The sequence below is a fragment of the Oncorhynchus mykiss genome, chromosome 9 (genome assembly GCF_013265735.2).
Source record: "Oncorhynchus mykiss isolate Arlee chromosome 9, USDA_OmykA_1.1, whole genome shotgun sequence".
Taxonomy (NCBI): Eukaryota; Metazoa; Chordata; class Actinopteri; order Salmoniformes; family Salmonidae; genus Oncorhynchus; species Oncorhynchus mykiss.
In genome coordinates this window covers 14,028,439-14,089,386 of record NC_048573.1, presented here as the reverse complement: position 1 = coordinate 14,089,386, position 60,948 = coordinate 14,028,439, and the positions used below count along the sequence as shown (strand labels likewise).

General features: G+C 41.0%; 5 protein-coding genes across 6 annotated transcripts; 4 read left to right on the top strand and 1 right to left on the bottom strand.

Annotated features, from left to right (window-relative positions):
* Positions 1–1,111: 1,111 nt before the first annotated feature.
* On the top strand, positions 1,112–19,352 carry LOC110531545 (putative ferric-chelate reductase 1). Of its 2 annotated transcripts, none has more exons than XM_036989212.1 (7): positions 1,112–1,249; positions 2,411–2,679; positions 2,927–3,118; positions 3,263–3,358; positions 3,708–3,849; positions 4,023–4,187; positions 19,268–19,352. In XM_036989212.1, exons 2-7 carry the CDS (start codon positions 2,413–2,415, stop codon positions 19,309–19,311), a joined length of 906 nt encoding a protein of 301 aa, XP_036845107.1. In that variant the 5' UTR covers positions 1,112–1,249; positions 2,411–2,412; the 3' UTR covers positions 19,312–19,352. The 2 variants fall into 2 exon arrangements, with proteins under 2 accessions (XP_036845107.1, XP_021470434.2); XM_021614759.2 differs by lacking the exon at positions 19,268–19,352 and adding an exon at positions 4,493–5,541.
* Positions 19,353–22,450: 3,098 nt separating this feature from the next.
* On the bottom strand, positions 22,451–37,144 carry LOC110531541 (putative GPI-anchored protein pfl2). Its single transcript, XM_036989193.1, has 10 exons — positions 37,051–37,144; positions 34,702–34,907; positions 34,032–34,165; positions 33,363–33,460; positions 32,092–32,689; positions 29,918–30,100; positions 29,557–29,646; positions 29,248–29,428; positions 28,715–28,798; positions 22,451–23,742 (listed from the first exon to the last, which is right to left on the bottom strand). Exons 2-10 carry the CDS (start codon positions 34,901–34,903, stop codon positions 23,693–23,695), a joined length of 1,620 nt encoding a protein of 539 aa, XP_036845088.1. The 5' UTR covers positions 34,904–34,907; positions 37,051–37,144; the 3' UTR covers positions 22,451–23,692.
* A 7,729-nt stretch (positions 37,145–44,873) lies between these two features.
* On the top strand, positions 44,874–47,103 carry LOC110532929 (fucolectin-like; the record flags this gene model as incomplete). Its single annotated transcript, XM_036989256.1, has 2 exons — positions 44,874–45,232; positions 46,771–47,103. Coding segments are annotated over 2 exons (549 nt in total), but the record flags the coding sequence as incomplete, so codon positions are not given.
* Positions 47,104–49,657: 2,554 nt separating this feature from the next.
* Positions 49,658–55,829, top strand: LOC110531540 (putative ferric-chelate reductase 1). The gene is made up of 3 exons (XM_036989219.1): positions 49,658–51,041; positions 52,003–52,136; positions 55,581–55,829. Exons 1-3 carry the CDS (start codon positions 50,840–50,842, stop codon positions 55,626–55,628), a joined length of 384 nt encoding a protein of 127 aa, XP_036845114.1. The 5' UTR covers positions 49,658–50,839; the 3' UTR covers positions 55,629–55,829.
* A 2,773-nt stretch (positions 55,830–58,602) lies between these two features.
* LOC110532928 (mucin-5AC) lies at positions 58,603–60,468 on the top strand (the record flags this gene model as incomplete). The annotated part of the gene is made up of 1 exon (XM_036989204.1): positions 58,603–60,468. A coding segment is annotated over one exon (1,554 nt), but the record flags the coding sequence as incomplete, so codon positions are not given.
* Between the last annotated feature and the right edge of the window lie 480 nt (positions 60,469–60,948).

Sequence of the window (60,948 nt, the reverse complement as noted above, 5' to 3'; positions counted from 1 at the left end):
AGCCGTCTGACTAAAACAAGCACTTTTACAGAAATTACTATTAATGTGCACTGTCCCTTTAAAAACTAGTTCTGTGTGTGTGTGCGTGTGTCCATGCGTGTGTGTGTGTCACTGACAATCAATCCCATTGCAGTTATCGGCTCCATTGTCTGTAACAGTGACCTTTCGTTGTTAATGGCTATGTCCTGACAACTTCACCTTCTCTCCATTACAACAGCCACTCACTTTCACTCCCATCTGATTCTCAAATGAGTGAATCAACACTCCCATTCCCTTACAACACCAGGGTGGGGCAATATAACCCATGACAGTATAGAATAATTATATAATATACATTTTTACAAAGATTTAGCATTTCATAATACACACACTACTTGGTTCATAATATTGCACTTTCTATATCTGGCTTGTTAATGAAAATCCATATCTTAAACTTCTGTCATCTCCAGAAACATTTTTCAATTTGAACTATAGCTAGTATGTCATTTTTTTAATTCATCAAAACTCGTATCTAACCCTTTGGGCAACTTGACGCAATCAAGATTGATTTCAAAACACTGCCTGCCCTCATCCACTGTGTGAGGCTCAACTCAGCTAGATCAAACAAACAGAGAAAGAATCATGTGTTACTTGAGTTGGAAAGGTGTGAATGACGCCATGTTATGACCCCGGGAAGAATCACAGAATAAGTAAAAAGACAATTATTAAATGTCGTTTGACTTTAAATGTGGATTATATTTAGTCCTAAATTATATTTAGTTCCCTTTCTTTGCAAATAGTCTTGCCTGTAGTCGCCAGCATATTTAATGCAGATATAAGTGAATGGAAGCAATTGGAGCCAGGAAGATGGGTCTTTGGGAAAAGGCAACAATGACTGGACACAATCTATTGTCGGAGGTCAGGAGTAGGCTTAAAAACAGCATTCTTTCCATTGAGTGTCGTCGCCAGTTCACCCCTCCCCCGGGAGCCTAGGTACAAGTATCTGCATGCTATTGTGAACCCCCCCCCCCCCCCCCCCCCCCCAAAAAAAAAAAAACGGAGGAGAGAGGCAGGTTTCTCCATATGTTGTCCCTCCCCTCGCGAGTGCTGTTTTAAATAGCGAGAGAGAGCTCAGCTGTGACATCGACACAAAGACACTTGTTGAGAGCATCTCCTCCGGCTCACCTTGCAGTCACGCTAAGGACAACTTGTTCAAGGAGAACCACGACGCTATTTTCCTCCAAGAAACCTTCAAGTCACGAAATTACAGGTAACGTTTCCATCTCTTTTATCTGATGATGACCATATAAACAAACTCGATGTATTTGTTTTTAACGTTTCACTGCATGATGGCATTTTCAACAATGACATAATGGTTATTATTTTCAGCTATTGGCTTGATTAATGGTTAGCCTACACTATCAGATCATAAATGATACACTTTTTGGAATACGGACGTTGGTTTTTGTCTAATTTAATTAAGGGATCTACTAATTAACAGTGGTGGAAAAAGTACCCAATTGACATATTTGACTAAAAGTAAAGATACCTTAATAGAAAAGTCACAGTAAAAGTCTAAAAGTATTTGGTTTTAAATATACTTAAGTATGTATTTACTAAAATATACGTAGTAAAACAAATAATTTCAAATTCATTATTTTAAGCAAACCAGATGGTAAAATTGTCTTGTTGTTTAAATTTATTTGTGGATAGCCAGGGGTACACTCGGACATAATTTACCTACGAAGCATTTGTGTTTTGTGAGTCGGCCAGATCAGAGGCAGTAGGGACGACAAAATAATGTTCTCTTGATAAGTGCGTGAATTGGATCATTTTCATGTCCTGCTAAGCATTCAACATTTATTTTGGGGTGTCAGGGAAAATGTATGGAGTAAAAATGACATTTTATTTAGTAATTTAGGCTAGTGAAGTAAAAGTTGTGAAAAATATAAATAGTAAAGTACAGATTCCCCGCAAAACGACTTAATTAGTACTTTAAACTAGTTGTATTTAAGTACTTTACACCACTGCCAATTAATATTGTAAATAAAACAATTCTGGTCTATTTTAATTCAACAGTGTTACCCATTCACTATGCAATGTTTTGCTGTCTAGTACACCACCATGAATGAATGACCAATTACCACAATAATATTAGGCCTATGTTTATTCACAGGTATTTTAAATCTATGTATTCACGCTGGTACGATAGCTTCCTATTCCCATTGATACAAGCTTATTTCAAAAGCTTTGAGTTGTATCATCGACAACATGTGCAAGAATGTATATGAAGTATAAGCATGATAGTGCAATGCATCTGACTGTTGATGATTACATTTGTAAATATTTAATTGTATTGATCTTTAACAAATACATTATTAGTAGTAGTAGGAGTATATCCTAACCATCTGGATCTCCATTACTCTATCAGGAATGGACAATAGCAGCAGACTGATGTTCGCAGTCGTCATGGTAATGGCATACATGGTGATGGGAGCCCAGACCCAGAACTCCACAGCGGCCCCGAACGTCACTATGGCAGCTAATGTTACTGCTACAGGACCCAACATAACAACGAACCTTAGCACAACACATTCCCCGGGCGTAAACATCACAATCAATGGTACCATGGCACCCAACACAACAATGTCTCCGACGGCTGTGGTACATGTTGTCAACACTACCGTCACAGCTCTCACGGTGAGTTGCCTAAACTATATGTCTCACTCGGTCTCCCAGAGTCTAGAAAAAGGAAGCACACATTTCTTCTCAATCTCTCAGTTTTTCCTTTCAACTAATTATCTCTCTCTCTGATAAACTTCACACACTACCATGGAAACTGAAAGCAGATTTAGCAAAATGCCTGTTTGGGAGTTTCATTTGCACTCATATGCTACACTATTTCCAAAGAAATGACAGCAACTAATGATGAACTCTTCATACACAGGTAAACATCTCAATGAAAGAATGTGGAAAGACTCAGCTCTGTGCTGCTCAGCCGGAAAACTGTGATCCGGCCGTGGCTGGTTCCTGTTTCTTCGTCTCCACCCAGCAGTCCTCGGGACAGACTTTCTCCTTCCAGCTACGAGGAGTGTCCAGTGGCTACATCGCTGTGGGCTTGTCCACAAACTCCACACTGGTATGGAAAACTGCCTTCAGAATTACTATACTTTTTACAAAACAAGGGAGTTGGTTTTGGGTTATTGACATTGGGAAGAAATGGCTCAAATGAATACTTTTTAAATGATTATTTATTTGAATTCATCCTCTCTCTCCTCTACAGGATGGTAACGCCACCATCTATGTGTGCGCCAACAACAACGGCAACGTGAATTTCTTCACCGCTCTCCTCGACAAAGGAAATCTGACCAACAACACAGTGAGTTGGACCAATCAGAACACAGTGTTTCATTTGTGACTTTCTGGAATAATTTTCAGGGTGTGGTTTGATTCCATGCAAATTCAGGAAGTTAACTATATTCAATCAGTGAGTTGAGTTAGACAAGATAGAGTACAAAAGTATGAGTATTCCATATGAATTCCATATATTCTTGGTGGTCATAGATGTTGGATATGACCTCAATTCTGACTCTTATTCCCTGCATATACACTTGGGTGCCATTTTGGACAGTGTCTGGGAGAGTAACAGGGTACCTGACTAATACTGCACTGTAGGCCTACTGACATTTGACTAATGGTAATTGTGGTAAAACCGTTGTGTTGGGTAGCTGCATGTGGACTCTGTGAAGGGCTCAGTCAACGGTCAGACCATCCAGTGCACCTTCTCTGCTACTGTCCCCAAAGTTACGTCCACCCGGAGCATCGACACCAGCTTCTACCTCTCCATCTTCAATGGATCCTTTATTAAAGGTGAGGCACTCATCCATACACGCTCCTGGTGAAGGTTCCCTTAGGTACAGATCTAGGATCAGCTCCCGCTACCCCAATCCTCACCTTAACAATTACTGGAGGAAATGCTAAACTGACCTCAGAACAGCATATCCTTCTTCAACGCTTTCTCTCTCGTTGTTCTCCTCCCTCAGGAATACTGGGTCATCCAAATGTTGTCCTGCTCAGTAATAAAGCAGTGGACCTGTCCAACCCCCAAAATGCTGTGATCAACTCTTTGAACAACATCATCCCCACTACTGCTGCTCCCTCCACCACCTCCAGCCACGCCTTTGGCCTGCAGCACACCCTGTCTCAAGGTAATAACCACATAAGAAGCGCCACTAACACTTTGTAATAATAACATGATTAAGTATTCAACTATTTATAAAGAATGTTTCATTATTCACTTAAGCATTGAAAGCAATTGATGAATAAATGTATAATTATTTATTGCGCATGTATATGACTATTCATAACGTAATTCATGGAAGTTATTATAAAGTGTTATCGTAGTAACTAATATAATCCCATATTACCTAGAGTAGACAACCAATATGAAAGGCTATATCATTTCCCCTCTCTCTCTCTCTGTTTCTCTAATATTTCTCTCTCGCCTCCATAGCTCTTCTGATCCTGCTTGGTGTACTAGGTATGATGATGCTGTAATGCAGGTCTGAAGGTGAATCACCATGCACTCAGGAATCCTGTCTCCTTCCCTTTCTCACCTTGGCCAGGCTGCATCCCTAAATGGCACCCTATTCCCTAAATACTACTGTACCTTCACTATGTAGGGAATAGGTTGCAATTCTGGACTCAATCTGGTAACAGAACAAAGGACCATCTGAAGTTATATGCAATCATGTTTTTCCACATACTCAATAAAACACCTAGTTGTGGGTAGTAAGACATTAACCAACAGAATGAACCCAGTGATACAAGGCCAAGTACTAACATATTGTGTTGATAGACAATACCGTTCATTCAAATTCATTAATTATCTCCAGCAACATTCCCAACATCAACACTTAACGTCTATCTTGTTGACTACAAAACATAGAAGCCGCCATTTTAATATATGTTGATGTTGGAGTTTTGCTGGAGATGAAGATGAACTGTCCCTGATGAAGATGAAATAACTGGGTGTAGAAACAGATCCTCCATATTTGTACTGTATACCCCCATATCATCCCCTACATGTAACTAATTTATTTGTGACAGAGGAAGTCGTTTTATAATTCTGTATTTGCTGATGTCCTGTTATGAAGGAAGACTTACGTTTGTCTGTGTTTCTTAGTGGATGTGTGTGAGAGTGACTTTGTGTAAATATTTGTGTAGTGATGAGAGTCCACACACATACCCACGCTTGGGACAAATGTCAATTCAACATCTACTGCATTCCACATCGGTTCAAAGTAATTTCATTGCAATAACATTGAAACATTGCTTAAACCAGGGTTTGCCCAGTGGGCCGTAGATTAAGTCATAAAGGCTGCATTTAGACAGGCAGACAAGTTTATACTTGTTCCAATATTTGGTCTTATGAACAATAACATCAGCTATTTTTCAGAGCTGATCAAAATACCAATTTGTGTGTGTGTGTACACTATGAAGCCACTGGATGGTGAACTGTTCTACCTGACTACCCTTTTAAATTAAATATTTGCAATAGAATCATGTTTTATTATCTTTCATGGGCATATTTTTATTGAATCTATTGACACTAAAAACCGAAAACTTTTAACATACACGCAAAATCTGACACGGCTCAACTAGGGCTGCAGGTAGCCAAGCGGTTAAGAGCGTTGAGCCAGTAACTAAAAAGGTTGCTGGTTTGAATCCCTGATCTGACAAGATGAAGAATCTGATGTATCCTCGATTAGGCAAGGCACTTAAATCTAGTTGTTCCGCATAACAAAGTCTGCTAAATGGCTATCATTTAATGTAAACCTTTTTTCAAGCCACATGAAATCCATACACGCTCCTGGTGAAGGTTCCCTTAGGTACAGATCTAGGATCAGCTCCCCCTAACCCAATCCTCACCTTAACAATTACTGGAGGAAATGCTAAACTGACCTCGGAACAGCATATAGGGGTCCGTCTTCAACTCTTTCTCTCTCGTTGTTCTCCTCCCTCAGGAATACTGGGTCATCCAAATTTTGTCCTGCTCAGTAATAAAGCAGTGGACCTGTCCAACCCCAAGTCCACAATGACCACAGTCCACAATGACCACAGTCCACAATGACTACAGTGTACAATAACCACAGTCCACATTGACCACAGTCCACAATGACCACAGTCCACAATGACCACAGTCCACAATGACTACAGTGTACAATAACCACAGTCCACATTGACCACAGTCCACAATGATCACAGTCCACAATGATCACAGTGTACAATGACCACAGTCCACATTGACAACAGTGTACAATGACCACAGTCCACAATGGCCACAGTGCACAATGACCACTGTGTACAAAGACCAGTGTTCAATACCCATCATGTACAATGACCACAGTCCACAATGTACACAGTGTACAATGACCACAGTCCACAATGATCACAGTGTACAATGAGCACAGTGTACAATGACCACAGTCCACAATGACCACAGTGTATAATGACCACAGTACACAATGACCACACTGCACAATGACAACAGTGTATAATGACCACACTGCACAATGACCACACTGCACAATGACAACAGTGTATAATGAACACACTGCACAATGACCACAGTCCACAACGACCACACTGCACAATGACCATACTGCACAATGACCACAGTGTACAATGACCACAGTCCACAATGACCACACTGCACAATGACCACACTGCACAATGACCACAGTTCACAACGACCACACTGCACAATGACCACAGTCCACAACGACCACAGTCCACAATGACCACACTGCACAATGACCACAGTGTACAATGACCACAGTGTACAATGACCACAGTCCACAACGACCACACTGCACAATGACCACAGTCCACAACGACCACAGTCCACAATGACCACAGTGCACAATGACCACAGTGCACAATGACCACAGTCCACAATGACCACACTGCACAATGACCACAGTGTACAATGACCACAGTGAGTGATAAATGATGATCACCTGCAGGAGAAGAACAAGGAAACACGTTTTGGAAAAATCCACAATCTTTCAGTCACAGAACACTTCCTCTTTCTTAGGTGTCTGTGTGTGTGTGTGTGTGCGTGTGTATGTGTGTGCGTGTTTATGTGTGTGAGTGTGTGTGCATTCATCTTTTCCTACCTTGCCAAGACTACAATGGAAGGACTAAAATGTCCTGACAATTCACCCGAGTGTGTGTGTGTGTGTGTGTGTGTGTGTGTGTGTGTGTGTGTGTGTGTGTGTGTGTGTGTGTGTGTGTGTGTGTGTGCGTGTGTGCACGCTTGTGTACGAGCACTCTTGCATTATGCAAAAACAGTTGTGTTATCATAGTCAGCAAATGTACATTTTAAATATAATTTTATGGTAGACCTAAAAGCATTTATTTAAGAAGACGCACTCCTGAATCTTACCATTATCCTCAACAGATCCTCGGACAAACAACACTTTTTGAAGACCAGTATCTATTACACATCTGGGTGTTAGGGTCAAGGTTTGGAGCAAAAGTGGAGTCAAATTATCAGGGATGATGAAGTTCAATTGAAGTATTTTTATATAAGGATCATAAGCAAGTTCTTTGTCTGTCACCTCCAGCTGAAAGAAAAGTATGAAATAATCAAACTATTAAATAATGGAAGTTCAAACAGGACTGTCTTGTGCTCCCGAGTAGAAGTAATCCACTGTATATGTAATTTGTAATATCACTAGAGACTTAAACTTACTAGTGTTTTGTTGATAAATGTAGATCCATTGTACAAGGCGTATTGAACTGTAAATGTTCCATTTTCATACACAACAATCATTGACTAATTGGACTGAAAAAATATCAACAATATTTAAAATCAGCAAGTTCTTCAGATTTTGTTGTCGTAATTAATGAAGTATGTTTTGGTGATGAATGGAGAGGTTCCTGTATTGTCTAAGTATCTGATTTATAAAAGGTTGATATGGGTTGCCATACACAAGGTCACTGGTTTGAATCCCATCCTAACCTTAACAAATTAGATTTACTTGCCTTTATTTAACCAATCCCTAAACATACTTGCTTAAACTTTACCACTTCATTGCTGTCCTTCGAATAAAATGAAATAAGTAAAACTGGATGTGTTGTGTTGAGTTAGTATGTCACTGATGATCCCCAGGTACCCCTTAAGTGTCTCTGATCTCCACTATTATCCACTATGTAATCTCCACTATGTAAGGTGGGCTGGTTGTGACAGAGATGTAGGTGCAGTTCATGGAGTAATCTCTAACATCGCAGCCCTTAGGTTCAGATAGGTGCTTTCTTTGTCTCAAACACTGTGTGGAAAACAGGCACTTAAACAAATATACAGATGAAGTTGGAAGATTACATACACCTTAGCCAAATACATTTAAACTCAGTTTTTCACAATTCCTGACATTTAATCCTAGTAAAAATTCCCTGTCTTCAGTCAGTTAGGATCACCACTTTATTTTAAGAATGTGAAATGTCAGAAAAATCGAGTGATTTATAACAGCTTTTATTTCTTTCATCACATTCCCAGTGGGTCAGAAGTTTACATACACTCAATTAGTATTTGGTAGCATTGACTTTAAATTGTTTAACTTGGGTCAAACGTTTCGGGTAGTCTTCCACAAGCTTCCCACAATAAGTTGGGTGAATTTTGGCCCATTCCTCCTGACAGAGCTGGTGTAACTGAGTCAGGTTTGTAAGGCCTCCTTGCTCGCACACGCTTTTTCAGTTCTGCAAACAAATTTTCTATAGGATTGAGGTCAGGGCTTTCAGATGGCCACTCCAATACCTTGACTTTGTTGTCCTTAATTAAGCCATTTTGCCACAACTTTGGATGTATGCTTGGGCTCACTGTCAATTTTGAAGACTCATTTGTGACCAAGCTTTAACTTCCTGACTAATGTCTTGAGATGCTTCAATATATCCACGTCATTTTCCTTTCCTCATGATTCCATCTATTTTGTGAAGTGCACCAGGCCCTCCTTCAGCCAAGCACCCCCACAACATAATGCTGCCACCCCTGTGCTTCACGGTTGGGATGGTTTTCTTCGGCTTGCAAGCCACCCCCTTATTCCTCCAAAAATAACGATGGTCATTATGTCCAAACAGTTCTATTTTTGTTTCATCATACCAGAGGACAAGTCTCCAAAAAGGACCATCTTTGTCCCCATGTGCAGGCTTTTTTACGGCGGTTTTAGAGCAGTGGCTTCTTCCTTGCTGAGCGGCCTTTCAGGTTATGTTGATGTAGGTCTCGATTTACTGTGGATATAGAAACTTTTGTACCCATTTCCTCCAGCATCTTCACATGGTCCATGCTGTTGTTCTGGGATTGATTTGCACTTTTTGCACCAAAGTAGGTTCATCTCTAGGAGACAGAATGCATCTTGATCCTGAGCGGTATGAAGACTGCGTGGTCCCATGGTGTTTATACTTGCGCAAGAACAATTACATAGTACAAGTAATATGAAAATTGTAACGGCCATTGTTGGTGGAAGAAGGTGAGGACCAATGCGCAGCGTGGTAAGTGTCCATAGTGTCATTGATTTCATGAACACAAAACAAAATAATGAGAACGAAACGAAACAGTCCTGAACAGTGAATACAAAAAACACTGAACAGAAAATAATCAACCCACAACTCAAAGGGTGAAAACAGGCTACCTAAGTATGGTTCTCAATCAGGGACAACGATTGACAGCTGCCTTTGATTGAGAACCATACCAGGACAAACACAGAAATCCCAAATCATAGAAAAAAGAACATAGACTGCCCACCCCAACTCACGCCCTGACCATACTAAAACAAAGACAAAACAAAAGAACTAGGGTCAGAACGTGACAAAAATAATAAATATCATATTCAATCATTTTCCTATTCAACAAAAGTGGGTGAATCGGGCTTGAAATAATGTAAATGTGTTCTAAACATAGTAGCAATCAAACAACTTATTATTTCATTTCACCTTTCTTATAACTGTCAAAAAAAATAGATTACTTAGTGACAGTGCAACATTGGCACCATTTTATACTACTGATGACAGAATATTCTGTCCTGCGTCCTCAGTGACACAGAGTCACGATTCAAATGCATGCCAACTTGTTACAACCTTGCCTTTAAGCACAACATTTTCGTCCCTGTGTGCCAATGACAAAGTGGTCTTGTTTAATTTCTACGAAATGAAACTTTTTCGTGTTGAGAACAGTAAATCTGAGATCGATATTGCTGTATTCTCTAGACTCCGCCCTTTTATCTGCCTGATCGCAAGTGGGGCTCCGATGCTCGTAGCCAGAGGAAATCGATCCTTTGTCTGGATAGGCCAGAAAATGTGACAGTTCGCCTCTTATGCAAATACGGTTTCCGATTGCAAACTCTCCATCTCACCTTCTCGCAGGCAGCAGCAACTGAATGGTGAGACTCAGCTGTTTCACTGAGCATAAAGCCGATGTCACATGAAGCAACCTGGACTAAATGTATGTTGCTTGCACCAATGTTACATCGGGGTTTCTCTGTGTGTCACGTACCCAAAAAAATTGCTTGCAACTTAGTTGCATCGTAAGAGATTGAGTCAATCTTCTTTCATACAGCTCACCATACAGTGTCCAATCAGTGAGCAGAACAAAGTTAGCATGACATGTCATTGTTCACAGAGCACTGTGCTCACAAAAGTGCCATTCGGAACGGGTCCACAACTGCTACTAGTCCCCTATCTAGGGGACTTGACATCGGAAAGGTTTTTAAAGCTATTTTCAGAAAGGTTGCCTCAATAACTTGTTAGAGGATTGTGGGTAATTAAAAGTTTTAGACTTTATGTTACCTTACACAATGCTGTATGCATGTCTGTAGAAAGAGAATGTGATGTCTATATTTCTATTAAGTACTTTGTTATATTTGCTTTAATGGATCATGATGATCAGGTTTAAAAACCGCTGTGAAAATTGACTGTTGAATTACAAGAGACCACACCAGTCAATCTGGAATTAGCACTACACTCAACACTGCATGCTGAATTAAGTTAAAATAGTACAGGTATTATGTATTTATACTTGTGTCTGAGTCCAAGAGGAATTGTAGTAGTAGATTCAGGTGTGGACGTATTAGGAATCATAGTAGTAGGACTAGGAGTAGTGGATGTAGCAGTAGGAGGCATAGTAGTAGGACTAGGAGTAGCAGATGTAGCAGTAGGAGGCATAGTAGTAGGACTAGGAGTAGCAGATGTAGCAGTAGGATGCATAGTAGTAGGACTAGGAGTAGCAGATGTAGCAGTAGTAGGCATAGTAGTAGGACTAGGAGTAGCAGATGTAGCAGTAGGAGGCATAGTAGTAGGACTAGGAGTAGCAGATGTAGCAGTAGGAGGCATAGTAGTAGGACTAGGAGTAGCAGATGTAGCAGTAGGAGGCACAGTAGTAGGACTAGGAGTAGCAGATGTAGCAGTAGGAGGTATAGTAGTAGGACTAGGAGTAGCAGATGTAGCAGTAGGAGGCATAGTAGTAGGACTAGGAGTAGCAGATGTAGCAGTAGGAGGTATAGTAGTAGGACTAGGAGTAGCAGATGTAGCAGTAGGAGGTATAGTAGTAGGACTAGGAGTAGCAGATGTAGCAGTAGGAGGCATAGTAGTAGGACTAGGAGTAGCAGATGTAGCAGTAGGAGGCATAGTAGTAGGACTAGGAGTAGCAGATGTAGCAGTAGGAGGCATAGTAGTAGGACTAGGAGTAGCAGATGTAGCAGTAGGAGGCACAGTAGTGCTGTTCAGAGCTGTTTGGGATAGGTTCACGATTTGATGTTGTAGAGGAGTAGCAGTTGTATTTGAGGCAGCTGCTGTTAAAGTAGGAGCAGTAGTTGTTGTAGAAGGAGCTGTAGATGTTATAGTAGGAGCAGTTGTTGTTGTAGTAGGAACAGTTGTTGTAGTAGAAGCTGTGGTTGCCTTAGTAGGAGCTGTAGTTGTTGTAGTAGGAGCTGTAGTTGTTGTAGTTTCAGGAATTTTACAACCCTAACAGTAACTCACTGCGATCCCATTGCAAGGCACAAGAACGATCCCAGTTCCACTGCCGAGAGAGAACATTCCCACAGCCTTGTTCTGTCCTTCCTCATGGGCCTCCAGAAGAAACCCTTTATAGGTGAAGGTTCCTGACAGAGTCTCTGAGAAAGAGAGAGAGGTAGAAAGGGAGTGAGTGAAATGGAGATAAATTGAAAAAGGGAGAGAGAAGGAGAAAGAAGGAGAAATTGAGTGCTAAAACGCTGGACGACATGTCCTTGGACTAAGTCATGATTCCCTGCCTCTTAGCAATCTTATATTGTCACGTTAACTGTGCTGGAATATGCTACGTGAAAAGTTAATGCCTGAGCAGTGACGGATTGCCAAAGGGCAGTTCTGGTAAATGGTATATCTCAAATCAAACCAAACTTTATTCGTAACATGCGCCGAATACAGGTAGGTGGTCTGGTTGACAGTGACAGTGTATGGTGAGGAAGAGCTCTGCCCTGTGCTGCCATGAAAACTATTACCAGGTAGCATTGAGCCACACTGAGAAGCAATGGAAGATCCTCCCCCACTGAAACCCTCCACTTGTAAAGCAGTCAGAGAGAGGAGAACGCAGAGAAAACACACCATTTCTCTGTATAGAAGAGCATACATGAGCCTCCATGTTAGAAGACATTGAAACAAATATCCAGTCTTGTTCAATAGAACTTAATCCAAAAAAAGACAAGTATTCAGGTGAATTGTTTGGTGCCAAATTATGTATTAGGCTTTTTTATTATCTATCTCTAGCATGACGTCTTAAACCCTAATTTCTAACATTACTGAGGACGATTACTATTATTGCTATTAAAACAACAAAAATACATTACAAAGACAATGTGAATGGGTGCTCGCGTCAGTGGGTGCTCTGGTCAGTGGGATGCCAGCATGGCGAAGCCCCCTGCCTAAAGGGATTTTCCAGGGCGGGAAGGACCAAGCCCTGCCTGATGCCCAGGCTGGTATGGAAGCGAGCGCACCCATATGTCACGCCCTGATCAGTTTCACCTGTCTTGTGCTTGTCTCCACCCCCTCTAGGTGTTGCTCGTCTTCCCCATTATCCATTGAGTATTTATACCTGTGTTTTCTGTCTGTCTGTTCCAGTTCGTCTTTTTGTTCAAGTTTACCAGCGTTTGTCCTGTCAGCTCCTGTCTTTTCCCAGCCACTCTTTTTTTGCGTCTTCCTGGTTTTTGACCTTTGCCTGTCCTGACCCTGTACCTGCCCGCCTGACCTCTCTGCCTGTCCCTGACCCTGAGCTTGCCTGCCGTCCTGTACCTTGCTTCTGCTCTGGATTAAAGACCCCTGCCTTCCTTGACCTGTCGTTTGCCTGTCCCAGTGTTATGATAAGCATTGTTACTTCACACCATCTGCACTTGGGTCTTACAGTGCCTTGCGAAAGTATTCGGCCCCCTTGAACTTTGCGACCTTTTGCCACATTTCAGGCTTCAAACATAAAGATATAAAAATGTATTTTTTTGTGAAGAATCAACAACAAGTGGGACACAATCATGAAGTGGAATGACATTTATTGGATATTTCAAACTTTTTTAACAAATCAAAAACTGAAAAATTGGGCGTGCAAAATTATTCAGCCCCTTTACTTTCAGTGCAGCAAACTCTCTCCAGAAGTTCAGTGAGGATCTCTGAATGATCCAATGTTGACCTAAATGACTAATGATGATAAATACAATCCACCTGTGTGTAATCAAGTCTCCGTACAAATGCACCTGCACTGTGATAGTCTCAGAGGTCCGTCAAAAGCGCAGAGAGCATCATGAAGAACAAGGAACACACCAGGCAGGTCCGAGATACTGTTGTGAAGAAGTTTAAAGCCGGATTTGGATACAAAAAGATTTCCCAAGCTTTAAACATCCCAATGAGCACTGTGCAAGCGATAATATTGAAATGGAAGGAGTATCAGACCACTGCAAATCTACCAAGACCTGGCCGTCCCTCTAAACTTTCAGCTCATACAAGGAGAAGACTGATCAGAGATGCCGCCAAGAGGCCCATGATCACTCTGGATGAACTGCAGAGATCTACAGCTGAGGTGGGAGACTCTGTCCATAGGACAACAATATATTGCAATATACAACAATATACAGCAATATACAACGTATATTGCACAAATCTGGCCTTTATGGAAGAGTGGCAAGAAGAAAGCCATTTCTTAAAGATATCCATAAAAAGTGTTGTTTAAAGTTTGCCACAAGCCACCTGGGAGACACACCAAACATGTGGAAGAAGGTGCTCTGGTCAGATGAAACCAAAATTGAACTTTTTGGCAACAATGCAAAACGTTATGTTTGGCGTAAAAGCAACACAGCTGAACACACCATCCCCACTGTCAAACATGGTGGTGGCAGCATCATGGTTTGGGCCTGTTTTTCTTCAGCAGGGACAGGGAAGATGGTTAAAATTGATGGGAAGATGGATGGAGCCAAATACAGGACCATTCTGGAAGAAAACCTGATGGAGTCTGCAAAAGACCTGAGACTGGGACGGAGATTTGTCTTCCAACAAGACAATGATCCAAAACACAAAGCGAAATCTACAATGGAATGGTTCAAAAATAAACATATCCAGGTGTTAGAATGGCCAAGTCAAAGTCCAGACCTGAATCCAATCGAGAATCTGTGGAAAGAACTGAAAACTGCTGTTCACAAATGCTCTCCATCCAACCTCACTGAGCTCGAGCTGTTTTGCAAGGAGGAATGGGAAAAAAATTCAGTCTCTCGATGTGCAAAACTGATAGAGACATACCCCAAGCGACTTACAGCTGTAATCGCAGCAAAAGGTGGCGCTACAAAGTATTAATTTAAGGGGGCTGAATAATTTTACACGCCCAATTTTTCAGTTTTTGATTTGTTAAAAAAGTTTGAAATATCCAATAAATGTTGTTCCACTTCATGATTGTGTCCCACTTGTTGTTGATTCTTCACAAAAAATACAGTTTTATATCTTTATGTTTGAAGCCTGAAATGTGGCAAAAGGTCGCAAAGTTCAAGGGGGCCGAATACTTTCGCAAGGCACTGTACCTTGATTCCTGATACCATCACCACCACGACCAGCACACACACTTCTCAGACCGTGAAACCAAAACACAAAACATATATAACTAAACACACATTCTCACCCTGATTGGAGGAGCTCAAACATTTATACTGTTCATGTGTCTATGTATTTATTCCAACACTCATTAATTCCAACCTTCAGACAGTCACAGATCAACCCATCTTTCCCAGTAAATCATCATCCTACCATTTTCTCCTGCAACACTTCCCTCCATTCACTAGTGACTGACAATTATTTGTTAGTGTTATTAACATAGGCCTGTTAAATAGTTAGTAGTGAAAGTAGTTCATTCAAATATGGCTTATCGGGTTGATTTAACTTCAGCTAGACGAGTGTTGAATTCAACTGTTTCAAGGACGTGATATACAACCGAGTGTGAATCAGAGCTTGGCATACAGACACCATATATATCAGGTCCCACGTCATGGTAACACAAATAAATACCTGTCTTCATCTACTTATCAAGAACTCCACTTCCTTGTGACCTAATAACACACACACGCGCACACACACACACACACACACACACACACACACACACACACACACTTGTTTGACATGTTTTTGAGTGCTCCTTGGCAAGGTTCCATAGCTGTGACATGACAATAAATGTTCATGTTAAAATAACACAGTAGATTGTTGTTTATCTTGCAAACGTTTCATGTAGCTGTTGAAGACATATAATTAACAAAGGAGGTCCTACAGTAAGGTATTATATATGGATCTTAATGTAGGTCAGGCACTATGAAGCAATTAAAGCGGCATTGTTTCCAAATATAGTTTTATTTAATTTTGACATGCCTTACGCAGGAAGAATTCCAGTCTGACTCTGAGTCAAGTCTGGTTGGTTTTACATTTTTATCTAATAGAAGAACCAAGTAAACAACCAAATGGTGGACGCTGACACATAGATTCCCTTTGACGTCAAGTCTCTGTTGACACAGCAAGGACAAATCATGCAACACATTTGTAAAACCCACAACAAGGAAGCTGTAATTAAATGTTTCCTCATCATGATTTATGTTCAGAAGCAAATTAACTCTACTCTTGAATTGTATTGCAACAGAATGGTTGTGCTGCTGGTCCAGTTTCAACTGTTCTGCCTGCGGCTAGGGAACCATGACCTGTTCAGCGGACGTGCTACCTTCTACCGCAACTGCTTTCTCAACCTCTGAATGCTCGGCTATGAAAGCCAACTGACATTTACTCCTGAGGTACTGACCTGTTGCACTCAAATACCACTGTGATTATTATTTTACCCTGCTAGTCATCTATGAACGTTTGAACATCTGAAGAACAATCTGGCCTTAAATGGCCATGTACTCTTATAATCTCCACCCAGCACAGCCAGAAGAGGACTGGCCACCCCTCAGAGCTTGGTTCCTCTTTAGGTTTCTTCCTAGGTTCCTGCTTTTCTAGGAAGTTTTTCCTAGCCACCGTGCTTCTACATCTGCATTGCTTGCTGTTTGGGGTTTTAGGCTGGGTTTCTCTATAGCACCTTGTGACATCTGCTGATATAAAAGGGCTTTAAAAATATGTTTGATTGAACAGCAAACCTGGTTTCAAAAAACTCCTCTTCCCTATTTGACCTAAATAGTTTGTGTGTATGTATTAGTATGTAGGCTACGTGTGCCTTTTTAATTTGAATGTATTTATTTTATTTTAACCTCACTAGGGTAGGGGGCACTATTTTCACGTCCGGATGAAAAGTGTGCCCAAAGTAAACTGCCTGCTGCTCAGGCCCAGAAGCTAGAATATGGATAGATTTGGAAAGAAAACACTCTAAAGTTTCTAAATCTGTTAAAATTATGTCTGTGAGTATAACAGAACTTATTTGGCAGGCGAAGCCCTGAGAACAAACCAACCAGGATATTTTTTTTTGAGGTCACTCTCTTTTCAATTTATTTCAATGTAGATCTAGATTTCTAAGGCACTTGCTTGCAGTTCCTATCACTTCCACTAGATGTCAACAGTCTTTTGAAATTGGTTGATGTTTTTCTTTTGAGTAATGAAGAAGTAGGGCTGTTCAGAATGAGGGTCGAGTTTAGTGTACTGTTGTGGATGGGGCGTGCGACCTGAAAGCTTGCTCCACATTGTTTTCGTCCGCTATTGAACACAGTTTATTCCCTCTTAAATTTGATTGATTATTTACGTTTAAAAATACCTAAAGTTGGATTAGGAAAGTTGTTTGAAATGTTTGCATCAAGTTTACATGTAACTTATTAGATACTTTGTAGTCATGTTGCGCGAGTTGGAACCGGTGTATTTTCTCAATGAAATGCGCCAAATAAATGGACATTTTGGGATATAATGACAGAATTTGACCTAAAGGACCATTTGTGATATTTAATGGACATATTGGAGTGCCAACAGAAGATCTTCAAAGGAAAGGCATGAATTATATCGTTTTTTCTGACTTTTGTGTCGCGCCTGGCGGATTGAAATGTAATTTTAATGTGTTTGTTTGATGAGGTACGGTCCTCAGATAATAGCATGGTTTGCTTTCGCCGTAAAGCCTTTTTGAAATCTGACACTGTGGTTGGATTGACAAGAAGTTCATCTTTAATCTGATGTATAACACTTGTATGATTTATGAATTATTATTATGAGTATTTCTGGTTTTGAATTTGGCGCGCTGCTATTACACTGGGTGTTGTCAAATCAATCCCGTTAACGAGATTGGCACGCTAAGGGATCACTAAGAAGTTAATTGAAAGTCACCCAGTAAAATACAAATTGAGTAAAAGTCTAAAAGTATTTGTTTTGAAATATACATAACTATCAAAAATGAATGTATTTGCTAAAATATACTTAGGTATCAAAAATAAAACTATAAATCATTTAAAATTCCTTATATTAAACCAGATGGCAAAATTTTATTTTTTATTTCTTTATGGATAGACACGTGCACACTCCAACACTCAGACGTTATTTACGAACTAAACATTTGTGTTTCAGTGTTCCGACAGATCAGAGGCAGTAGGGATGACCAGGGATGTTCTCTTGATAACTGCATGAATTGGACAATTTCCTTGCTAAGCATTCAAAATGAAACGAGTACTTCTTGTTGTCAAGGAAAATGTATGGATTAAAAATAACGTTATTTTATTGAGTAATTTATGCAAGTAGTACTTTAAAGTAATTTTATTTAAGTAATGTGAATAAAATTATGGTGTATTTATTTCAACAAAGTTCCCCGTTAACTATTCAGTGTTCTGTTGTCTATTACACCACCATGAATGTATGACCAATTACCACAATAGTATTAGACCTATGTTTATTCACAGATATTTTAATGTATTTATTCAAGCTGGTACGATAGTTTCATATTCCCATTGATACAACTCAAAGCTTTTGAAATAAGCTTGTATCATCGACAACATGTGCGAGCATGTATATGAAGTATAAGCATGATAGTGCAATGCATCTGACTGTTGATGATTACATTTGTAAATATTTAATTGTATTGATCTTTAACAAATACATTATTAGTAGTGGTAGTAGTAGTAGGAGTATGTCCTAACCATCTGGATCTCAGTTACTCTATCAGGAATGGACAATAGCAGCAGACTGATGTTTGCAGTCGTCATGGTAATGGCGTACATGGTGATGGGAGCCCAGACCCAGAACTCCACAACGGCCCCGCACGTCACAATGGCAGCTAATACAGCTACGGAACCCAACGTAACAATGCTCCGAACGTAACTATCAGCCAATGGTACTATGGCACCCAACACAACAATTCTCTGACAGGCTGTGGTACCTGTTGTCAACATCACCGTCACAGCTTTCACGGTGAGTTGCCTAGGCTACATGTCTCACTCGGTCTCACAGAGTCTCTGACTAGAAAAAGGAACAATACATTTCTTATCACTCAGTTTTCCCTCCAAACTAATTATCACTACTTTCCCTCTCTAAACGTATCTCTTTCTTTACTCTCTCTCTCTTAATAATTGATAAGCATTAAAAGCAATTTATGAATACATAATTATGAGTAACTTATAAAACATTTATAAACATGTACGACCATTTATAACGTTGTAATTTATGGAAGTTATTAGGTTGACCATATTAACTAATCGAATATAATCCCATATCATTTAGAGTAGACAACCAATATGAACGGTTTTATAATTTCCTCTCCTCTCTCACTCTCCCTCTTCCATAGCTCTTCTGATCCTGCTAGGTGTACTAGGTATGATGATGCTGTAATGCAGGTCTGAATGTGAAGCACCATGCACTCAGGAATTCTGCCTCCTTACCTTGGTCAGGCTGCGTCCCCAAATGACACCCTCTCCCTACATAGAGGCCTTTTTTCACTGTGTAGGGAATAGGGTGCAATTATGGACTCAATCTGGTAACAGAACAAAGGACCATGTCAGATCTGAAGTTATATGCTTAAATATGCAATCATGTTTTTCCACATACTCAATAAAACACCTAGTTGTGGGTAGTAAGACATTAACCAACAGAATGGACCCAGTGATACAAGGCAAGTACTAACATATTGTGTTGATAGACAATACCATTTAGAGGAAAAATGCAATCAATTCAAATTCGTATACATATTCTCCAGCATCACCCCAATCATATGTGAACATTGTACGTTTCTATGGGGATAGAAGTATATGGAGGATTTTTTTTTTTTACCAGATTCTTATTTCTTAAAGAAACATACTTCCCATTCATCATCTCCAGCAACACTCCAACATCAACACAGACCTTCATCTACGTTGTTGACCACAAAACATAGAAACCAGCCATTTTAATATACAGTGATGTTGGAGTGTTGCTGGATTCCACGTCGGAACAAAGTCATTTAATTGAAATAACATGAAAACGTTGATTCCACCAGAGAACTGCCCAGTGGGCCGTAGATTACGTCTTAAAGGCTGCATTTAGACAGGGAGACAATTTCTGATATTTTGTCAAATAATTGGTCTTTTGAACAATAACATCAGATCTTTTCACATCAGATGTTTTTCATAGCTGATCAAAATACCAATCAGTGTGTCACGATCATTTGAATGAATGGACCAAGGCGCAGCGTACTTAGAGTTCCACATGTTTAATAAATATTAACCTCACCAAAAAACAATACAGAAGAAAATGAAACATGACGGGCTGCTCAAAGGCAGCTACACAATAACAAGATCCCACAAAAAACTGTGGGAAAAGGCTGCCTAAATATGATCCCCAATCAGAGACAACAAAAGACAGCTGACTCTGATTGGGAACCATACCAGGCCAACATAGAAATTAAGAAACTAGACTACCCACCCTAGTCACAGCCTGACCTAACCAAAATAGAGAATAAAAAGGATCTCTAAGGTCTGTGTGTGTGTGTTTGTGTGTGTGTGTGTGTGTGTGTGTGTGTGTGTGTGTGTGTGTGTGTGTGTGTGTGTGTGTGTGTGTGTGTACGCACAATGATGACTCCACTGGATAATCTGTCGATGTGTCCTTAATTAAGCAAGGCACTTAAATCTAGTTGCTCTGAAAAGGTGTGTCTGATAAATGACTATAATTTAATGTAAGCAGTTTTTCAAGCCACATCATGTTTGCTGAAATCCTGCATCTACTAGCACTCACTTCTGTGATCATGAAGTAATTTAAGAGGCTAGTTAAGGATCATATCACTTCAACCTTACCTTGACACACTAGACCCACTTAATTTGCTAACCAACCCAATAGCACTGCAAATGACCCTATCCCATCTGGAAAATAGGAAAACCTGCGTCAGAATGCTGTTCATTGACTATAGCTCAGCAATCAACACCATAGTACCTCCAAGCTCATCATTAAGCTTGCGGCCCTGGGTCTGAACCCTGCCCTTTGCAACTGGGTCCTGGACTTCCTGACAGGCAGCCCCCAGGTGGGGAAGGTAAGAAACCACACCTCCACTTCGCTGATCCACAACACAGGGTCCCCACAAGTGTGTGTGCTCAGCCCCCTCCTGTACTCCCTGTTCACCCTTGGCTGCATGGCCACAAACGCCTCCAACTCAATCATCAAGTTTGCAGACGACACAACAGTAGTAGGCCTAATTACCAACAATGACGAGACAGCCTACAGGGAGGAGGTGAGGGCCCTGGCGGAGTGGTGTCAGGAAAATAACCTTTCAACAATGCGAAGGAGCTGATCGTGGACTTTAGGAAACAGCAGAGGGAGCATACCCCATCCACATCGACGGGACTGCATTGGAGAAGGTGGAAAGCTTCAACTTCCTCAGTGTACACATCACTGACAATCTGAGTGTGTCTACCCACACAGACACTGTGGTGAAGAAGGCGCAACAGCAAAAATTTGACTTGGCCCCTAAGACCCTCTGAAACTTTTACAGATGAACATTTGAGAGTATCCTGTCAGGCTGTATCACCGCTTAGTACGGCAACTGCACTGCCCGCAACTGCAGGGCTATCCAGAGGGTGGCACGGTCTGCTGAGTTCATCACCCTACCTGCCCTCCAGGACACCTACATCACCCGCTGTCACAGGAAGGCCAAAAATATCATCAAGGACATCAAATAACCGAGCCACGGCCTGTTCATCCCACTTCCATCCTGAAGGCGAGGTCAGTACAGGTGCATCAACGCTGGGACCACGAGACTGAAAAACAGATTATATCTCAAGGCCATCAGACCGTTAAATAGCCATCACTAGCCGGCTACCACCCACTTACTCAACCCTGCACCTTAGAGGCTGCTGCCCTATATACATAGACATGGAATCATTGGCCACTTTAGTAATGGAACACTAGTCACTTTAATAATGTTTACATACTGCTTTACTCATCTCAAATGCATACACTGTATTCTATTCTAAAGAATTTAGTCAATGCCACACTGACATTGGTCATTCTAATATTTAATTTGTGTGAATTGTTGTGAATTGTTAGATACTACTGTACTGTTGGAGTTAGGAACACAAGCATTTCGCTACACCCGCCTTAACATCTGCTAAATATGTGTAAGTGACCAATACATTTGATTTGATTTACTCTAAATCAAGTTATATCTGTCTACATCCATGGGTCCTCCTCATTCCCAACCCTGGCTATGCTATTCCACAAAATCATGAAGCATATTTTCAATGTTACTTACAACTCTATTTATAAAAATATGACTAGAAAAGCTCATTTTTACACCTCTTCACTTGGAAAGTGTGATGGGTCCGCATTCAAAAAGCATAAAGCTTAGTTCACTTTTTATATATTGTTATTATTTTAACTACAACATGATAGCATGCAGTTTAGGCTTAACAGCCTTCTAGGTTCACAACTTTTTCAAACAGAAACAGTATATTGGCTCATTCATCCCCTCCTCTCCCCTGTAACTATTCCCCAGGTCGTTGCTGCAAATGAGATTGTGTTCTCAGTCAACTCACCTGGTAAAATAACAGATAAATAAAAAAATTAAATAAATGTATTATAGGGAAGACAGGTGAGTAAGCGGTGAGAAGCAGGTGCTTCTAATCAGCATTTCGATTCATCTGCCAATCAAGGATATGGCTTCTCTGGTCTACCTGTAAATGTGTTACCATCACAATGTCTGCGTTTCCACAGGATGCCCAAATGTGATTATTTTTTTCTCCACTAAATTGTCTTTTGACCAATCACATCAGAGCTATTTTTTCAAAGCTGATCTGATTGGTCAAAATACCAATTAATACAAACATTTCAGAATTGGGCTGCCTGTGTAAACACAGCCAAATAAATACCGAAATACAAGGTAAGGGAGCATACATTCTATTCAAAATATATGTGGACAGTGTTATTGCATAAGAGTACACATTTCTTCACTTCTATGGCTTAAGGTTTTCTAGAGGCATTCAAAACCCAATGCTCAGTTCCATATCAAATTCTTGAAGAACTTAACTTGTACTTTCAGCTCCTAGTGGAGCGAATACCCTTACGGATCAGATACATATATGTGTAAAATATCTTAATAAATCATATTTTCAGGACACAAAAACATTCATTAACGTATGTACATTAGCATTGACAATTAAATACTGGGATTGGAATAGTTTTACACTCTATAATACTCCTATAATTTAGCCCAAACAACTACCTCTTTCCCTACTGTATTTAATTTATTTATTTATTTTGCTCCTTTGCACCACATTATTTTTATTTCTACTTTGCACATTCTCCCATTGCAAATCTACCATTCCAGTGTTTTACTTGCTATATTGTATTTACTTTGCCACCATGGCCTTTTTGCCTTTACCTCCCTTATCTCACCTCATTTGCTCACATCGTATATAGACTTGTTTATACTGTATTATTGACTGTATGTTTGTTTTACTCCATGTGTAACTCTGTGTCGTTGTATGTGTCGAACTGCTTTGCTTTATCTTGGCCAGGTCATAATTGTCAATGAGAACTTGTTCTCAACTGGCCTACCTGGTTAAATAAAGGTGAAATAAATACATAAAAATAAATATTATGTACATTTCAACAAATAATACAAAATAAATGAATAAATATGCACGACTACAGTATATAACAAAATACACTGTTATTGAACAAAAATAGCCAAATCAATAAAATGTTGAACTTGGATGTAAAGTTCTCCTTTGGAAGTTCGGCAGATTTAAGGCAGAAGGTTAAAGAGGTTCCAACAGACCAACGTCATCAACAGGCCTGGAAAAACAAACAAACAAACAAGAAAATTCTGGTTATTTTTCAAAAGGACATTTCAACACTGACACCTACTGGTTGAGTCAAGTGGTCATCAACAGCCTCAAAAGCATTATATCCTACAGACCACAGTGCAATGACCAGACTGCACAATGACCACACAGTACAATGTCCACATTCCACATTGACCACACTGTACAATGATCACACAGCACAATGATCACACTGCACAATGACCACAGTCCACAATGACCACAGCGTACAATGACCACAGTGTACAATGACCACAGTCCACAATGACCACAGTGTAAAATGACCACAAAGGACAATGACCACAGTGTACAATGACCACAGTGTACAATGACCACACTGCACAATGACCACAGTCCACAATGACCACAGTGTAAAATGACCACAAAGGACAATGACCACAGTGTACAATGACCACAGTGTACAATGACCACAGTGTGCGATGACCACACTGCACGATGACCACACTGCACAATGACCACACTGCACAATGACCACAGTGAACAATGACCACACAGCCCAATGCCCACAGTGTACAATGTCCACAGTCCACAATGACCACACAGCACAATGACCACAGTGTACAATGACCACAGTCCACAATGACCACAGTCCACAATGACCACAGTGTACAATGACCACAGTCCACATTGACAACAGTGTACAATGACCACAGTCCACAATGACCACAGTGTTCAATGACCACAGTCCACAATGACCACAGTCCACATTGACAACAGTGTACAATGACCACAGTCCACAATGACCACAGTCCACATTGACAACAGTGTACAATGACCACAGTCCACAATGACAACAGTGTACAATGACCACAGTCCACAAGGACCACAGTGTTCAATGACCACAGTCCACATTGACAACAGTGTACAATGACCACAGCCCACAATGACCACAGTGTTCAATGACCACAGTCCACAATGACCACAGTCCACAACGACCACAGTCCACATTGACCACAGTGTACATTGACCACAGTCCACATTGACAACAGTGTACAATGACCACAGTCCACAATGACCACAGTGTTCAATGAACACAGTCCACAATGACCACAGTCCACAATGACCATAGTGTACAGTGACCACAGTCCACAGTGACCACAGTCCACATTGACCACAGTGCACAATGACCACAGTCCACAATGACCACAGTCCACAATGACCACAGTGTTCAATGACCACAGTCCACATTGACAACAGTGTACAATGACCACAGCCCACAATGACCACAGTGTTCAATGACCACAGTCCACAATGACCACAGTCCACAACGACCACAGTCCACATTGACCACAGTGTACATTGACCACAGTCCACATTGACAACAGTGTACAATGACCACAGTCCACAATGATCACAGTCCACAATGACCACAGTGTTCAATGACCACAGTCCACATTGACAACAGTGTACAATGACCACAGCCCACAATGACCACAGTGTTCAATGACCACAGTCCACAATGACCACAGTCCACAACGACCACAGTCCACATTGACCACAGTGTACATTGACCACAGTCCACATTGACAACAGTGTACAATGACCACAGTCCACAATGACCACAGTCCACAATGACCACAGTGTTCAATGACCACAGTCCACAATGACCACAGTCCACAATGACCATAGTGTACAGTGACCACAGTCCACATTGACAACAGTGTACAATGACCACAGTGTACAATGACCACAGTGTACATTGACCACAGTCCACATTGACAACAGTGTACATTGACCACAGTCCACAATGACCACAGTGTTCAATGACCACAGTCCACAATGACCACAGTCCACAATGACCACAGTCCACAATGACCATAGTGTACAGTGACCACAGTCCACAGTGACCACAGTCCACATTGACCACAGTGCACAATGACCACAGTCCACAATGACCACAGTCCACAATGGCCACAGTCCACAATGACCACAGTGTTCAATGACCACAGTCCACAAATACCACAGTGTTCAATGACCACACTGCACAACGACAACATTGAGCGATAACCACAATGCACAATGACCACACTGCACAGTGACCACACAGCACAATGACAACACAGCACAATGACCACAATGTACAATGACAACACAGCACAATGACCACACAGCACAATGACCAAAGTCTACAAAGACCACACAGTCTACAATGACCACACAGCACAATGACCACACTGCACAATGACCACTGCGTTCAATGACCACACTGCACAATGACCACAGTTCACATTGACCACAGAGTACAATGACCACACAGCATAGTGACCACACTGCTCAATGACCAAAGTGTACAACGACTGAAGTCCACAATACCACACTGTGTACAAGGACCACACTGTGTACAATGACCACAGTGTACAACGACTGATGTCCACAATACCACGCTGTGTACAATGACCACACTGTGTACAATGACAACACTGCACAATGAATGACCACACTGCATAATGACCACACAACACAATGACCAAACAGCACAATGACCACAGTCTACACTGCCATTAACTCAGCATACAAAACCACAGTCTAAAAAGACCACAGTCTACAAAAACCACAGTCTACAATGACAAGTGTACAATGACCACAAAGCGCATTGACGACACAGCACAAGGACCACACAGCACAAGGACCAAACAGCACAATGACCACACAGCACAATGACCACAGTGTAAAATGACCACACAGGACAATGACCACAAAGGACAATGACCACAGTGTAAAATGACCACACTGTACAATGACCACAGTGTAAAATGACCACACTGTACAATGACCACAGTGTAAAATGACCACACTGTACAATGAAAACAGTGTAAAATGACCACACTGTACAATGAAAACAGTGTAAAATGACCACAGTGTAAAATGACCACACAGGACAATGACCACAAAGGACAATGACCAAACTGCACAATAACCACAGTGAACAATGACCACAGTCCACAATGACCACAGTCCACAATGACCACAGTCCAAAATGACCACAGTCCACAATGACCACAGTCCAAAATGACCACAGTCCACAATGACCACAGTCCAAAATGAACACAGTCCACAATGACCACAGTCCACAATGACCACAGTCCACAATGACCACAGTCCAAAATGACCACAGTCCACAATGACCACAGTCCAAAATGACCACAGTCCACAATGACCACAGTCCAAAATGAACACAGTCCACAATGACCACAGTCTACAATGACCAGAGTCCACAATGACCACAGTCCAAAATGACCACAGTCCACAATGACCACAGTCCAAAATGACCACAGTCCACAATGACCACAGTCCAAAATGACCACAGTCCAAAATGACCACAGTCCATAATGACCACAGTGTACAATGACCACAGTCCACAATGACCACAGTGTACATTGACCACACAGCACAATGACCACAGTCCACAATGACCACAGTCCACAGTGACCACAGTCCAAAGTGACCACAGTGGACAATGACCACAGTCCACAATGACCACAGTGTACAATTACCATAGTCCACAATGACGTCACACAGCAAAATGACCACAGTGTAAAATGACCACACAGCACAATGACGTCACACAGCACAATCACGTTACACAGCACAATGACCACAGTCCACAATGACCACACTGAACAATGACCAAACTCCACAATGACCACAGTCCACAATGACCACAGTCCACATTGACCACAGTCCACAATGACCACAGCCCACAATGACCACAGCCTACAATGACCACAGCCAACAAAGTGTACAATGACCACAGTCCACAATGACCACAGTCCACAAAGACCACAGTGTTCAATGACCACAGTCCACAATGACCACAGCACAATGACCACACAGTACAATGACCACAGTGTACAATGACCACAGTCCACAATGACCACAGTGTACAATGACCACAGTTCACAATGACCACAGTGTACAATGACCACAGTCCACAATGACCACAGTCCACAAAGACCACAGTGTTCAATGACCACAGTTGACAAAGACCACAGTCCACAATGACCACAGTGTACAATGACCGCAGTCCACAATGACCACACTGCACAATGACCACAGTCCACAATGTCCACAGTCCACAATGACCACACTGCACAATGACCACAGTCTACAATGACCACACTGCACAATGACCACAGTCCACAATGTCCACAGTCCACAATGACCACACTGCACAATGACCACAGTCTACAATGTCCACACTGCACAATGTCCACAGTCCACAATGTCCACAGTCCACAATGACCACACTGCACAATGACCACAGTTTACAATGTAAACACTGCACAATGACCACAGTCCACAATGACCACAGTCCACAATGATCACACTGGACAATGACCACAGTCCACAATGTCCACAGTCCACAATGACCACACTGCACAATGACCACAGTCTACAATGTCCACACTGCACAATGACCACAGTCCACAATGACCATAGTCTACAATGTCCACACTGCACAATGACCACAGTCCACAATGACCACAGTCTACAATGTCCACACTGCACAAATCCACATTTCACAACGACCACAGTGTGCAATGATCACACTGCACAATGACCACACTGCACAATGACCACACTGCACAATGACCACATTTCACAATGACCACACTGCACAATGACAACACTGCACAATGACCAGACTGCACAACGACCAGACTGCACAACGACCACACTGCACAACGACCACAGTGTACACTGACCACAGTGTACAATGACCACAGTGTACAATGACCACAGTCCACAATGACCACAGTGTACAATGATCACAGTGTACAATGACCACAGTCCACAATGACCACAGTCCACAATGACCACAGTCCACAATGACCACAGTCCACAATGACCACAGTCCACAATGACCACAGTGTACAATGACCACAGTAAGTGATAAATGACCAAAAGTCGACTTCACTCACTGTGAAAAAGGGGTTTCCTACAGCTTGAGGAAACCTGACTGGAGAGGCCTGTCAAAAGTATAATGGAGGGAGAGCCAAGATCACCTGCAGGAGAAGAACAACACATTTTGCAAAGTTACAGAACACTTCCTCTTTCCTAGGTGTGTGTGTGTGTGTGTGTGTGTGTGTGTGTGTGTGTGTGTGTGTGTGTGTGTGTGTGTGTGTGTGTGTGTGTGTGTGTGTGTGTGTGTGTGTACAAGTGCTCTTACAATATGCAAAACAGCTGTGTCAGCATAGTCAACAAATGTACATTTTAAATAGCATTTTATGGTAGACATTAAAGTGTGTGTGTGTGTGTGTGTGTGTGTGTGTGTGTGTGTGTGTGTGTGTGTGTGTGTGTGTGTGTGTGTGTGTGCGTGCGTGTGTGCACGCTTGTGTACGAGCACTCTTGCATTAACAGTTGTGTTATCATAGTCAGCAAATGTACATTTTAAATAGAATTTTATGGTAGACATAAAAGCATTTATTTTAGAAGACGCACTCTTGAATCTTACCATTATCCTCAACAGATCCTTGGACAAACAACACTTTTTGAAGACCAGTATCTATTACACATCTGGGTGTTAGGGTCAAGGTTTGGAGCAAAAATGGAGTCAAATTATCAGGGATGATGAAGTTCAATTGAAGTATTTTTATATAAGGATCATAAGCAAGTTCTTTGTCTGTCACCTCCACCTGAAAGAAAAGTATGAAATAATCAAACTATTAAATAATGGAAGTTCAAACAGGACTGTCTTGTGCTCCCGAGTAGAAGTAATCCTCTGTATATGTAATTTGTAATATCACTAGAGGCTTAAACTTACTAGTGTGTTGTTGATAAATGTGGCTCCATTGTAAAAGGCGTTTTGAACAGTAAATGTTCCACTTTCGTACACCACAATCACTGATTCAAACTGAAAAAAATATCAACAATATTCATCATTAATGAAGTATGTTTTGGTGATGAATTGAGAGGTTCCTGTATTGTCTAAGTATCTGATTTATAAAAGGTTGATATGGGTTGCCATACACAAGGTCACTGGTTTGAATCCCATCCTAACATTAACAAATTAGATTTACTTGCCTTTATTTAACCAATCCCTAAACATACTTGCTTAAACTTAACCACTTCATTGCTGTCCTTCGAATACAATGATATAAGGAAATCTGGATGTGTCGTGGTACCTTGATTTGATTAGTTAGCATTTCAGTGATGATTCCCAGGTATCCCTTAGGTGTCTCTGCAGGTGCACTAATCTCCACTATGAAAGGAGGGTAGGTTGTGACAGAGATGTAGGTGCATTTCCTGGGGTCATCTCTAACATCGCAGCCCATTGGTCTAGAGTAGCGCTTTCTTTCTCTCAAACTCTGCGTAAAACAAATTTAAAAAATTATTATATATACTGTATATACATATATATACAGTGCATTGGAAAAATAGTCAAACCCCTTCCCTTTTTCCAAATTTGGCTACGTTACAGCCTTGTTCTAAAATGTACTCAAAAATGTTTTCCCCTCATCAATCTACCACATAATGGCAAAGCGAAAACAGTGTTGTTGTTGTTTTGTAAATTTATTACAAATTAGAAACAGAAATACCTTGCAAAAAAAAGTTTTCAAACCCTTTGCTATGAGACTCGAGATTGAGCTTGGGGGCATCCTGCTTCCCTTGATCATCCTTGAGATGTTTCTACAACTTGATTGGAGTCCACCTGTGGTAAATTCAATTGATCTACATAAGGTCCAACTGTTGACAGCGCATGTCAGAGCAAAAACCAAGCCATGAGTTCGAAGAGCTCCGAGACAGGATTGTGTCGAGGCACAGATCTAGGGAAGGGTACCACAACATTTCTCCAGCATTGTAGGTCCCTAGAGCACAGTGGCCTCCATCATTCTTAAATGGAAGAAGTTTAGAACCACCAAAACTCTTCCTAGAGCTGGCGGTATGGCCAAACTGAGCAACAGGGGTAGAAAGTCCTTGGTCAGGGAGATGACCAAGATCCCGATGGTCATTCTGACAGATCTCTGGAGTTCCTCTGTGGACATGGGAGAACCTTCCAGAAGAACAACCATCTTTGCAGCACTCCACCAATCAGGCCTTTATTGTAGAGTGGCTAGACGGTAGCCAATCCTCAGTAAAATACACAATACATCCCACTTGGAGTTTACCAAAAGGCACCTAATGACTCTCAGGCCATGAGAAACAAGATTCTCTGGTCTGATGAAACGAAAATGTAACACTTTGGCCTGAATTCCAAGCGTCACGTCTGGAGGAAACCTGGCACCATCCCTACGGTGAAGCATGGTGGTGGCAGCATCATGCTGGGGGGATGTTTTTCAGCAGCAGGGACTGGGAGACTAATCATGATCGAGGCAAAGAGGAACGGAGCAAAGTACAGAGAGATCCTTGAAGAAATCCTGCTCCAAAGAGCTCAGGACCTCAGACTGTGGTGAAGGATCACCTTCCAAAAGGACAGTGACCCTAAGCACACAGCCAAGACAACGCAGGAGTGGCTCTGAATGTCCTTGTGTGGCCCAGACAGAGAGACCTGTGCAGTAACAATCCACATCCAACTGTGTAGTAACACTCCACATCCAACCTGACAGAGCTTGAGAGGATCTGCAGAGAAGAATGGGAGAAACTCCCCAAATACAGGTGTGCTAAGCTTGTAGCGTCATACCCAAGAAGACTTGAGGCTGTAATCGCTGCCAAAGGTGCTTCAACAAAATACTGTGTAAAGGGTCTGCATACTTATGTAAATGTGATATTTCAAAAAAAATTTAACCGATATAAATTAGCGAACATTTCTAAAAACCTGTTTTTGCTTTGTCATTACGGGGTATTGTGTGTAGATTGATGAGGGAAAAAAAGATTTAATACATTTTAGAATAAGGCTGTAATGTAACAAAATGTTTTTAAAAATCAAGGGGTCCAAATACTTTCCGAAGGAACTGTATACAGATTTTTGGGGGTTTTGACATATATACACTTTGGGCCTTGACTAACCCTGGACATACAGCCTGACCAGGAAAATCTCAGCACTTAGTGACAGTACAAAATTGGCACCACTTCATAATACTGATAACAGAATATTCTGTCCTGCGTCCTCTCACGCGACACAGAGTCACGATTCAAATACATGCCGACTCGTTACAACCTTGGCTTTAAGCACAACATTTTCGTCCCTGTGTGACAAAGAGAAAGTGGTCTTGTTTAATTTCTATGAAATTAAACTTTTTCATGTTGAGAGCTAGCACAACACTAGCGCAACACTTAGCGCAACACTCAACAATGCCTGCTAAATTGAATTAAAATAGTACAAGTACTATGTATCTATACTTGTGTCTAAGGACATTACCGTAAGTCTAAGAGGAGTTGTAGCAGTAGCAGTAGTTGGAGTTGTTGATGTATTAGGAGTCAGAGGAGTAGGACTAGGAGTAGCAGATGTAGCAGTAGGAGGCATAGGAGTAGGACTTGGAGTAGCAGATGTAGCAGTAGGAGTCATAGTTGTGCTGTTCAGAGCTGTTTGGGATAGGTCCAGTAGATGTTGTGTTAGGAGCTGTAGTTGTTGTAGTGAGAGCTGTAGTTGTTGTAGTAGGAGCTGTGGTTGTTGTGGATGGAGATTTAGTTGAGCAATAGTTGTTGTTGTAGTAGGATCAGTAGTTGTTGTAGTAGGATCAGTAGTTGTTGTAGTAGGATCAGTAGTTGTTGTAGTAGGATCAGTAGTTGCTGTAGTAGGATCAGTAGTTGTTGTAGTAGGATCAGTAGTTGTTGTAGTAGGATCAGTAGTTGTTGTAGTAGGATCAGTAGTTGTTGTAGTAGGATCAGTAGTTGTTGTAGGAGGAGCTGTAGTTGTTGTTTGAGCTCTTGTTGTGGGGACAGTTGAGAACAGTCGGTTTACAGTCACGCTAGGCACTGCAATCCAAAATACACTGGAGGTCTGCATAAATGTTGACCTTGAAGAGGAAGACGGATAATAGTACCAATATTAGACTGCACAAAATTCCTGCACTGTTCTCAAATTACCCATTTTTTTCAAAATCCCATGGTTGTAGGATTCCCAGTGCTCATTCCATCCTGATTCTGCAGAACATCAATTTCTGAAAAACCTGGGAGTTTTGGGAAAGTTTCTGGAATTTTGCAACCCACAGCAAACATTTAGAGGCTTATCACTGGGTAAAACTAGTTTAATCAACGTTGTTTCTCGTAATTTCTACCCCAAATATCTATGTGATGACACTGAATCACCAAAGAAAATTGAATGGGTTTGGAGGAAGTCATCAACGTAAGGTCATTTCGACAACACAACCAACGGTAAATGAAATCTAGATGCTGAGCTGTTGTCTGTGCCGTTGGATCATGCACCAAAATGTTTTTATACTACAAATAGATATACAGTACTGTCATTTTTCAATAGATATGGCACCTCTGCAAACATTTTTGACAAAATATATGTGATTTCAGTTATGTCCTACAGAAAAATCATGTAAAAAATAACTGTGTCGTGTTTGTGATGGTTTTAGCAGAGACTTTGGTTGCCAAATTCCAGTAACTTCCAACCAGGATTTCTGGAGAACCTGGGAATTTGGAGAAAGTTACTGTAAATGTTCAACTCTAGTAGAGACTCACTTGACTATGATGTTGCCCAATGAGGATGAGGATGGTGCTGTCCAGGTGACTGTTACTGATGATCTAGGTTGATTGTTGCTTTGACTCACCCCAGAGGCCTAACAATAAAACAACCGGTAAAGTCAATCAATAGAGAACAATGATCTTGGTACATTGATGGCAGGTAAGGCACTCATCATTTCTCATTGGTGTTTCTAGCTATAGTACGTAAAGGTAACAAACTCTTGTTTAAGGTTGGAAAAAAACGGTAACTTGCCCAAAATGCCCAGGTTTTAAGCAGTAAATCTGGAATCCACCAACTAGATTTCTGGAAAACCTTGGAATTTTGGGAAGTTACCGGAATTTTTGCAACCCTACTTTTCAGCACTGTGTAGCCGGACCAGTAAAATCTCTCCTATTATTGGGCTCAAATCAGTTTCATTTGACATATTGATGAGTCAATATAGTCCAATAAAACAGTGGGTAAATTGGTAACAGTGAAGACTATGGCCAGAATGTCCTGTGCTGTATTGCAACTAGGGTTACAAAATTCCAGAAACTCTCCCAAAATGTTCCAGGTTTTCCAGAAATCTCAGTTGGAGGATCTCCAGATTCAGGAGGGTATGAGCAGGGTGGGAATCCTCCAACTGGGATTGTTTCAGGAATTTTACAACCCTAACAGTAACTCACTGCGATCCCATTGCAAGGCACAAGAACGATCCCAGTTCCACTGCCCAGAGAGAACGTTCCCACAGCCTTGTTCTGTCCTTCCTCATGGGCCTCCAGAAGAAACCCTTTATAGGTTAAGTTTCCTGACAGAGTCACTGAGAAAGAGAGGGGGGAGAAAGGGAGAGAGAGAAATTGAAAAAGGGAGAGAGATGGAGAAAGGGAAATTGAGTGCTGAATCTCTGGATGACATGTCCTTGGACTAAGTCATGATTCCCTGCCTCTTAGCAATCTTGTATTGTCATATTAACTGTGCTGGAATATGCTATGTGAAAAGTTTACGTCTGAGCAGGGACAGACTGCCAAAGGTCAATTCTGGTAAATGGTCTATCTCAAATAAAATCACATGCGCCGAATACAACAAGTGTAGACTTTACCGTGACATGCTTACTTACGAGTCCTTAACCAACAATGCAGTTCAAGAAGAACAAACTATTTACCAAGTAGACAAAAAATAAAAGGTAACAATAAAAAGTAACACAATAAGCCCTGTTAAAACGTTGATTTAAATTGACTCACAAAATATTAGAAATGTCCAGACAGATTACTGTTCCCACTCCGTTCCTTCATCTGAGCCAAAACAGTATGGATTGGGTAAGCCCAATAGTGTGTTTCCATCATCTCGGTGACTCACCTTGGATGGTGTTTCCTGGCTGGAAGATGGTCTGGTTGACAGTGACAGTGTATGGTGAGGAAGAGCTCTGCCCTGTGCTGCCATGAAAACTATTACCAGGTAGCATTAAACCACACTGAGAAGCAATGGAAGATCCTCCCCCACTGAAAGCCTCCACTTGTAAAGCAGTCAGAGACAGGAAAAGGCAGAGAAAACCCATCATTTCTCTGTGAGAGAGAGAGAGAGAGAGAGAGAGAGAGAGAGAGAGAGAGAGAGAGAGAGAGAGAGAGAGAGAGAGAGACAGAGAGAGAGAGAGAGAGAGAGACAGAGAGAGAGACAGAGAGAGAGAGACAGAGAGAGAGACAGAGAGAGAGAGACAGAGAGAGAGACAGAGAGAGAGAAAGAGAGAGAGAGAGAGAGAGAGAGAGACAGAGAGAGAGAGAGAGAGAGAGAGAGAGAGAGAGAGACAGAGAGAGAGACAGAGAGAGAGAGAGAGAGAGAGACAGAGAGAGAGAGAGAGAGAGAGAGAGAGAGACAGAGAGAGAGAGACAGAGAGAGAGAGAGAGAGAGAGAGAGAGAGAGAGAGAGAGACAGAGAGAGAGACAGAGAGAGAGAGAGAGAGAGAGAGAGAGAGAGAGAGAGAGAGAGAGAGAGAGAGAGAGAGAGAGAGAGACAGAGAGAGAGAGAGAGAGAGAGAGAGAGAGAGCAAACAAGAGTTTGCATAGGATAAATTAATCAATTTACAAAGACACATCTATAAATGATAATATTTCTAATGAGATTTATAGCCGTTTTGTAACTACAAACATACAGTATATAGGTAATGTTTCCCGGGCAGTACAGACAATGGAACTCAAACACCTGTGGAAATATAAACTCTGACCTTTTGTCATTAAAGCTCTCTTTTTCATACAGAAAGTTTAACACTAGTAACAACTATATAACTAGTCATAATTACACTGTAATAATAATTCAGTTTAAATTACAAATCTATAATTTGAACATATAAAAAGGCAGGGAAAAACCCCTGGAATGATCTTAATATAAGAGCACACATGAGCCTCCATGTTAGAAGATATTGAAAAAAATATCCAGTCTTGTTCAAGAGAACTTCATCCAAAAAAAACAAGTATTCATGTGAATTGTTTGGTGCCAAATTATGTATTAGACTATTTATTATATATCTCTAGCATGACGTCTTAAACACTAATTTCTAATGTTACTGAGGACAATTACTATTATTGCTATTAAAACAACAAAAATACATTACAAAGACAATGTGAATGGGTGCTCGCGTCAGTGGGTGCTCTGGTCAGTGGGAGCACTCGTCCCCACTTGCCTAAGATGCCGGCATGGCGAAGCCCCCTGCCCAAAGGGATTTTCCAGGGCGGGAAGGACCAAGCCCTGCCTGACGCACAGCCTGGTATGGAAGCGAGCGCACCCACATGTCACGCCCTGATCAGTTTCACCATATGTCCACCCCCCTCCAGGTGTTGCTCGTATTCCCCATTATCCCTTGTGTATTTATACCTGTGTTTTCTGTCTGTCTCTGCCAGTTCGTCTTGTTTGTTCAAGCTTACCATCGTTTGTCCTGTCAGCTCCTGTCTTTTCCTAGCCTCTCTTTTTCTCATCCTCCTGGTTTTTGAGCCTTGCCTGTCCTGACCCTGTACCTGCCCGCCTTACCTCTGCCTGTCCCTGACTCTTAGCCTGTCTGCCGTCCTGTACCTTGCTCCTGCCCTGGATTATCGACCCCTGCCTTCCTTTGACCTGTCGTTTGTCTGTCCCATGATTGCAGACACCTGTGTCTTTTGGTTTGTGATTGTACCCTGATGAGGACAGCTTGGCTGTCGAAACGTTGGTAATTAAGTTTTTGCATCTGAGCTCCTAGAGTGTGCGGGTCTCTTTTATTTTCAAGTTTTCTACTCCGCTAGCCAGCACCTCGTCTAAATAGGTGTGTCTTTCTTTTTCTTCTAGATTCCAGAGTTACGATAAACATTGTTACTTCACACCATCTGCACTTGGGTTTTACCTTGATTCCTGATACCATAACCACAACGACCAGCACACACACTTCTCAGACCGTGAAACCAAAACACAAAACATATATAACTAAACACACATTCTCACCCTGATTGGAGGAGCTCAAACATTTATACTGTTCATGTGTCTATGTATTTATTCCAACACTCATTAATTCCAACCTTCAGACAGTCACAGATCAACCCATCTTTCCCAGTAAATCATCATCCTACCATTTTCTCCTGCAACACTTCCCTCCATTCACTAGTGACTGACAATTATTTGTTAGTGTTATTAACATAGGCCTGTTAAATAGTTAGTAGTGAAAGTAGTTCATTCAATATGGCTTACCGGGTTGATTTAACTTCAGCTAGACGAGTGTTGAATTCAACTGTTTCAAGGACGTGATATACAACCGAGTGTGAATCAGAGCTTGGCACACAGAGACCATATATATCAGGTCCCACGTCATGGTAACAAAAATAAATACCTGTCTTCGTCTACTTATCAAGAACTCCACTTCCTTGTGACCTAATAACACACACACAAACACACACACACACGCATTGTTTCCAAATATAGTTTTATTTACTTTTGACATGCCTTACGCAGGAAAAATTCCAGTCTGACTCTGAGTCAAGTCTGGTTGGTTTTACATTTTTATCTAATAGAAGAACCAAGTAAACAACCAAATGAAAGGACACTGACACATAGATTCCCTTTGTCGTCAAGTCTCTGTTGACACGGCAAGGACAAATCATGCAACACATTTGGAAAACCCACAACAATAAAGCTCTAATTAAATGTTTCCTCATTATGATTTATGATCAGAATCCAGAAGCAAAGTAACTCTACTCTTGAATTTTATTGCAACAGAATATAATCTCCTCCCTCCAAGTTGTAACGCTCGTCCTCTTCTTCTGACGAGGAGAGATATGAGATTTCGGACCAATTTTCAGCGTGGTAAGTGTCCATTTTAATATGTACAACTGAACACTACAATATACAAAATAACAAAGTGAAAGACCAAAACAAACGAAACCCGTGTGGCACAAACACGGAAAATAATCACCCACAACTCAACAGTGAAACCAGGCTACCTAAGTATGGTTCTCAATCAGGGACAACGATTGACAGCTGCCTCTGATTGAGAACCATACCAGGCCAAACACAGAAATCCCAAATCATAGAAAAAGGAACATAGACAACCCACCCAACTCACGCCCTGACCATACTAAAACAAAGACATAACAACAGAACTAAGGTCAGAACGTGACACAAGTAAACTTTTTCTTTATATTTTTTATTTCATTCTTTATTTTTTATTTCATTTCCTCCCCTATATGGTTTAGAAACCAAGTTGCCTCTCTCGTCTCTCTCTGCCCTCTCAGGTCCTGAAACAGTGTGGATTTTCTATAGCAGCAGACGGCCATAGAGAGGCGCTGTGTAGCTCCAGAGGCTCACCTTAACACTAGTTAGGGTGTAAAATGCAATATCAATCAACTAACAATTGCAACTCTGTTCATGTGCAGCAACTTGTTAGGGTTAGGGCCAGGTTTGGCGTTTAAGGTTAGGGTTAGAGTTATGGTTGGGGGACAGGGATAGGTTATGGTAAGGTTAGGGCTATGGTTAGTGAATAGTCAGATTAACAATTTCTTAAAGTTTGTTGAGAAACCGTATGTAGGGGGACTTATCTAAAAAAGTGCTAAAAAAAATATATTCAATATATTTACTTAAAGATTAGAATAAGGGTCAAGAGAGTTTTATGGACAACATTGTCTTCTTGTACTTTGAATATTGAAATGCATCTGTTGTGTTCCATGCCTTTACGGAGAGTAATATGTTGACATTGACTAAACGGAGTACAAGAGGAGAAGCCATGATTTACATGTTGCTAAGGCAACATAAATTGACGTGATAGATTATCAGACTTCCTCCATAAAGTATAGTGATGAAGAGACATGCAGGCAGACCTTGGAGAGAGGAGTCACTTCACTGATCAAGACTGACTGAGATATCCTACTATTAAGAGGTGAGTGATTCTTTTTACCAATCTATCTCAAAATAGTTACATTCTTTTCCTGTATGTGTTTCTCTCAATTTCTAATGTTATTGGAAAGTGGTAGCTTTTAGATCAGGGTGTGACAAAAAGTACAAGAAAAGGATACATAATTTCAATTATTATTATTTATATATTTTTTCAGATAGCCAGGGGACACACACCAACACTCAGACATAATTTACAAATGAGGCGTTTGTGTTTAGTTACTCCGCCAGATCAGAGGCATTAGAGATGACCTGGAATGTTCTCTTGATAAGTGCATGATTTGGGCAATTTTCCTGTCCTGCTAAGCTTTCAAAATGTAACAAGTGCTTATGGGTGTCAGGGAAAATGTATGGAGTAAAAAATACATTCATTTCTTTTAGAATGTAGTGGAGTAAAAGTTCTTAAAAAATATAAGTGGTTAAGTAAAGATACACACCTGAGTTCCAAATATCTCTAAAGGTCTCCCCAGCATGAGTTGTTTTATGCACGTAATGTCAGAATGCGCTCACTGTTCCAAAATGTGATTTTACGCAACATGACAGTTAACATGCGCTGCCTGATAAATATCTATTGGCCATCTTTCAACTTGTCAATTTCAAATTATTATCTAACAAGTTGTATTTTCTAACAACAGGTTGAATTGAGGTGTGTTCTGCCTCCTCATTAATTCACATAGAACTGGCCCATTTCTGCGTTGCGGATAATTCATGTTTGAGGCTTTACTTTACTGAGATGTATACATTTCTCTATTCCAGGAGTGCCCACCGCACTTCACTCATGAATGTGCAGATCAAGTATGCATATATTTGCACAGTCTTGCAAAAATTGGAACATTTTCTTGCTGGTGAGTGCTTGTCTTCTTTTTGTTTTCCTTACACATAATCACTTTGGACATGTGTGCGTTCCTATCAAAGTAAGTTCCTTATATTCTGTATATCGTGTTGTCGTTTCCACTGTAGGCACCTACAGTATTGTAATGAAACAGCAGGGAGCAGGTCTTGAACCCTCGACCTTCTAGCCCGAGGTCCGGCGCGCTATCGACTGTGCTTTCAAAGAGCGCGTCCTCGTGCTAGCTTGCACAAACTACCCATCGTAGGATTACTTCCGATTTATAGAAAGTGTTTTACTCACTTATTTCGATCAATGGTGAGTTCATCCATGATGTGATTAATTAGAAATAGTTATTGTTATTAGCTAATTCATATTGTAGTTTCTGCCAGCCGAGAGTTATAAAAATATGACCGTTTGTGTTATGTACATCTTTCCTCATTGCTAGGACAAATGTAGCCTTCATTTTTCCGTTTTGGATGATTGTGTTATGCTGTAGCTACTTCTGTGAATGTCTAAACATTGCATCCAAAAATAAACTGCTCACATTCTGGACATAACTTTGTAAGGACTGTGTTTGTGCAAAATGTTTCTGAAAAAAAACAGTGTGGCCATCTCAAATGCTGATTGTTTCCTTATACCAAAACTGGACGTCCTAAAGAAGCATTCTAATCACACCGGTTTGATCGTACACTACAGGTACCACTGTAGAATAATCATACCCGTGTGCTGGTACATGTGAAAAGGTTTTAAAGTATTTTTACATCACTTGATTTCCACTAGCATTGCTACATTCTCCAAAAGTGCTAAGAATCAGATTTTCGACATTGCTCAATAATCAGTTAACTAATTTAAAAAGGGTTTGGCAAAATTGTTATTTTTTATTTGTCTTATTTTTTCTAGTCATCTGTTTGTAGTTGCTAGTGATGACTGTAAGTCAGTGTTAGGCTCCTGCCCTGTGGTACCCATCACCTGCTTCTGTAGTGTGAGGCAGCTTGATGTACAGTACAAAACTCTCCCCTTTACAGGACACTAGGCTATCACAGAGCCTTACCCCTAATCCCTCTCCTTAATACTGAGTGCCATGTAGAGAGGCATAGTGTCCCATTTTTTTCAGGTTTGGTACAGTATGACTTGACCGGGGAATGAACCCCCAACCTCAGGGTGGACACTCTAACAAGGCCACTAAGTTGGTTCAAACTGTACAGTAGACTGTATTTTGTTTTATCCAATTTGAAATGCCAGATAATCAGATAGTCATAAGTACACCTGTTTAAGTATAACTGTATTGCAGATGGGCATCATCATTACTGTTATTGTATTATACATGTTACCAATGTTGGTGTTTTCTAGATACTACCAATATTGCTGTTTTAAACATACTACCAATTAGAGGTCAACCGATTAATCGAGTTGGCCGATTAGGGCCGATTTCAAGTTTTCATAACAATCGGTAATCGTCATTTTTGGACACAATCACAATCAACATAATCACTAGTTAACTACACATGGTTGATGATATTACTAGTTTATCTAGCTTGTCCTGCATTGCATATAATTGATGCAGTGCCTGTTAATTTATCATTGAATCACAGCCTACTTTGCCAAACGGGTGATGTAACAAGTGCATTTGCAAAAAAGCAATGTCGTTGCACCAATGTGTACCTAACCATAAACATCAACACCTTTCTTAAAATCAATACACAAGTATATATTTTTAAACCTGCATATTTAGTTAATATTGCCTGCTAACATAAATTTATTTTAACTAGGGAAATTGTGTCACTTCTCTTGCGTTCTGTGCAACAGAGTCAGGGTATATGCAGCAGTTTGGGCCGCGTGGCTCGTTGCAAAAAAGACAGCCAACTTCGCCAAACGGGGGATGATTTAACAAAAGCGCATTTGTGAAAAAAGCACAATCGTTGCACGAATGTACCTAACCATTAACATCAATGACTTTCTTAAAATCAATACACAGAAGTATATATTTTTTTTAACCTGCATATTTAGTTTAAAGAAATTCATGTTAGCAGGCAATATTAAACTAGGGAAATTGTGTCACTTCTCTTGCGTTCATTGCACGCAGAGTCAGGGTATATGCAACAGTTTTGGCCGCCTGGCTCGTTGCGATCTAATTTGCCAGAATTTTACGTAATTATGACATACCATTGAAGGTTGTGCAATGTAACAGCAATATTTAGACTTATGGATGCCACCCGTTAGATAAAATACGGAACTTTCTTCTCCAACACTTTGTTTTTGCATTATTTAAAACAAATTGAACATGTTTCATTAATTATCTGAGACAATTGATTTTATTGATGTATTATATTAAGTTAAAATAAAGGTTTTCATTGTTCATTCAGTATTGTTGTAATTGTCATTATTACAAATATATATATATATATATATATAAAATCGGCCAATTAATCGGTATCGGCTTTTTTTGGTCCTCCAATAATCGGTATTGGCGTTGAAAAATCATAGTCGGTCGACCTCTACTACCAATGTTGCTGTTTTCAACATACTACCAATGTTGCTGTTTTCAACATACTACCAATGTTGCTGTTTTCAACATACTACCAATGTTGCTCTTTTTCCTTAGCTTGTTTACACTGTATTGCTTTGGGTGCAGGAGTGGGTGCGTCTGTATTTGGGTGCGGTTGTGAATGTGGGCAGGCCTTTGGACATGCATGTGTGCTTGCAGGTCTATATATTTTTATTTATTTATTTTACTAGATAAGTTGACTGAGAATGCATTTTCATTTACAGCAACAACCTGGAGAATAGTTACAAGGGAGAGGAGGGGTGATGAATGAGCCAATTGGAAACCGGGTATGATTAGGTGGCCAGATTGGGAATTTAGTCAGGACACCAGGGTTAACACCCCTACTCTTATAAGTGCCATGGGATCTTTAGTGACCACAGAGAGTCAGGACACCTGTTTAATGTCCCATCCGAAAGACGGCACCCTACACAGGGCAATGTCCCCAATCACTGCCCTGGGCCATTGGGATATTTGTTTTTTAGACCAGAGGAAACAGGGCCTCCTACTGGCCCTCCAACACCACTGATAATATAGACATCACTGGGATGGTACTATAAAAACCACTTAGTCATTTAACATTTTCATATTGGGTTAACTTTCTTTCTATGACATCATTTAAATGTAAATCATTGGGTGTTATAAACAAGCTGCTTTGACATGTAAAATGTTCATATTTGATTAACAGTAGTTTCTAGAATATAATGTAAATAATTATGTCAGTTCAGTTTGGTTTTGCTATTATTCCAAGTGAGGCCAATTCTAATTTGAAAGATATCAGCATAGAGTCACCTCTAATTTACAGGACATTAGGAGATACATGACTGTTGAGGAGGTCAGACTGACCTTGATTGCATCCTAGCTAGCTGTATACAGTTGGTAACTGGAGACCATAAAGTATGTTATGTATGCATGGGCTGTATGTGCTTTTGTCTTTACAGACAGGAGACAAGTGGTTGAATGAAGCCTCCACCATTAACCATGCAGTGGAGTCAGTCTCACGGCTCCTTAATAGGTAAATATCTTCTGAGTAATTTCAGTATGCCGACAAACAACTGTATGCGTATGATTATTGGCACAACGGCAGCCAATTCTGCCTCGCTTTCAGTATTATACCTTGTGGCGTACAGCAGGTCAGCCACCAGGGGGAGACTCGTCGAGGTCTGGTAACAGATCGAGTATAAATCAATAGGCGATGGCTTCATCTGCTGGACATGCCAGGTCTCGACGGGCCCTCCGGACAGGACTAATTGGGGCTGATTGGGAGCTGGTGAGTAAATCAAGGGCGGATTGCTCACCAGCTGTGCAAGGCCCATAAAGCTGCCAGAAGGGCAGCACACTGGGGGAAGTGAGGTGACTTCCATGGAGTTGGAGACGGTTACCTGAGCTAAAATGAGGGATTGAGTTTGTGTTCCTGACAGGAAGCCCAGGAGACGGTATCCCGGAGAAGGTCTCATGGGGAAGACCTTTTCTTTTTGGTTTATTATTTAATAAACACCCTTGAAACCGAGCTTATCATACTCTGTCCGTGTCTGATCTAGGGAAACGTCTTGACCAAACCCCTTGTTCTGCCACAACCTATAATTTGAACCAGTATCTGGCCAGAGGAGACGAGAAGGAGTATGACGAGTTCTCTCTAGGCCAGAAAGCAAATTTACATTTTCCCATTAGACAGCTCTGCAAGTGTTATGTCAAAACACTTTTGTGAGTGGCAGTAATGAGTGATTTTATTGGAGGTGCTGAAGAGGTGGATTTTGCACATGCACACTAACAATACATAGATTTTTTCCATAATTGTTTTTGGGGTTGCTTATAAAAATGTTGTTCTACCTTTTTTGGAAGTACTTACTGAGCGGGACAGCAGTAAATTATGATATTTGTTCAGCAAAACTACGTATTCGGTGAGGGATGAATGTATTTTGACATGATAATGCTTGCAGAGCTATCTAATGGGAAAATGAATGTTAGCTGTCTGGCCTAGAGAGGGGACACATCAAATTCCTCCTCTCACCATATACTGGTTCACTGATGATGATTATCACTTATCCTTATAATCATTTTTATTATTATTATTACTATTAATATGACTTATTTCCTACTATTGTCCTGTTTTTACATTACATAGCAACAGTTGGTAATCATACCTCTGGTTCACTATCGTGCCTCTGCAACTACTGTTATCAATAGTGCAAAATGACACACTGTATGGTGAAGCTAGTTTGATGATTCTGATGTATGCAAATTATTACTTATTCACAGGTGTTGTGTTGCTAGCCCGGATGGCCAGCGCTTCAACAGGTGATATACAACAGTCTATTTTATTGTCATATTGTTTTATTCTACATTATTATTTTAAATCCCAATAGATTGACAACTTTTTCATATTATATTATTAAGGATATTATAGGTTGTCATTGGGAAATAGGAAGTTGCCATATCTACAATATGTTTGTAACGTATACAGCGAGAGGCAGAAAGCAGACGTGGAAGGTGAATTTAACAATGAACGGATGCAAAGGAACAAACGTGAGAAGCGTACTGACCGCGGACATGAAAAAAACAACACCTCAGGACTGATGACAACTGAGGGCTAAATAAAAGGGGAGTAGTCAGGGTAGTGATGAAGTCCAGGTGTGGCAAAATGATGTCTTTCCTGGACCGGTGGTTAGTGAACCAGTGACGTGGAGCGGGAGACAATGTTAAATGTGAACACTAAGATTATTAGCAAAGGTTCAACCAGGATTCAATTAACCATATATCGTGTCACGTGTGATTTTTGTGATTTCATTTGACATTTCTGTGTTAAAACGTTTTTTTTTCTTTATCCCTGTAGTAAATGTCGTGGTGAAAGGAGTGGCCACCCAGTCATCACTGTATGGGGATGGCCAGGCTAACAATGCTATTGATGGCAACAGAGAATCAAACTATCACAAAATATCCTGCACACACACTGAACAGGAGACCAACCCCTGGCGGAGAGTGGACCTGCTGGATGTGTACAGAGTGACAGCTGTCACCATCACCAACAGAGGAGACTGCTGTCCTGAGAGACTTGATGGTGCTGAGATCTGCATCGGTAACTCACTGGAGAACAACGGCATCAACAACCCCAGGTGATACATAGACATCTGTACACTTTTATGTCCTGTCTTGAAGGTATTTGGATACATTGGTCTTCATCCGTGCTTCTGTAGCTGTTCAGTGGCTATATGTGAAACCCACTGAGTGTACAAAACTTTACGAACACCTGCCCAGGACAGAGTTTGGAGAACCCTACTCTAGGGTAGTGGAATCTAAACCCATGACCACAGGGAAATCTTATCCTTTCTGTCATGATTCTTCAGAAATCTGCAGCCAGCCAGACACAGGAAGACAGACTGACCAGGTGAATCCAGGTGAAAGATATGATCCTTTATTGATGTCACTTGTTAAATCCATTTCAATCAGTGTAGATGACGGTGTGGAGACATGTTAAAGAAGGATTTAAAAGACAACTGAGACATGGATTGTGTGTTTGGGCCATTCAGAGGGTGAAAGGGCAAGACTAAAGATTTATGTGCCTTTGAACGGGGTATGGTAGTACATAGGTGCCAGGCTGGCGCACCAGTTTGCTGGATTTTTCATCCACAGTTTCCCATGTGTATCAAGAAGGGTCCTCCTCCCAAAGGAAGTCCCGCAAACTTGACACAACTGTGGAAATCATTGGTGTCATGTTTGTCGTAGTGAGCAGACCAAGACGCAGCGTGATGAGAATACATTCCCCGTATTTATTTAACGAAGAACACTTAAACAAAACAAATGTGAAGCTATATATGAATAGTGCAGACACAGGCAACTAACAGACAATAACCCACAAAATACCCAAAGAAGATGGCTGCCTAAATATGGTTCCCAATCAGAGACAACGATAAACACCTGCCTCTAATTGAGAAGAAATCTAGGCAACATAGACATATATAAACACCTAGATGGTAAAAACACCCCATAAACCTACAAAACCCCTAGATTGTACAAGAAACACATACATCACCCATGTCACACCCTGACCTAACCAAAACAATAAAGAAAACAAAGAATACTCAGGTCAGGGCGTGACGATTGGAGTCAACATGGGCCAGCATCCCTTAGGAATGCTGTCGACACTTTGTAGAGTCCATGTTCCAACGAATTGAGGCTGTTCTGAGGGCAATATTAGGAAGGTGTTCTTAATGTTTTGTACACTGTGTATATTTAACAGACTGCTTGTATTCTGTGTGGTACATTGAAGAGTCCTCATTCACTCTCATGCTTTCTCTCCCCTTCTCCCATCTCTCCCCCCGACCCCCCCCCCCCCCCTTATCTCCCCCCCCCCCCCTCCCGCCCCCTTCCTTATCTTTCCTCTCGCTCTCTCTCGCGTGCTCTCTCTCGCTCTCGTGCTCGTGCTCGCTCTCTGGCGTTTCTCTCTCTCTCTCACCACCCCCCCCACCCCTCACTCTTTCTCTCACGCTCTCTCTCCCCCATGCCCTCCCCCTAACTCTCCCTCTTCCCGCACCACCCCCCTTTCTCTTTCCTGCTGTCGCTCTCCCCCTTCCCCTCTCGCTCTCCCCTTCCCCTCTCTCTCTCTCCTCCACCCCTTCTCTCTCGGTGTTTCTCTCTCTCTGTGTTTCACTCTTTCCTTCAGATGTGTTGTCATCTCCAACATCCCAGCAGGAGAGACGAACAGGTTCCAGTGTAATGAGATGGAGGGTCGCTATGTTGTTGTGGTGATCCCTGGACAGAACAAGATTCTCACTCTGTGTGAGGTGGAGGTTTACAGCATTCTTACATGTAATTATCTGCAACTATCTTCACTTTTCACATGAAGCGTTAGCTTTATGTAGTTCATACTAGATCAGAACATTCAGTGCCTTCAATCCTATAGGAAATTTGTGGTCAGAACTGAAAAAGTATGTGCAAGCAAGGAGGCCGACAAACCTGACTCAGTTACACCAGCTCTGTCTGGAGGAATGGGCCAAAATTCACCCAACTTATTTTGGGAAGCTTGTGGAAGGCTACCTGAAATGTTTGACCCAAGTTAAACAATTTAAAGGCAATGTTACCAAATACTAATTGAGTGTATGTTAACTTCAGACCCACTGGGAATGTGATGAAAGAAATTAAAGCTGAAATAAATCATTCTCTCTACTATTATTCGGACATTTCACATTCTTTAAATAAAGTGGTGATCCTAACTGACCTAAGACAGGGAATTTTCACTCAGATTAAATGTCAGAAATTGTGAAAAACAGAGTTTAAATGTATTTGGCTAAGGTGTATGTTAACTTCTGACTTCAACTGTATACTGTAAACATGGCGTCATGACATCATACCTGTTTTCTGTTTGTCTGTTGATAGTTTGTCTCGTCAAGCCTACCAGCGTGTTTTTCTGTACTCCTGTTCTCTCTAGTCCATGTTGTCTAGTTCTTCTGGTTTTGACCATTCTGCCTGCCCTGAACCTACCTGCCGTTCTGTACCTTTCTGACACTGCTGTGGATTACTGACCTCTGCCTGCCCTTGACCTGTCGTTTGCCTGCCTCCTGTTTTGTAAATAAACATCTGTGATTCGAACTCTCTGCAGGTGGGTCTCATCCTGAGTCGTGATACTTTTAATCAAGTATGACAATGTAATACTTTTTTCACCACTAGTGGAAATGTTTTGTTTCAGCTAGTGGTGCATTCAAAAGCTACCACTTTCCAATAACATTAGAAATAGAGAGGAACACATACAGGAAAAGAATGTAACTATTTTGAGATACTATGGTAAAAAGTATCACTCACCTCTTAATAGTAGGATATCTCAGTTAGTCTTGTTTCAGTGAAGTGACTTCCTGTCCAAGGTCTGTCTGCGTGTGTCTCTTCAGTCTCTTCGTCACTATAGTTTATGGATGTAGTCTGTTAAAATCTATCACGTCAGTTTGTTGCAGTTCAATATTCAAAGTACAAGATAATAATGTTGTCCATAAAACTATCTGGCGCCATATTGTAATCTTTAAGAAATTCTATTACATTTGAATTTTTCTGTAACGCTTTATTTGGTAAGGCCTACACATGGTTTATCAACTAACTATCAAGAAATTGTTCAACTGAGTATCCACTAACCTAAACCCTAGCCCTAACCTACCATAACCTATCCCTGCCCCCCCCCCCAAACATAACTCTAACATTAACCTTAACCATAAACCCGAAACCTGTTCCTAACACTAACAAGTTGCTGCACATCAACGGAGTTGCAATTGTTAGTTGATTGATATAGCATTTTACACCCTAACTAGTTAAGTGTCATATTTCATGTCATTACATGTTATTTTAATTATTACATTTTCAGACAAAATTCATGTTTAAGTCCTTAAAACACAGCAATGAATAAACTGATTGTACACCCTCCAACAGAATCAGTCATGGGGTGAAGTTTCCCCTAGCTGCTGATCTTTGGTCAGTTTTGCATATGTCCCACTATTGGTTATGGTTATGATTGGGGGAGGAGAAGCTGATGCAAGATCTATTCATATTGCAGGTGGAAACTTCACCCTGGAACCAGTGAGAATAGTGTGAGCCTCTGGAGATACAAAGCGCCGCACTATGGCCTTCTGATGCTATAGAAAATCCACACTGCTTCAGGACCTGAGAGGGCAGAGAGAGACGAGAGAGGCAACTTGGTTTCTAAACCATATAGGGGAGGACATTTGGCATAGAGAGTACGGTGAAATATTCAGAGTCCTGGAAAAAACATACAAGAAAAAGTTGCAGAATGAAATGAAAAATATGAGGAAAAATATACTTGGGGGGAGGAAATTTGCAATATAATTCAAGAGTAGAGTTACTTTGCTTCTGGATTCCGATCATAAATCATAATGAGGAAACATTTCATTAGTGCTTTCTTGTTGTGGGTTTTCCAAATGTGTTGCATGATTTGTCATTGCCGTGTCAACAGAGACTTGATGACAAAGGGTATCTACGTATCAGTGTACTTTCGTTTGGTTGTTTACTTGGTTCTTCCATAAGTTTGAAATGTTAAACCAACCAGACTTGATTCAGAGTCAGACAGGAAATCAAAAGTAAATGAAAATATATGTGGAAAGAATGTAGCCTTTAATGCTTCATAGTGCAGGACCTACATTAAGATCCATATATAATACCTTACTGTAGGACCTCCTTTGTTAATTATATGTCTTCAACAGCTACATGAAACGTTTGTTAGACAAACAACAATCTACTGTAGAGTAAAACGTTTAACATGAACATTTATTGTCTTGTCACAGCTATGGGTACACTCAAAAATACGTCAAAATAGTGTGTGTGTGTGTGTGTATACAGTTTTATTTTGGGCATTAGGTCACAAGGAAGTGGAGTTCTTGGTAAGTAGAGGAAGACAGGTTTTTATTTTTGTTACCATGACATGGGACCTGATATATATGGTCTCTGTATGCCAAGCTCTGATTCACACTCGGTTGTATATCACGTCCTTGAAACAGTTGAATTCAACATTCGTCTAGCTGAAGTTAAATCAACCTGGTAAGCCATATTTGAATGAACTACTTTCACTACTAACTATTTAACAGGCCTATGTTAATAACACTAACAAATAATTGTCAGTCACTAGTGAATGGAGGGTAGGAGAAAGGTAGGATGATGGTAGGATGATGATTTACTGGGAAAGATGGGTTGATCTGTGACTGTCTGAAGGTTGGAATTAATGAGTGTTGGAATAAATACATAGACACATGAACAGTATAAATGTTTAAGGTCCTCCGATCTGGGGTGAGTGTGAGGATGGGATTACTGTGTGTTTTGTGTTTAGTTATTAATGTTTTGTGTTTTGGTTTCACGGTGTGAGAGGTGTGTGTGCTGGTCGTGGTGGTTGTGTGTGCGCTCGCTTCCATACCAGCCTGGGCATCAGGCAGGGCTTGGTCCTTCCCGCCCTGGAAAATCCCTTTGGGCAGGGGGCTTCGCCATGCCGGCATCTTAGGCAAGTGGGGACGAGTGCTCCCACTGACCAGAGCACCCACTGACGCGAGCACCCATTCACATTGTCTTTGTAATGTATTTTTGTTGTTTTAATAGCAATAATAATAATTGTCCTCAGTAATGTTAGAAATTTGTGTTTAAGACATCATGCTAGAGATAGATAATAAAAAGCCTAATACATAATTTGGCACCAAACAATTCACCTGAATACTTGTTTTTTTTGGATGAAGTTCTCTTGAACAAGACTGGATATTTGTTTCAATATCTTCTAACATGGAGGCTCATGTATGCTCTTATATTAAGATCATTCCAGGGGTTTTTCCCTGCCTTTTTATATGTTAAAATTATAGATTTGTAATTTAAACTGAATTATTATTACAGTGTAATTATGACTAGTTGTAAAGTTGTTACTAGTGTTTAACTTTCTGTCTAAACAAGAGAGCTTCAATGACAAAAGGTCAGAGTTTATATTTCCACAGGTGTTTGAATTACATTGTCAATACTCTGCCGGCAGAGTACTGTATTTTTGTAGTTATAAAATGTCTTTAATTTCATTAGGAATATTATAATTTGTAAATTGATTCATTGGGTCACATGTCAAATATCATGTCACATGAGATATCCTATGTTTTCTCTCCCGAAACTCTTACTCTGTCTCTCTCTTTCGCTCTCTCTCTTTTCCTCTCTCTCTCTCACTCACACACACACTCACACACACACATCTGCTATACAGAGAAATGCTGTGTTTTCTCTGGGTTCTCCTCTCTCTGACTGCTTTACAAGTGGAGGGTTTCAGTGGGGGAGGATCTTCCATTGCTTCTCAGTGTGGCTCAATGCTACCTGGTAATAGTTTTCATGGCAGCACAGGGCAGAGCTCTTCCTCACCATACACTGTCACTGTCAACCAGACCAACTACCAGCCAGGAGACACCATCCAAGGTGAGTCACCGAGATGGTGGAAACACACTATTGGGCTTAGACGAAGGAACGGAGTGGGAACAGTAATCTTTCTGGACATTTCCAATACAGAACCCATTTTATTCCTTGAGGCCCTTGCAAATAATGTTAATTTTGCGAGAAAATAAACATTATTCGTCCCTGCTCAGATGTTAACTTTTCGCATAGCATATTCCAGCACAGTTGCCTTGACATTGCACGATTGCTAATTGGCAGGGAATCATAACTTGCCTAAGGAGACGTCATCCAACATTTCAGCACTCAATATCTCATTCTTTAGCCATCTGTCATGACGTTGGCCTGTGGGTAAGGTTCATGACCCCGCCATAAATATCTTTCTCCCCTCTCTCTCTGACTCTACTGAAGGACTCTTGAATAGCCTTTGTTAAACATAGAGAGTCTGGGAACATCAAACAAGTGGGGGAAAAGGAACCATATTTCGGTAATAGAACCAGTTGAAAATGTGCATTGGTACTTAATGAATATGATGTCAGTTTGGTTGTCATCTGAGACATTATGACTGATGACAGGACGACATAAACTGTATCTGGGAAAGTCTACACATTCTAGTTATCAGATTCACATGGAATTGTTGTGCAATTTAAATGTTTGAATATGAAACAATTTGTGAAAAGACTAAATGTAATTTTAGCTTCCAACTTTCAGATGAGAATTAAATAAGGTGATGATTAATATTGACTTCTATTGATGTAAAATATGACTAGGTCTTTAAGAGTTTATTCGGAAGATAACAGCTCTATAAACACTCTTTTGTGGTGCCCCGACTTTGTAGTTAATTACATTTACATGATTAGCTCATTCAGGTAATATTAATTACAGAGAAAGGTTTTTATAGAATAGCATGTCATATCACTTAGGTGACACATCTCTCTCCCTTTCTCTACATTTCTCTCCCTCCCTTTCTCCTCCCTCTCTTTCTCAGTGACTCTGTCAGGAACCTTCACCTATAGAGGGTTTCTTCTGGAGGCCCATGAGGAAGGACAGAACAAGGCTGTGGGAACGTTCTCTCTCGGCAGTGGGACTGGGATCGTTCTTGTGCCTTGCAATGGGATCGCAGTGAGTTACTGTTAGGGTTGTACAATTCCTAAAACTTCCCCAGTTGGAGGATTCCCACCCTGCTCCTACCCTCCTGAATCATGAGATCCTCCAACTGAGATTTCTGGAAAACCTGGGACATTTTGGGAGAGTTTCTGGAATTTTGTAACCCTAGTTACAATACAGCACAGGACATTCTGTCCATATTCTTCACTGTTACCAATTTACCCACTGATTTATTGGATTATATTGACTCATCAATACGTCAAATGAAACTAACTTGAGCACAATAATAGGAGAGTTTTTACTGGTCAGGCTATACAGTGAGGAAATACTCCTGGCCCGGATTATGATGAATAAAGTTGATGAAATGACAGAGTTAGGGTTGCAAAAATTCCGGTATCTTCCCAAAATTCCAAGGTTTCCAGAAATCCTCGTTGGTGGATTCCAGATTTCTTAATTAAAACCTGGGTATTTTGGGCAAGTTACAGTAATTTTCCAACCTTAAACAAGAGTTTGTTACCTTTACGTACTATAGCTAGAACCACCAATAAGCATTGATCAGTGTCTTACCTGCCATCAATGTACCAAGATCATTGTTCTCTATTGATTGACTTTACCGGTTGTTTTATCGTTAGGCCTCTGGGGTGAGTCAAAGCATCAATCAACCTAGATCATCAGTAACAGTCACCTGGACAGCACCATACTCATCCTCATTGGGCAACATCATAGTCAAGTGAGTCTCTACTAGAGTTGAACATTTACAGTAACTTTCCCCAAATTCCCAGGTTTTCCAGAAATCCTGGTTGGAAGTTACTGGAATTTGGCAACCAAAGTCTCTGCTAAAACCATCACAAACACGACACAGTTATTTTTTACATGATTTTTCTGTAGGACATAACTGAAATAAAAAAATGTCACCATGTCATCAAATCAAATCAAAACATTTTGGTCACATACACATGGTTAGCAGATGTTAATGCGAGTGTAGCGAAATGCTTGTGCTTCTAGTTCCGACCGTGCAGTAATATCTAACAAGTAATCTACCAATTTCACAACAACTACCTTATACACACAGGTGTAAAGGAATTAATAAGAATATGAACATATACATATATGGCTGTGCGGCATAGGCAAGACGCAGTAGATGGTATAGAGTATAGTATATACATATGAGATGGGTAATGTAGGGTATGTAAACATTATATAAAGTGGCATTGTGACTAGTGACTAGTGATACATTTATTACATCAAGTGTTTTATTATTCATGTGGCTAGAGATTGAGTCAGTATGTTGGCAGCAGCCACTCAATGTTAGTGATGGTTGTTTAACAGTCTGATGGTCTTGAGATAGAAGCTGTTTTTCAGTCTCTCAGTCCCAGCTTTGATGCACCTGTGGTGACCCCGCCTTCTGGATGATAGCGGGGTGAACAGGCAGTGGCTCGGTGGTTGTTGTCCTTGATGATCTTTTTGGCCTTCCTGTGACATCGGGTGGTGTTGGTGTCCTGGAGGGCAGGTAGTTTTCCCCCGGTGACGCGTTGTGCAGAACTCACTACACTCTAGAGAGCCTTGCGGTTGTGGGCGGAGCAGGTGCCGTACCAGGCGGTGATACAGCCCGACAGGATTCAAGTGACTAGCCAAATTCGGCGACAAGCCAAATTTCTTCAGCCTCCTGAGGTGTACGCCGAGGAACTTAAAACTTTCCACCTTCTCCACTACTGTCACATCGATGTGGATAGGGGGGGGCTCCCTCTGCTGTTTCCTAAAGTCCACGATCATCTCCTTCGTTTTTTGACGTTTAGTGTGAGGTTATTTTTCTGACACCACACTCCAAGTGCCCTCACCTCCTCCTGTAAGCCGTCTCGCCGTTGTTGGTAATCAAGCCTACCACTGTAGTGTCGTCTGCAAAGTTGATGATTGAGTTGGAGGCGTGCGTCATGGCTGAACAGGGAGTACAGGAGAGGGCTGGGAACGCAGCGGGGTGGAGCGGGGTGGAGATGTTGTTTCCTACCTTCACTACCTGGGGGCGGTCCGTCAGAAAGTTCAGGACCCAGTGGCACAGGGTGCAGTCGAGACCCAGGGTCTTGATCTTTATCTTAATGATGAGTTTGGAGGGTACTATGGTGTTAAATGCTGCGTTGTAATCGATGAACAGCTTTCTTACATAGGTATTCCTCTTGTCCAGATGGGATAGGGCAGTGTGCAGTGTGCAGTGTGATTGCGATTGCGTCGTGTGTTGACCTATTGGGGCGGTAAGCAAATTGGAGAGGGTCTAGGGTATCAGGTAGGGTGGAGGTGATATGATCCTTGACTAGTCTCTCAAAGCACTTCATGATGACGGAAGTGTCCTACAGGGCGATAGTTGTTTAGCTCAGTTACCTTAGCTTTCTTGGGAACAGGAACAATGGTGGCCCTCTTGAAGTTTGTGTGAACAGCAGACTGGGATAGGGATTGATTGAATATGTCTGTGAACACACCAGCCAGCTGTTTTGTGCATGCTCCCAGGACGCGGCTAGGGGTGCCGTCTGGGCCTGCAACCTTGCGAGGGTAAACACGGTTAAATGTTTTACTCACGTTGGCCGCGGTGAAGGAGAGCCCACGGGTTTTGGTAGCGGGCCGTGTCAGTGGCACTGTATTGTCCTCAAAGTGAGCAAAGAAGTTGTTCAATTTGTCTGGGAGAAAGACATTGGTGTCTGTGACAGGGCTTGTTTTCTTTTTGTAATCCGTGATTGACTGTAGACCCTGTCACATACGTCTCGTGTCCGAGCCGTTAAAGTGTGACTACTTTGTCTCTAAACTGACGCTTAGCTTGTTTGATTGCCTTGGGGAGGGAATAGCTACACTGTTTGTATTCGGTCATGTTTCCGGTAGCCTTGCCATGATTGAAAGCAGTGGTTCGCGCTTTCAGTTGTAACCGAATGCTACCATTAATCCACGGTTTCAGGTTGGGGAAGGTTTTAAAAGTCACCGCGTGTACAACATCACAGATGCACTTGCTAATAAACTCGCTCACCGAATCAGCGTACATCAATGTTGTTGTCTGAGGCTATCCGGAATATATCCCAGGCCACGTGATCGAAGCAATCTTGAAAAGTGGAATCCGATTGGTCACCCAAAAAAGAAGACGAAATTACCTTTCGTTGATTACTTTTTACAAATCCAATCAGTTTTACACATTTATTCCATGTCATCACATAGATCTTGAAATGATGTGGAAACAACATTGATTCAAATAGTTTTACCCCAGGGGATGCCTCTAAATGTTTGCTCCGAGATGCAAAATTCCATAACATTTTCCAAACCTCTTAGGTTAGTGGACAAAGGATAATCTGCAAAATCAGGCTTGAATGAGCATTGCGAATCCAACAACTATGGGATTTAAAAAAATAATGGGTATTTTGAGAACATATCAGGAATTTTGTGTGCAGTCTAATATTGGCACATTTGTCTGTCTTCCTCTTCAAGGTCAACATTTATGCAGACCTCCAGTGTATTTTGGATTGCAGTGCCTAGCATGACAGTTAACCGACTGTCCTCAATTGTTGTCACCACCACAAGTGCTCCTACTACAACAACTACTGCTCCTACTAAAACAACTACTGCTCATACTACAACAACTACAGCTCCTACTACAACAACTACAGCTCCTACTACAACAACTACAGCTCCTACTACAACAACTACTGCTCCTACTAAAACAACTACTGCTCATACTACAACAACTACAGCTCCTACTACAACAACTACAGCTCCTAATAAAACAACTACAGCTCCTAATAACACAACTACAGCTCCTAATAACACAACTACAGCTCCTAGAACAACAACTACAGCTCCTACTACAACAACTACAGCTCCTACTACAACAACTATTGCTCCTAATACAACAACAACCACAGCTCCTAAAACAACAACTACAGCTCCTAATACAAAAACTTCTGCGACAACAGGTACTGCTACTAATACAACAAATATTGCTCCTACTAAAACAACTACAGCTCCTAATACAACAACTACAACTCCTAATACAATAACTACAGCTCCTACTACAACGACTACTGCTCCTAAAACAACAATTACAGCTCCTAAAACAACAACAACAGCTCCTACTACAACAACTACTGCTCCTACTAAAACAACTACTGCTTCTACTAAAACAACTACAGGTCCTAATACAACAACAACTACTGCTCCCAATACAACAATTACAGCTCCTAATACTACAACAACTAAAGCTCCTACTAAAACACCTACAGCTCCAACTACAACAACAACTACTGCTCCTAATACAACAACTACCGCTCCTACGACAACAACTACTGCTCCGACAAAAACAACTACTGCTCCTAATACAACAACTACAGCACCTACGACAACAACTACTGCTCCGACAAAAACAACTACTGCTCCTACTACAATCAATACAGCTCCTACTACAACAACAACTACAGCTCCTAATACAACTACAACTCCTACTACAACAACTACAGCTCCTACTACAACAACTACTGCTCCTACTAAAACAACTACTGCTCCTACTACAACAACTACAACTCCTGCTACAACAACTACAGCTCCTAATAAAACAACTACAGCTCCTAATAAAACAACTACAGCTCCTAATAAAACAACTACAGCTCCTAATACAACAACAACTACAGCTCCCAAAACAACAACTACAGCTCCTAATACAACAACAACTACAGCACCTACTACAACAACTACTGCTCCAACTACAACAACTACAGCTCCTACTACAACAACTACAGCTCATAATAAAACAACTACAGCTCCTAATAAAACAACCACAGCTCCTAATAAAACAACTACAGCTCCTAATAAAACAACTACAGCTCCTAATACAACAACAACTACAGCTCCTACTACAACAACTACAGCTCCTAGAACAACAACTACAGCTCCTACTACAACAACTACAGCTCCTACTACAACAACAACTACAGCTCCTAATACAACTACAGCTCCTAGAACAACAACTACAGCTCCTACTACAACAACAACTACTGCTCCTACTACAACAACTACTGCTCCTACTAAAACAACTACTGCTCCTACTACAACAACTACAACTCCTGCTACAACAACTACAGCTCCTAATAAAACAACTACAGCTCCTAATAAAACAACTACAGCTCCTAATAAAACAACTACAGCTCCTAATACAACAACAACTACAGCTCCCAAAACAACAACTACAGCTCCTAATACAACAACAACTACAGCTCCTACTACAACAACTACAGCTCCTAGAACAACAACTACAGCTCCTACTACAACAACTACAGCTCCTACTACAACAACTACAGCTCCTACTACAACAACTACAGCTCCTAATAAAACAACTACAGCTCCTAATAAAACAACTACAACTCCTAATACAATAACTACAGCTCCTACTACAACAACTACTGCTCCTAAAACAACAATTACAGCTCCTAATACAACAACTACTGCTCCTACTAAAACAACTACTGCTTCTACTAAAACAACTACAGGTCCTAATACAACAACAACTACTGCTCCTAATACAACAATTACAGCTCCTAATACTACAACAACTAAAGCTCCTACTAAAACACCTACAGCTCCAACTACAACAACAACTACTGCTCCTAATACAACAACTACAGCTCCTACGACAACAACTACTGCTCCGACAAAAACAACTACTGCTCCTAATACAACAACTACAGCACCTACGACAACAACTACTGCTCCGACAAAAACAACTACTGCTCCTACTACAATCAATACAGCTCCTACTACAACAACAACTACAGCTCCTAATACAACTACAGCTCCTAGAACAACAACTACAACTCCTACTACAACAACTACAGCTCATACGACAACAACTACTGCTCCGACTAAAACAACCACTGCTCCTACTATAACAACTAGAGCTCCTACTACAACAACTACTGCTCCTAGTAAAACAACTACTGCTCCTACTACAACAACTACAACTCCTGCTACAACAACTACAGCTGCTACAACAACTACAGCTCCTAATAAAACAACTACAGCTCCTAATAAAACAACTACAGCTCCTAATAAAACAACTACAGCTCCTAATACAACAACAACTACAGCTCCCAAAACAACATCTACAGCTCCTAATACAACAACAACTACATCACCTACTACAACAACTACTGCTCCAACTACAACAACTACAGCTCCTACTACAACAACTACAGCTCATAATAAAACAACTACAGCTCCTAATAAAACAACCACAGCTCCTAATAAAACAACTACAGCTCCTAATAAAACAACTACAGCTCCTAATACAACAACAACTACAGCACCTACTACAACAACTACTGCTCCAACTACAACAACTACAGCTCCTACTACAACAACTACAGCTCATAATAAAACAACTACAGCTCCTAATAAAACAACCACAGCTCCTAATAAAACAACTACAGCTCCTAATAAAACAACTACAGCTCCTAATACAACAACAACTACAGCTCCCAAAACAACAACTACAGCTCCTAATACAACAACAACTACAGCACCTACTACAACAACTACTGCTCCTACTAAAACAACTACTGCTCCGACTACAACAACTAAAGCTCCTACTAAAACACCTACAGCTCCTACTACAACAACAACTACTGCTCCTACTACAACAACTACTGCTCCTACTACAACAACTACAGCTCCTAATACAACAACTACAGTTCCTAATACAAACACTTCTGTGACAACAGGTACTGCTACTAATACAACAACTACTGCTCCTACTAAAACAACTACTGCTTCTACTAAAACAACTACAGCTCCCAAAACAACAACTACAGCTCCTAATACAACAACAACTACAGCACCTACTACAACAACTACTGCTCCTACTAAAACAACTACTGCTCCGACTACAACAACTAAAGCTCCTACTAAAACACCTACAGCTCCTACTACAACGACAACTACTGCTCCTAATACAACAATTACAGCTCCCAATACAACAACTACAGCTCCTAATACAACAACAACAGCTCCTACTACAACAACTACTGCTCCTACTAAAACAACAACTGCTCCGACTACAACAACTAAAGCTCCTACTAAAACACCTACAGCTCCTACTAAAACAACAACTAAAGCTCCTAATACAACTACAGCTCCTAGAACAACAACTACAACTCCTACTACCACAACTACAGCTCATACGACAACAACTACTGCTCCGACTAAAACAACCACTGCTCCTACTATAACAACTACAGCTCCTACTACAACAACTACTGCTCCTACTAAAACAACTACTGCTCCTACTACAACAACTACAACTCCTGCTACAACAACTACAGCTCCTAGAACAACAACTACAGCTCCTAATACAACAACTACTGCTCCGAATACAACAACAACTACAGCTCCTAAAACAACTACTACAGCTCCCAAAATAACAACAACTACAGCTCCTAATACAACAACTACAGTTCCTAAAACAAAAACTTCTGCTACAACAGGTACTGCTACTAATACAACAAATACAGCTCCTACTAAAACAACACCAGATCCTAATTCAACAACAATAGCTCCTACTACAACAACTACTGCTCCTACTAAAACAACTACTGCTCCGACTACAACATCTAAAGCTCCTACTAAAACACCTACAGCTCCTACTACAACAACAACTACTGCTCCTAATACAACAACTACAACTCCTACTACAACAACTACAGCTCCTACTACAACAACTACAGCTCCTCGACCAACAACTACAGCTCCTACTACAACAACTACAGCTCCTACAACTACAGCTCCTACTACAACAACTACTGCTCCTACTACAACAACTACAGCTCCTACTACAACAACTACAGCTCCTAATAAAACAACTACAGCTCCTAATAAAACAACCACAGCTCCTAATAAAACAACCACAGATCCTAAAACAACAACTACACCTCCTAATACAACAACTTCAGTTCTAAAAACAAAAACTTCTGCTACAACAATTACTGCTACTACTACAACAACTACTGCTCCTACATAAACAACTACATCAACCTAATACAACAACAACTACAGCTCCTAATACAACACCAACTACAGCTCCTAATACAACAACAACTACAGCCCCGAATACAACAACTACAGCTCCAAATTCAACAACTACTGCTCCGAATACAACAAGAACTACAGTTCCTAAAACAAAAACTTCTGCTACAACAGGTACTGCTACTAATACAACAACTACAGCTCCTACTATAACAAGTACATCTTCTACTACAACAACTACTGCTCCTAATACAACAACAACTACAGCACCTACTACAAAAACTACTGCTCCTACTACAACAACTACTGCTCCTACTACAACAACTACAGCCCCGAATACAACAACTACAGCTCCTAATACAACAACTACTGCTCCGAATATCAATCAATCAAATTTATTTTATATAGCCCTTCGTACATCGGCTGATATCTCAAAGTGCTGTACATAAACCCAGCCTAAAACCCCAAACAGCAAGCAATGCAGGTGTAGAAGCACGGCGGCTAGGAAAAACTCCCTAGAAAGGCCAAAACCTAGGAAGAAACCTAGAGAGGAACCAGGCTATGTGGGGTGGCCAGTCCTCTTCTGGCTGTGCCGGGTGGAGATTATAACAAAACATGGTCAAGATGTTCAAATGTTCATAAATGACCAGCATGGTCGAATAATAATAAGGCAGAATAGTTGAAACTGGAGCAGCAGCACAGTCAGGTGGACTGGGGACAGCAAGGAGTCATCATGTCAGGTATTCCTGGGGCATGGTCCTATGGCTCAGGTCAGTTGAAACTGGAG

Bases quoted from the DNA above. Each gene is read 5' to 3' on its own strand.
- LOC110531540 (XM_036989219.1), top strand. From the start codon at position 50,840: ATGCTGTGTTTTCTCTGGGTTCTCCTCTCTCTGACTGCTTTACAAGTG. The intron at 51,042-52,002 runs GTGAGTCACCGA...TCTCTTTCTCAG, and splicing joins GCCAGGAGACACCATCCAAG to TGACTCTGTCAGGAACCTTC. The intron at 52,137-55,580 runs GTGAGTTACTGT...TTCCTCTTCAAG, and splicing joins TGCCTTGCAATGGGATCGCA to GTCAACATTTATGCAGACCT.
- LOC110531545 (XM_036989212.1), top strand. From the start codon at position 2,413: ATGGACAATAGCAGCAGACTGATGTTCGCAGTCGTCATGGTAATGGCA. The intron at 2,680-2,926 runs GTGAGTTGCCTA...CTTCATACACAG, and splicing joins CTACCGTCACAGCTCTCACG to GTAAACATCTCAATGAAAGA. The intron at 3,359-3,707 runs GTGAGTTGGACC...TGTGTTGGGTAG, and splicing joins GAAATCTGACCAACAACACA to CTGCATGTGGACTCTGTGAA.
- LOC110531541 (XM_036989193.1), bottom strand. From the start codon at position 34,903: ATGATGGGTTTTCTCTGCCTTTTCCTGTCTCTGACTGCTTTACAAGTG. The intron at 33,461-34,031 runs GTGAGTTACTGT...TTTTATTGTTAG, and splicing joins TGCCTTGCAATGGGATCGCA to GCCTCTGGGGTGAGTCAAAG. The intron at 29,647-29,917 runs GTACCACGACAC...TATTTTTTTCAG, and splicing joins TGCTAACTAATCAAATCAAG to TTTGAATCAGTGATTGTGGT.